The sequence below is a fragment of the Quercus suber genome, unplaced genomic scaffold, assembly GCF_002906115.3.
Source record: "Quercus suber isolate HL8 unplaced genomic scaffold, Cork oak 2.0 scaffold_774, whole genome shotgun sequence".
Lineage (NCBI taxonomy): Eukaryota > Viridiplantae > Streptophyta > Magnoliopsida > Fagales > Fagaceae > Quercus > Quercus suber.
Window position 1 is genome coordinate 22355 of NW_027070210.1, and position 71384 is coordinate 93738.

The 71384-nt window shown below is 33.8% G+C and overlaps 5 protein-coding genes and 1 long non-coding RNA gene across 8 annotated transcripts; 4 read left to right on the top strand and 2 right to left on the bottom strand.

Annotated features, from left to right (window-relative positions):
- Positions 1–843: 843 nt before the first annotated feature.
- LOC112012576 (E3 ubiquitin-protein ligase HOS1-like) lies at positions 844–7955 on the top strand. The gene is made up of 9 exons (XM_024044953.2): positions 844–1246; positions 1589–1723; positions 1823–1998; positions 2490–2894; positions 2990–3148; positions 4643–5140; positions 5637–5774; positions 6493–7190; positions 7345–7955. Exons 1-9 carry the CDS (start codon positions 1060–1062, stop codon positions 7508–7510), a joined length of 2562 nt encoding a protein of 853 aa, XP_023900721.2. The 5' UTR covers positions 844–1059; the 3' UTR covers positions 7511–7955.
- A 1442-nt stretch (positions 7956–9397) lies between these two features.
- LOC112012585 (uncharacterized) lies at positions 9398–11827 on the top strand. Of its 2 annotated transcripts, none has more exons than XM_065767129.1 (5): positions 9398–9572; positions 10488–10680; positions 11242–11322; positions 11435–11496; positions 11668–11824. In XM_065767129.1, the coding sequence occupies exons 1-5, from the start codon at positions 9495–9497 to the stop codon at positions 11731–11733; spliced, it is 480 nt and encodes a 159-aa protein (XP_065623201.1). In that variant the 5' UTR covers positions 9398–9494; the 3' UTR covers positions 11734–11824. The 2 variants fall into 2 exon arrangements, with proteins under 2 accessions (XP_065623201.1, XP_023900731.1); XM_024044963.2 differs by having other exon boundaries at positions 9399–9572; positions 11445–11496; positions 11668–11827.
- Positions 11828–11981: 154 nt separating this feature from the next.
- Positions 11982–17470, bottom strand: LOC112029727 (2-oxoglutarate-Fe(II) type oxidoreductase hxnY). 2 transcript variants are annotated; one of them, XM_024062421.2, is made up of 11 exons: positions 17306–17469; positions 16198–16390; positions 15556–15636; positions 15382–15433; positions 15089–15210; positions 14404–14504; positions 14254–14312; positions 13977–14033; positions 13746–13791; positions 12787–12866; positions 11982–12235 (listed from the first exon to the last, which is right to left on the bottom strand). In XM_024062421.2, the coding sequence occupies exons 1-11, from the start codon at positions 17381–17383 to the stop codon at positions 12172–12174; spliced, it is 933 nt and encodes a 310-aa protein (XP_023918189.1). In that variant the 5' UTR covers positions 17384–17469; the 3' UTR covers positions 11982–12171. The 2 variants fall into 2 exon arrangements, with proteins under 2 accessions (XP_023918189.1, XP_065623198.1); XM_065767126.1 differs by lacking the exons at positions 11982–12235; positions 12787–12866 and adding an exon at positions 12886–13014 and having other exon boundaries at positions 17306–17470.
- A 1464-nt stretch (positions 17471–18934) lies between these two features.
- Positions 18935–29185, bottom strand: LOC112029809 (E3 ubiquitin-protein ligase HOS1). Its single transcript, XM_024062493.2, has 10 exons — positions 28878–29185; positions 25644–26031; positions 25167–25301; positions 24892–25067; positions 23996–24400; positions 23742–23900; positions 21750–22247; positions 21116–21253; positions 19700–20397; positions 18935–19545 (listed from the first exon to the last, which is right to left on the bottom strand). The coding sequence occupies exons 1-10, from the start codon at positions 28995–28997 to the stop codon at positions 19380–19382; spliced, it is 2883 nt and encodes a 960-aa protein (XP_023918261.2). The 5' UTR covers positions 28998–29185; the 3' UTR covers positions 18935–19379.
- Positions 29186–48576: 19391 nt separating this feature from the next.
- LOC136061005 (uncharacterized) lies at positions 48577–49776 on the top strand. The gene is made up of 3 exons (XM_065767123.1): positions 48577–49474; positions 49569–49640; positions 49751–49776. Exons 1-3 carry the CDS (start codon positions 48839–48841, stop codon positions 49754–49756), a joined length of 714 nt encoding a protein of 237 aa, XP_065623195.1. The 5' UTR covers positions 48577–48838; the 3' UTR covers positions 49757–49776.
- LOC112026611 (uncharacterized) lies at positions 49771–52706 on the top strand. The gene is made up of 3 exons (XR_010626477.1): positions 49771–49841; positions 50203–50352; positions 51678–52706. It is a non-coding gene; the product is annotated as an uncharacterized LOC112026611 (long non-coding RNA).
- The last annotated feature ends 18678 nt before the right edge of the window (positions 52707–71384 follow it).

Consider the following 71384-nt stretch of genomic DNA (forward strand, 5'->3'; position numbering starts at 1 on the left):
TGTGTGTGTGTGTGTGTTTTATTTTTCTTTTTTTATTTTCTTGAGAGAGAGAGTCTGCAAGGTGTATAAGGGTTTGGTTGAGTGCTGGTTTCTTTTGAATTGGGGATTTAAGCTTTAATTTTGGCGAGCATGTATTTTGAGATTGAGTTGGACTGGAGATGTGCCTGCATATTGTGATATGTTTATGGTGAGGCTATTTACTCTTCCTTTGCGTGGATTGGGCTACTAAGATCCAGTCCTTTACATTTGTAAAAGGGCTGTTTGAAAGATTGTACCAATTTGAATGGTTGAGTTATAGTTGAGTACTAAACTTTAGTCTTACCAAACATGATTTTTTGAGATTTTATTGGATAAAACATCTGCTAGAAATGCTTTGATCTGTGCTTCGAAAGGCTATCCTCAGTTCATTTGCATGGATGTGTTATTAAGATTTTGTTCTTTGCTTTTGTAAAAGGTTATTTTGATAAATTAGTCCAAATTTGGATAGAACTTTAATTTAGAGTGAAGAAAATGGCATGAATGGAATCTGGTTTGATTGATGTTGAATTCTGGGTGTATATAAATGTTGGAACCAAAGTTCTCTGATACTGAATAATCCATTTTGTATAATTTTGAGTTTCCTGGAAGATAATCTCAATCTGGAATTCTGGGTCTAGATTGTACCCATGCAAACATGGATAAACAGTGTATAGTTCAATACACCATTAACCTTTCCAATTTTCATGTTTCCATCATAGGGGGTATAACATAACATAACATGTGCTGTTTTTCATTGAGAAGGAAAATTAAATGACTTCTGCTGAATGTAATGTAGTTAATTCGTGAGAAATTATACCTAGCTTCTAATTTGAATTTCAGGAAGCATTGGAACACTTGGCATCTGTTGATCTGTTTGAGTTGTGTGATGAAGCAAAAGTTGAACATTGTCGGGCTACTAGAGACTTGAGAAGCTGTGGACGTTATGTAGAATATGCTTTGATCTCATGTGGACATGCCTCTTTATGTGCAGAGTGTAGTCAACGGTGTGATCTTTGCCCTATTTGTAGAATCCCAATTCCAATGGATGGCAATAGACTACGGCTTCGCCTTTACCATGAATGCATAGAAGCTGGCCTTATCTCCAAAAGATGTGATGAGAGAATTCAAGAGAAAGATGGGGAAAATCAACTAACTGCTGATGTCCAACGGCTGTATTCTTTGTTTGATGTTGCCTTGGAGAATAACTTAGTTTCTTTGATATGCCAATGTATCCTTTATGGTGTTACTGATATCTTTACTTCTTTTTGTCAAAGGCTTATAGATTATATTAAAATTTGATACTATTATCTTTGTTTTACTTATCAGAAAATGTGTTTTTAATGCTATTTTCCTGATTTATGACTTTCTGTCAGGAAAATTACTTATGAAATAGTGAATCCTCTTTTTTTGTCATTATTTTCTTTCCCTGAGAATTTTGACTGAAAAGAAAAAACAATAATAAGGTGGATACCTTGAACAAGATATCCAATTTTAATTGAGATGTGTCATTTTATCAAAATTTATTGTCATTCTGTTGGTTGTTGATGCTTCTTTAACAAAGAGTTAACAGATGTAACAGATGTTTGTATGGATGAAAGTGCTGTGTCCAGTGATCCTGTCATCGCTTTCTTGTTGGATGAAGTGGTTGTTAAGGATTGGTGCAAGAGGACATTCAGAAACATTGCAAAAGAACTTCAAGGAATTTGTATCCTTAAAATTTTGAAAATATTCCTATTTTTTCCCCTTTTTGTCCATGTGCATGCTTTCCATAATGTCAGGGTGTGCACTTAACATTTTTCATTAGATAATCTGGAACTAGAGGGAATGAAAACGAGCCTGACTTTACTACTTAAGTTATCCATACAGTTGGCTGGCATTTGCAATGTGCTTGAAGTTTTGGAGTCATCTTTTAAGGACACTCTTTCAGCACAGCTTCATGACTTACACCACCTTCAAGAGAGCATATTGAAGACAAAGCAGGTTTTAATTAAGATTCAGTTTTAGTGGTGTGCGTGCACACACACACACACACACACACACACACTTTATAGGTTTAGCTTTGATGGCTGACCTGTTTCTATATATTTAAATGCATTATCTTTGAGGTGATTGTGGCAACAAATTTATTTCTTATCAAAAGAAATATGTAATTTATGTTTCATATGCGATATTAATTTTGTAGTACTAATGAGTAATAGTTTTATTGGCTAGAAGTCTTAAAAGCCCAGTTTTGAAAAGCCATCCAAGCATGTGAATTCACAGTTGCTGGGATTAAATTTTATAGATTGTAGTTATAGTGTGCCATGTATTTTGATTTGGTCAGCCTTAATTTTTTGGTGGCAAGATTGCTACCTGTAGTTTTCCCAGAATAAACATTTTATGGTCTGGTTGGACTTCAATTAAACTGTAAATAACATTTTCTCTATATCTTAATATAATTGATCGTTTCTCCCAATATTTTAATTTTTCAGCATATGGAGATTATGATGTGGTGCATAAGACATCAATTTCTTGAGAAAGTGAAATCTCGATATTCTAATTTTTCATCGTGGCATTCTCGTGTCCGTGAACGGAAATCGGCTGCAATTAAGCGTTCATGGCCTGATGCAGTAAATAACTCTTCAGAGCCTACCAAACAGGATGGTTCCTTGTTCATTGAAGATGCGTTGATGAATCTTGATATAGAACAGGGAAATACGCGGGAAATGGGGGAGGAATCAGAGGTTGCGTCCTTGCTGAAAGATGGAGTCTTGTCGATTCTCAGGTCTAAGATAGAAGGGGTGGCAGGGTGCTATCCTTTTGAAAATCTTCGAACTGCAGTTGATATACTCTTTTTATTGGGAAGTTCAGATTTGGTGGTTGCAAAGCAAGCAATTGTATCCTTTGTACTTCCACTCATTTTGGATGATTCTGTTGTTCATAAAAAAATGTAATTGTGCAGGATTTTATTGGTTTCCTTAATTTAAAGCAGCTTCTCTATTATCTGTTTGATAGACATTGGACAATGCCTGATGAAATATGGAGATACACTGTGGAAGACTTTGCAGCTACCTTTAGTATAACCAGGCATTCATTACTGGAATCTTTAATTTTTTATCTGTTGGATGACCACACAGAGGAGGCTCTGCAGGTAACACTTTTTAGATGCTTATTGAGTTTGAATGGTCATTTTGCTCTCTGTCAAAGCATTTGATTTATCATTAAACAAACTGTTTCAAATTCATTTGAACCTTAAACATCAGATTTTGCTATATGATAAGTCGGATAAGCCAAATTCCCCATCCAATTAGATCAGGATTGGATGCCTTTTAGGACAGAATTAGATTTGATGCTCTTTAGCACTTTAGCCTTATAAAATCACAAGAATTTGGGGGCTTTATGGTTCCGTAGCCTCATTGGCCCCCTTTTAATTCCTGTCCCCACACTCTTGGAGTGGCAGTTAAATATGCCTCTTTCATTGTCTAGGGAAAGGAAGTCACAACCTACTTTAATCTGGAAAGTGAGTTTTATTTAATTGCTGGTTTGGTATAGCTTGTTTTCGTTGGCTTGTTTTCTTAAAAAATAAGCTGAGCAAAAGTACAGTTGTAGCTAGAAAAAGCTTTAAAATTCTGCACTTAGGTAAGCTAAATAAGCAAAAATTCTTGCAGCTTAATCATATGGAGATCTGACATAGAAGAAAGGTAGTTGGAAATAAGTTGCATTAATGAAAGTTTTGAATTAGATATGTGCCAGAGTTTAGATTTGGTTCTTGATGCTGCTTGTCTAAGCTCAAATTATTACATATAGAGCTTTATATTCAATATGTCATTTTGCTTTGCTTACTTAAGATGAAATTCAAATTGAACTATTAAATCTCCCCAAGAAGAAAAAAAAAATGTTCTAATTAAACTACTACAATTTCTGCCAAAAGGAAAAGAATATTATTGTTACAACCTAAGAAAGTGCAAGAAAATTATTTTCGATTGGTGCATCCAACTCAGAAGCAGTAAATCATCTCTTTCTGCATTGTGGCATTGTGGGAAGCTACGGTTGTTAGTTTTACTTTATTTGAGTTTCCTTGTGATATGCCTAAATCTAGTAAAGGAGTTATTGGGATGTTGGAGAGATGGTTTCAGGAGACATCGAAGTCTGAATGTGTGAAATGCCATTCCTTTGTGTTTGATATGGTGTGCCTCACTGCTTAAATTGATGACCTTTTGTTTTAGAGATCTCTTTGATTGGATCATTGGATGAAACTTTTTTCTTGGAGTTCCTACATATTTGAAATTTTAGATCTTAGTTTATAATGAAACCTTATGCCTTGTCCATAAGAAAGAAGAATGGGAAAGACCTTTGTTAGATTAAAATTTCATATATTAAATGATCTCACTAAACTTGTATGGGAGAATTTCATTTTATTTTTGGGTAACAGTAAAATGCAATATCCCTCTCATATGGGTATGGGTCCCATGCTTATGTGGACCACCCCCATGTGAGAGAGGTTGCATGCAACTGCTAAACAAGATACCACCTCATATTGGAGGCTAGGATTCTTGTATAAGGAATGCAGGTGCCTGTGTTTTGATACCTTTATGCTCATTATCACTTTTTATGCTAATTGTTCTTCATGAATTATATTACTTAGGAAGCTTGTCACCTTCTTCCAGAGGTCTCAGGACCAGCAATCCATCCTAAGATTGCACAAGTGCTGTTAGAAAGGAATAATCCTGATACGGCCTTGATGGTTTTACGGTGGTCTGGGTGTGATGGTGGATTACGAATGGTTTCACTTAGTGAGGCTGTCACCGCTGTTCGGGTGAGGGTGGAATGTGGACTTCTGACTGAAGCATTTACACATCAGAGAATGCTCTGCACCAAATTCAGGGATAAGAAGGTGAAGCATGGACCATCCGTGGATACTTCTCATGATTTTAAAGGTGATTTTAGGAGTTGGGTGCAATGGGTGGAGATATTGGTAACTGAAATCTGTTGCCTTTGTATCCGAAGAAACTTGGTGGATCGAATGATAGAGTTGCCATGGAATTCTGAAGAGGAGATACATATACATAAGTGTCTGTTAGATTTTGCTATTGAGGACCCTTCAACAACTGCTGGAAGTCTTCTTGTTGTATTCTATCTTCAGGTACTGACAAGATTTCAATTTTGATTCAGACTGATTTGTTGGATAAATCATCTAACATTGGCACTGATAAGTTGTTGATCATAAAAATATTGCTACTCCTACAATTTCAAAATTTTTTCTTAAATCTAAACATCAAACTAAAATTTGAAAATTATAACGTGATAATAAGTGAAAAAGTTTTAGATTTATGATCGCAGGAAAAATTGAGGCATCCACAATGAAAGCTGAAAATCTGTCTATGGATTGAATATAAGGAGGACGGTTTAGAATTAAATGAATATGAATTAATTAATTAAATGCCATCTAAAAAAAAGTACCTCTTCTGGTTTCTGAAAACCTATTATGGTGGAGTTAAAAAAAAAAGAAAAAAGTGGACTATGTGTTAATTAAAGGAGCTCTCCTTTTTAGCTTCTTGAAACATAATGGCATAATATCTTAGAATAAATAAAATGTTTTAGAAGGATTTCTTGACTAATATTTTTGTTTATCATTTCAGCGCTATCGGTATACTGAAGCATACCAAGTTGATCTTAAACTTCAGACTTTGGAGAAGGAATTTATTACAAAGAGTATTGTTGGTGAAGAAGTTTTATCTAGAATGAGATCTGCAAGTGATTGGAGGGAAAGATTGATTGTAAGTTATTTGAACTTTTTAGAATTAACTACAAGGATTAAGAATAAAGCAGAGCAATTCAGGTTGAACTATGATTGTAAAAGGAATGTTCAAAGGTGGTCTATTTTATAGATTGTTAGAGAGGGATGGTTGGGTTGGGGAAGGGAAGGTGCGGTTTTTCTTAGAAGGTATTGTCTCTTTATGTATTTGGTGTATTTAGTGTGAATGCAAAGGAGAACTTCCTCAGGGAAGGAGCTGTCTATTCACAAGCTCAACATGGGCTTAGTTAGATGTTTGAATTTTTGTGTTTTGGTTCAAATAAGATTTTATTCTTATTTGTTCTTTAGATTTTTTTTTGGCAGTATCCAATTTAAATTTTCTTGATGGTCTTTCTCTGAAGAGCTGACTAACCCTCTTAGGAAGGGCTTTTGCATGCTTCTTGTATACTAGTGCTTTGTGCTTTTCTTTAATTTCTCAATATTATTTAGCTTTGGACAAAGGATGTTCACTTCAACTGAAATTCAACAAACTATTCCTAAGCACACTACACAGAACACAGCTGCAGGTATTCATAACACATATGAGATGGGAAATAGTTGGTCCTTCAAGTTAGATTCTGATAATAAATCCTGTATATGTTACAAATATTGTTTATATTCTGCTATAAGCAATACTGTTCAGGAAAATATATTTAATCACAATAAATTTCTGAATTTGTTTAGATTGTTGTAATAAACAGGAGAAAAGCATGGAGCTGCTGCCAGAAGTCCAGAGGCTGCAAGTGAAATCAGGAAAATTGCCTGGAATTGCTGTTAATTCTGGCAAAGAAGTTGGAGTGCCAGCAAAATCTGATCTGGCTGAGGTACAAGAGGCAAGGTCGACCAGTTTATTAATTCCCTCGTCTACCAATTCTTCTCTTGTTCTGGGCACAGACCATACAATTCCTCTCTTGAGACCGTCAAATTTTGAAACTCCAACAAGACTACGTGGGTCCGTCCATAAGCAACGCTCTGAACTTGTTAACTATGGTTCCCCATCAATTTTCCTTACCAATTCAGAAAGGGGACTAAAACCTTTAAATAGCATTAGCAAGGGTTTCAAATTGGTTGACACTGTAACTCCTGGAACTCGTCGGGTTAGTCCCATCAGTGCCTCACCTTTGAGAGAAATTAAAGAAGCTACTCACAGGAATCTCCAGGACACCTTGCCAGAAATGGAGGAAAATGGGTTTATTAACCAATTGCAAAATACTAGTCGGCATGATTCATACAGGGTCACCACTAATCAGGTAAGTACTCCCAGCAGCAAGCATGGCTTGTTTAAAGATTATGCAGAGGACCTGAATACAAATGTGTCTGGTAAAAGGAGCCAGTCTGATAGAGATGGTAGACATTGGAATGTGGTATCTTCAGATGATCCAATGGACATCTTTTCGAGGTAAAAATTATGTTATTATTTCTCCTCACATTATTTAAATCTTTTCTTGCTTTGTTGCTTCTGCAGTTGATAGCTGCTGCTGAAAATTGTGATTCTTTTCTTGTAATTTCTTCCCTACTCTTATTTATGCAATTTCCTAAAATTTTATCCATAGAGGGAAGGACTTCACTGTTGAGGACAGCAATATGAATGGTGGGCCAAGATGGAGGTCTGATGAAACCAGTGATGAGGAAGAGGAGCAAAGTCCAGGGAGAAGTATGGGAATGGTTTATAATACAACTCCCGCAAGGAGAAGAAGCAGAAGACTTGCCAATAGGTGAAGATTGCATTATCTATTTTGTAACTTATGATATCCTTGTCCTTCCATTGTTGCTTCTTAGTATGGTCCGTAAAAAAAGAAACCTGCAAGAGCTAGTAATGAAACAGAAGTCTGGTACTTCAAGTGAAGGGATTATGCTGCTTGAGTTCCTCAGTTTCCATGGAAGGGTAACCATTCAAGTAAACACTATACTGGTTTATGGTTTTGCTATAATGGTTCAGCAAAGGAGATGCAAACTTTGACGGGTCATTTCCTTTTCTCCTTTTTATCTTACTGACTAGAGATCAATTTATAGTCTTCTGGGGGTACAATCTGTGCAGGGTTGGCAACAATTTTGTATTCTTGAGGTAATTCAATGGTTAAAGCTCTCTTTTTTGGTAGTTTTCTACATTTTTCTAAGATGTGTTAATATATTTTTGTGGAACACATCGCTGTCCTTCCATTGTTGCTCCTTAGTGCCACATGGTAGTGTTATAGGGAACATTTTTCTTAACTATTTTTCACAATTGCTGACATTGCTAGTTGTGATTGGAGTAACATATATTTTTTTAAAATTTGAATTTGAATTTGAAAAAAAGTAAAATCACTTTCACTTAGGTCAATTATTGATGCCATTTTTATTATACACCAATTACAACATATTATATCAGCAATTGGAAAAAAAAAATTGTGAAAAATGTTGTTCCAAGATTTATTATTGACAAAATGCATCCTACATAATTGTGGAACATGATAAGGAAGCTCCATATGCTTTTCTTTTTTCTCATCTCATTTACGGTGGACAGTGGACGCTAAGAATGTTTTCCACTTTTCTGTCCAATTCGACAATCAACTTTTTTCTCTCTTTTGGAAAAAAATTGACAAGATTTTATTAAAAGGGAAAAATATACTGGTAATTCAACCTGAGCAAGAAAGACTCACAGAAAACGAGAAGGGATTCCTCCACCCAAGTATCCAACAACCATAGACAACTTGTAGCCCTATGAAGGGGAAGCCCGGCTTGTGAGCATTGGCAAACTGAATGATGCGGATTACTTTGTTTTTATCATTTCAAATCATGGAAGTCATTTATCTTTTCCCATTGTTTCCAAAAACACCGGATAAACATGGTAGTTTTTCAATATTAAATAAAAGCTTTTCACAGTAAGTGGGGGAATGGAATCAATGAACTCGAAAGAGGCGTATCACTTTGTTTTTATCATTTCAAATCATGGAAGTCATTTATCTTTTCCAATTGTTTCCAAAAACACCGGATAAACATGGTAGTTTTCCAATATTAAATAAAAGTTTCCCACAAATAAGTGGTAGAATGGAATCAATGAACTCGAAAGACATATCATAAATTTGAAATTCTTAAGTTTTCATTCATTACACTATTGGTCTATGGGATTTTTAAGACATTCATGGATAGAGAGCGAGATGGTATGCGGCATCACTTCCTTGTAGAAAAATAAAAATAAAATCCTTTTTTTAGGAAGGCAAAAATAAAATCTTAATATGCAAATTTCGTAATTCAGGACAAAGTTAACCGATGCCTTAAAGATATTAGTTTAAGAAATTTTTTATGGATAAAAAATGAAAAATTAACTGATTCTTTTATATATTTTTATATTTCTCATAAAAATAGTATTAAAACTTTTCAAAAATAATTTATTAACAAATGTTCTAAGAGAATCAGTTAATTGGATACTTCGTAATATGCATGTTTTTTTAACATGCAAATTTATAATTTCTTAAAAACTAAGGGATCTTTTTCAAAGGAAATGAAATGTAGGGTGGAATAACTGGGTGCTTGTAATTTATCAATAATTAAAAAATAAAAAAATAAAAATTTACGGCCTAAATTGCGTACACGTCTTAAAAATAATAAAATAAATAAAACAACTCTACACAGACTCCTAAAAAAAAAATACAGAGACGAATTTTTATCTACACACTTTCGCCCGGAGACTAAGGAAACTGATTCGTGCAAGAAGTGGAAGGAGATGACGGAGGCTCTCAAACTCCCTATAATAGACCTGATCTCACCGGATCGCATCTCTACCGCCAATTCAATCCGTCAGGTCCTACTCTTACTCACTTTTTCTATAACAATAATAACAAAATAGCCCATCCTAAAAATTCCCCGTTATTTTACAATGATATCGTTTGGTTTTACTCAGGCAGTGTTTGTTAGTATTTTTAAAGTCAAAAGCACTTTCTGGGGAAGTACTCAAAGCAAAACTATGCCTCTTTAATTGTCAATTGCATTAACAATTTCTCTTCTTCTTCTTCTTCCTTTTTTATTTTCTTTTTGCACATTGAAATGAATAATTGGATATAATATACCATTTAGAACAGGTTGTGCTTTTTTAACTTGTCGTGAGACCATTTTTTTTTCTTTTACGTGAAATTTGCTGAAGATAATTTAAGTTTTATCATTTATGATAAGTTTGTTATTACAAATTAATTGAGTTGTCATTCCAACGTATCACACGAGCTCACCCCTTGTGAATTTCACTTGGCATCACTTGTAGCAAATTTGCAATTGAAACTAAGTCATACAACGTGAACATTACGAGTCTCGACTCTCGAGCCACATTGCATTACTAGGTTGGCTTTGATACCATTTATTAATAGCGTATTGGTTGTCCGTCCTAAATATTGTCAGTAGTATCTTTTTAGGCTAATTATTATTGCACACGCTGAGTTATACACTACCTACACACTCCAGCTGAAATCATATTTTTTTAAATGATTTTACAATTATAACTAAAATCGTGTCAAAACATGATTTCAGCTATATGCTCATCTTTTTAAAGTACAAAACGGACTTATATATATATATATATGTGTGTGTGTGTGTGTGTATAATATATGCAAAACAGCTTCATGTTGTCACAAATTAGTTTGTAGAAATAGTCTGAAGATTTGTTTGTATGTATAGCATAGCTTCCTTTTAAATTCTCTAAAGTGGAAAAGTGGAATGTGTATCATAGGCGTGCATAGACTATGGTTTCTTCTATCTTGTGAATCATGGAATGGAGGAGGAGTTGCTTGGGAAAGTATTTGAGGAGAGCAAAAAGTTTTTCTTGCTTCCTTTGGAGGAAAAGATGAAAATGCCTCGCAAGGAACATAGAGGTTACACGCCGCTGTATGCTGAAAACCTTGATCCCACTTCAAGCTCCAAAGGTTGAGAGATTCTGTCATTTAAACTTAATATTCTCTTTTGGGTGCCTATGTGATTAACATGGCGATTGTGTGTAGAGCATGGTTAGGATTGTTGCGATAATTTACTGGTTTAATGAGGAAGATTATAACTTTTGTTAGCTAAGCTGCTTATATGTGCTTTTTGTTATTTTCTTTTATCTATTTTGTTTATTCTAAATTATTGGTTGTGTCTTATGACCTGTTGATTGGATGGATGATGGATTTAAGGAGAATGACTAATGTTAAGTTTGTTCTTCTCCAAATTGCCTGAGGCTTACGCTTTTTTGAATTCACTCGTAGATTTTATGCCATACATGTGCTATTTTTTCTCTTAGCTTTTTTTTGGACCCTCATCTGCAACCCATTGAGTGTTTTAACCTTAACTCTTCCATGACATTAAGATTTACGAGATTGTAGCCTAAAAAGCTTCTTATGTACAAGAAGCTCCTTTGCTATCTGTTTCATTGCTGCATTTTTAATTGTGCTTAATGGAACAGAAGAAAGGAAGTTAAAACTAATATGCCTCAAATGATTTCCAAGCAGGTGACCCAAAAGAAAGTTTTTATATTGGCCCTTTAGAAGATATTACAACTCCAGTTAATTTGAATCAATGGCCTTCAGAAGGTATGTCATCATTAATCTTTCTGGAGTGCTTCCAAAGATTATTGTTGTTCACTTCAAGGTGTTAGGTATCTTGGGTATTGGTAGAGCATTACTTGGTATATTATTTTGCAAGGAAATTCCAGAAATTTTACCTTCTTGGAGACATATGATGGAAAGCTTCTACAGAAAACTCCTGTAAGTTTATATTGTTTCCCTTATGTTGATAGTTGTGCTGCTGTTTTGAGTATAATGAAAAAGACTAGAAATTAACCAGTGATTCTGTGAGTTAATAGTATTGTAGTTTGACAATATATAGATTTTAGGGAACAAGTACAACTTTATAAGGCATTGGATTTGCTGCCTCAGGTCTGCTGGAAAAAGATTACTTTCTCTGATTGCTCTGGCTTTGAATGTAGAAGAGGACTTTTTTGAAAAAGTGGGGGCCTTAGATGAACCAAATGCGTTTCTTCGCCTTTTGCATTATCCAGGTTGAGTAGCATGATTTGCGTTCTTTTATGTCAGCTTAATTACTGCAATTTTTTTCCCCTTGATCTTCTTCCTTCTTTCTTTCTTTTTATTTGTTGGAGAAAAAGGGGGGGGGGGGGGGGGGGGGTAATGCCTTAAAGACATTAGTTTAAGAGGTATTTTTAGAAACTTTTTATTGAAAAAGAAAAATGTAATTGATTTTTTTAACATTTTTTATATTTTCCATAAAAATGATATTTAAACTTTTCTAAAATAGTCCATTAACAAATGTTCTAATGACACCCGTTAACCAGACCCATTAATTAATATCAAATTCTTGCACAACAATGAAACTGGCAGTGTACACCGACATTATTTTCAATTTTAGGTCTTCAAACATCTATCCTATGAGGCATATGTAAGCCTGAGCCTCTCTTGCAGGTAGTCCCCGCCGCGAATTGGGGGAAACCTGCATACATAATCAATAAACACCATCTTTGATCATTGATTAGAAATGCATACTGAAAAATATACTTTAATTAGAAGTAATAAAACCTAAAAAAACCCATAAGCACTGAGCAAGACTCAAGAATATTTGTGATGCCCCATAAAAACAAACTGAACATGTGTAAGTCAACAAGCGCGCACACACAATAGTCCAGAGTTAACCAGCCTAATTAGTATAGTCTCACCTAAGACTTCTATTGGAGATTACAAATTAAATTATAAATGTCTAAAGATACCTTTACACCAGAATGTTTGACATCCTCGATGACTAATATGTCAGAAGACATGAATTTGGAGACATCAAAAGCATGATTTCCCTTTGTAGGCTCTAATGATGTATACTGCTAAATGAATTCTCAAAACAAAAATGTTTACTGCTAAGTGAACTCTCAAAAAATAAATATGTATGCTTCTAAGTGAACTCCCAAACACTACGGAGAGAAAGAAAGAGGGGGGGGGGGGTGGGGAGGGAGAGGGAGAAAATGAAAAGGAGGCAAATAGTCTTTTTCACACCTTGGAGGAGATGACTCGCTGCAACAACTTTCCAGGCATTCCACCATGCAGTCTGGGTTGGGATCCAAGAAGAAAGCTGCCTGAAATATTGACATTTTCAATTTAAAAATTCTCAAAAGTAACAATGAACTCCCTTGAAGAAAGAGGGCTAACATCAGAAACTATAGCATGTTTGAATGTTTCATGACACCATCAAACTCCCAAGTGTTTGTAAATCGTAGAGAGTACCTGGCATAAGAAAAAACTCTCTTGTAGTATTTGAACAAGAAAAGTTTTTTGCAGGTCAACATTGTTCATTATCACTTGCAAGAATGGATCCACTTATACTAATAGCCCCATTTTACAGGATGGTTTATGGTCTTGAGACCTATATATATATATATGGCATCTTTTCATATGTATGTATAAACAAAGATATCTGAAGCAAATTATATCTATAATTCTCCTATCCCACAACATGTATATTCAAATTCCAAGCTTTTTAGGTTCATTATGGACTCACGCCTTTTTAAGATAATGGGTTTTATATAAAAAAGTAACCCATTACACATCCTGATAAAAGTTCAGCTGAATTAGATCATCCAAACAAAAACAAATTTTCCCTGTCATGATCTGTCTATACAATAAATCACTTGACCTGGGGGTTTTGTCTCCTTTAATAGATTATTTGTTAGGATGATATACTCATCAGAAACATCCCATTAGGACATACAAATAAGTTTTTTTCAATATATATGTTAATCAATCATCCACTCCCATCTGTTCAATCTACTAGGTTCTGAAGCATAACATCTTTTCAGCATTAATTATACCCTACACAGTGGACAACTTAGGGACAAAATTATGAAAACCTTTAACATATCTATGTGTGTGGAATTCACTAAATTCTTTATACAATTCATGAATGATTACAGAATATGACGAAAAAGATGTTAAGAGTGACGTAGTTAAATGATTACAGAATAGCGCTCTTTTCCAGACAGCATCACTCTGTGCAGTGTTGACCTACAAATAAGTGACAAATTAGAGAGAGGTGAGAAGGGGAGGGGAAGCTGAGAGAAGAAAAGCCTCCAGAAAGAAAACCAGTTCACTATCTTTGTTAGATTTATGAAAAGAAACAAAATTTCATTTTAAAAACATTATAGGTTCTCTAAGAAGTGTTAATAGCAAGTTAAAGAATGATAAATTACCGGAACAAACAATTAGTCCACCTCTCCATTATATCCCCAATGTTTACAATCAAGGCCCTGCAAATTTAATAAACAAAATCTTACTGCTGACAAAGAAATATAATAACCACGTTAGTTTTTATCGTCAGATGGCATTGTCCATATTCTGTTTGTTGACCAACAAATGTAACTGTCTACTTTACAAGGCTACTTTTTACCTGAAGATTTCAAAGTGACTCAACATTCATTACACCAGTAATGCTTCCATTTACATAAAAAATTGCACTTGTGGACTCACCCATCTACATGAAGCACATCCTCCCAAACCCGTGGTTGCTTGAATTTTTCTCGGCAGACCTGTCAACATGAAAAAACCCAGCTAATTGGCAGCTGTGAGGTTGAATAGGAAATACAGGTGGACACTACAGCTGATCAACAACAAACATGCCTGAAGTCCTTGAACACCATCGGTTGCTAGGAGAGTGACCATTCCATAATCTGAGTGAGCAGAGGAACCATATATTTCATCATCAGAAGACCCCAATTCACCTGAAATTAAATTACAGAACATATTGTTAAGACATATAAAGGTCAAGCTGGATGACTGGTTTAAACCTTTGCCTGAAAGTGCTCTACAGTCTACAATCTACTTGAGTAAAGTTTAGATTGTAACCTAATACAGAGATCTAATAAATGGATATAGTTCAGTTGAGTTAGTTGCTACTTGCTATTAAAGCATCAGCAAATTCTAAACAGTGTGGACAGAAACAGACCTTACTCACTCAGGATAATTGGCCATGTATTAGTCCAACATTCAATAGGAACCACAGCTTAAAATTGATCTTTAGATGAAAGCATCTATTTGGTTTGACAACTTGATTTCAAAAATCAATGCTCCACTCTAAAAAAGAAGCATTAGCATATGAAAATTGTAGACCATGAGGGTTCGCTCTTTTAAGTCTATGACTTCAATTTTGCACCTAAACTACATCCTAGTTTAACAAAATCAGACTAGGCAAAAAATTTTAAATTTTTACAAAAGTTCACCACACAGATTGTCTAAAATATATGCACCCCAAAAAAAATTGCAGTAATTAAGCTGACATAAAAGAACGCAAATCATGCTACTCAACCTGGATAATGCAAAAGGCGAAGAAACGCATTTGGTTCATCTAAGGCCCCCACTTTTTCAAAAAAGTCCTCTTCTACATTCAAAGCCAGAGCAATCAGAGAAAGTAATCTTTTTCCAGCAGACCTGAGGCAGCAAATCCAATGCCTTATAAAGTTGTACTTGTTCCCTAAAATCTATATATTGTCAAACTACAATACTATTAACTCACAGAATCACTGGTTAATTTCTAGTCTTTTTCATTATACTCAAAACAGCAGCACAACTATCAACATAAGGGAAACAATATAAACTTACAGGAGTTTTCTGTAGAAGCTTTCCATCATATGTCTCCAAGAAGGTAAAATTTCTGGAATTTCCTTGCAAAATAATATACCAAGTAATGCTCTACCAATACCCAAGATACCTAACACCTTGAAGTGAACAACAATAATCTTTGGAAGCACTCCAGAAAGATTAATGATGACATACCTTCTGAAGGCCATTGATTCAAATTAACTGGAGTTGTAATATCTTCTAAAGGGCCAATATAAAAACTTTCTTTTGGGTCACCTGCTTGGAAATCATTTGAGGCATATTAGTTTTAACTTCCTTTCTTCTGTTCCATTAAGCACAATTAAAAATGCAGCAATGAAACAGATAGCAAAGGAGCTTCTTGTACATAAGAAGCTTTTTAGGCTACAATCTCGTAAATCTTAATGTCATGGAAGAGTTAAGGTTAAAACACTCAATGGGTTGCAGATGAGGGTCCAAAAAAAAGCTAAGAGAAAAAATAGCACATGTATGGCATAAAATCTACGAGTGAATTCAAAAAAGCGTAAGCCTCAGGCAATTTGGAGAAGAACAAACTTAACATTAGTCATTCTCCTTAAATCCATCATCCATCCAATCAACAGGTCATAAGACACAACCAATAATTTAGAATAAACAAAATAGATAAAAGAAAATAACAAAAAGCACATATAAGCAGCTTAGCTAACAAAAGTTATAATCTTCCTCATTAAACCAGTAAATTATCGCAACAATCCTAACCATGCTCTACACACAATCGCCATGTTAATCACATAGGCACCCAAAAGAGAATATTAAGTTTAAATGACAGAATCTCTCAACCTTTGGAGCTTGAAGTGGGATCAAGGTTTTCAGCATACAGCGGCGTGTAACCTCTATGTTCCTTGCGAGGCATTTTCATCTTTTCCTCCAAAGGAAGCAAGAAAAACTTTTTGCTCTCCTCAAATACTTTCCCAAGCAACTCCTCCTCCATTCCATGATTCACAAGATAGAAGAAACCATAGTCTATGCACGCCTATGATACACATTCCACTTTTCCACTTTAGAGAATTTAAAAGGAAGCTATGCTATACATACAAACAAATCTTCAGACTATTTCTACAAACTAATTTGTGACAACATGAAGCTGTTTTGCATATATTATACACACACACACACACACATATATATATATATATAAGTCCGTTTTGTACTTTAAAAAGATGAGCATATAGCTGAAATCATGTTTTGACACGATTTTAGTTATAATTGTAAAATCATTTAAAAAAATATGATTTCAGCTGGAGTGTGTAGGTAGTGTATAACTCAGCGTGTGCAATAATAATTAGCCTAAAAAGATACTACTGACAATATTTAGGACGGACAACCAATACGCTATTAATAAATGGTATCAAAGCCAACCTAGTAATGCAATGTGGCTCGAGAGTCGAGACTCGTAATGTTCACGTTGTATGACTTAGTTTCAATTGCAAATTTGCTACAAGTGATGCCAAGTGAAATTCACAAGGGGTGAGCTCGTGTGATACGTTGGAATGACAACTCAATTAATTTGTAATAACAAACTTATCATAAATGATAAAACTTAAATTATCTTCAGCAAATTTCACGTAAAAGAAAAAAAAATGGTCTCACGACAAGTTAAAAAAGCACAACCTGTTCTAAATGGTATATTATATCCAATTATTCATTTCAATGTGCAAAAAGAAAATAAAAAAGGAAGAAGAAGAAGAAGAGAAATTGTTAATGCAATTGACAATTAAAGAGGCATAGTTTTGCTTTGAGTACTTCCCCAGAAAGTGCTTTTGACTTTAAAAATACTAACAAACACTGCCTGAGTAAAACCAAACGATATCATTGTAAAATAACGGGGAATTTTTAGGATGGGCTATTTTGTTATTATTGTTATAGAAAAAGTGAGTAAGAGTAGGACCTGACGGATTGAATTGGCGGTAGAGATGCGATCCGGTGAGATCAGGTCTATTATAGGGAGTTTGAGAGCCTCCGTCATCTCCTTCCACTTCTTGCACGAATCAGTTTCCTTAGTCTCCGGGCGAAAGTGTGTAGATAAAAATTCGTCTCTGTATTTTTTTTTTAGGAGTCTGTGTAGAGTTGTTTTATTTATTTTATTATTTTTAAGACGTGTACGCAATTTAGGCCGTAAATTTTTATTTTTTTATTTTTTAATTATTGATAAATTACAAGCACCCAGTTATTCCACCCTACATTTCATTTCCTTTGAAAAAGATCCCTTAGTTTTTAAGAAATTATAAATTTGCATGTTAAAAAAACATGCATATTACGAAGTATCCAATTAACTGATTCTCTTAGAACATTTGTTAATAAATTATTTTTGAAAAGTTTTAATACTATTTTTATGAGAAATATAAAAATATATAAAAGAATCAGTTAATTTTTCATTTTTTATCCATAAAAAATTTCTTAAAAAATTTCTTAAACTAATATCTTTAAGGCATCGGTTAACTTTGTCCTGAATTACGAAATTTGCATATTAAGATTTTATTTTTGCCTTCCTAAAAAAAGGATTTTATTTTTATTTTTCTACAAGGAAGTGATGCCGCATACCATCTCGCTCTCTATCCATGAATGTCTTAAAAATCCCATAGACCAATAGTGTAATGAATGAAAACTTAAGAATTTCAAATTTATGATATGTCTTTCGAGTTCATTGATTCCATTCTACCACTTATCTGTGGGAAACTTTTATTTAATATTGGAAAACTACCATGTTTATCCGGTGTTTTTGGAAACAATTGGAAAAGATAAATGACTTCCATGATTTGAAATGATAAAAACAAAGTGATACGCCTCTTTCGAGTTCATTGATTCCATTCCCCCACTTACTGTGAAAAGCTTTTATTTAATATTGAAAAACTACCATGTTTATCCGGTGTTTTTGGAAACAATGGGAAAAGATAAATGACTTCCATGATTTGAAATGATAAAAACAAAGTAATCCGCATCATTCAGTTTGCCAATGCTCACAAGCCGGGCTTCCCCTTCATAGGGCTACAAGTTGTCTATGGTTGTTGGATACTTGGGTGGAGGAATCCCTTCTCGTTTTCTGTGAGTCTTTCTTGCTCAGGTTGAATTACCAGTATATTTTTCCCTTTTAATAAAATCTTGTCAATTTTTTTCCAAAAGAGAGAAAAAAGTTGATTGTCGAATTGGACAGAAAAGTGGAAAACATTCTTAGCGTCCACTGTCCACCGTAAATGAGATGAGAAAAAAGAAAAGCATATGGAGCTTCCTTATCATGTTCCACAATTATGTAGGATGCATTTTGTCAATAATAAATCTTGGAACAACATTTTTCACAATTTTTTTTTTCCAATTGCTGATATAATATGTTGTAATTGGTGTATAATAAAAATGGCATCAATAATTGACCTAAGTGAAAGTGATTTTACTTTTTTTCAAATTCAAATTCAAATTTTAAAAAAATATATGTTACTCCAATCACAACTAGCAATGTCAGCAATTGTGAAAAATAGTTAAGAAAAATGTTCCCTATAACACTACCATGTGGCACTAAGGAGCAACAATGGAAGGACAGCGATGTGTTCCACAAAAATATATTAACACATCTTAGAAAAATGTAGAAAACTACCAAAAAAGAGAGCTTTAACCATTGAATTACCTCAAGAATACAAAATTGTTGCCAACCCTGCACAGATTGTACCCCCAGAAGACTATAAATTGATCTCTAGTCAGTAAGATAAAAAGGAGAAAAGGAAATGACCCGTCAAAGTTTGCATCTCCTTTGCTGAACCATTATAGCAAAACCATAAACCAGTATAGTGTTTACTTGAATGGTTACCCTTCCATGGAAACTGAGGAACTCAAGCAGCATAATCCCTTCACTTGAAGTACCAGACTTCTGTTTCATTACTAGCTCTTGCAGGTTTCTTTTTTTACGGACCATACTAAGAAGCAACAATGGAAGGACAAGGATATCATAAGTTACAAAATAGATAATGCAATCTTCACCTATTGGCAAGTCTTCTGCTTCTTCTCCTTGCGGGAGTTGTATTATAAACCATTCCCATACTTCTCCCTGGACTTTGCTCCTCTTCCTCATCACTGGTTTCATCAGACCTCCATCTTGGCCCACCATTCATATTGCTGTCCTCAACAGTGAAGTCCTTCCCTCTATGGATAAAATTTTAGGAAATTGCATAAATAAGAGTAGGGAAGAAATTACAAGAAAAGAATCACAATTTTCAGCAGCAGCTATCAACTGCAGAAGCAACAAAGCAAGAAAAGATTTAAATAATGTGAGGAGAAATAATAACATAATTTTTACCTCGAAAAGATGTCCATTGGATCATCTGAAGATACCACATTCCAATGTCTACCATCTCTATCAGACTGGCTCCTTTTACCAGACACATTTGTATTCAGGTCCTCTGCATAATCTTTAAACAAGCCATGCTTGCTGCTGGGAGTACTTACCTGATTAGTGGTGACCCTGTATGAATCATGCCGACTAGTATTTTGCAATTGGTTAATAAACCCATTTTCCTCCATTTCTGGCAAGGTGTCCTGGAGATTCCTGTGAGTAGCTTCTTTAATTTCTCTCAAAGGTGAGGCACTGATGGGACTAACCCGACGAGTTCCAGGAGTTACAGTGTCAACCAATTTGAAACCCTTGCTAATGCTATTTAAAGGTTTTAGTCCCCTTTCTGAATTGGTAAGGAAAATTGATGGGGAACCATAGTTAACAAGTTCAGAGCGTTGCTTATGGACGGACCCACGTAGTCTTGTTGGAGTTTCAAAATTTGACGGTCTCAAGAGAGGAATTGTATGGTCTGTGCCCAGAACAAGAGAAGAATTGGTAGACGAGGGAATTAATAAACTGGTCGACCTTGCCTCTTGTACCTCAGCCAGATCAGATTTTGCTGGCACTCCAACTTCTTTGCCAGAATTAACAGCAATTCCAGGCAATTTTCCTGATTTCACTTGCAGCCTCTGGACTTCTGGCAGCAGCTCCATGCTTTTCTCCTGTTTATTACAACAATCTAAACAAATTCAGAAATTTATTGTGATTAAATATATTTTCCTGAACAGTATTGCTTATAGCAGAATATAAACAATATTTGTAACATATACAGGATTTATTATCAGAATCTAACTTGAAGGACCAACTATTTCCCATCTCATATGTGTTATGAATACCTGCAGCTGTGTTCTGTGTAGTGTGCTTAGGAATAGTTTGTTGAATTTCAGTTGAAGTGAACATCCTTTGTCCAAAGCTAAATAATATTGAGAAATTAAAGAAAAGCACAAAGCACTAGTATACAAGAAGCATGCAAAAGCCCTTCCTAAGAGGGTTAGTCAGCTCTTCAGAGAAAGACCATCAAGAAAATTTAAATTGGATACTGCCAAAAAAAAATCTAAAGAACAAATAAGAATAAAATCTTATTTGAACCAAAACACAAAAATTCAAACATCTAACTAAGCCCATGTTGAGCTTGTGAATAGACAGCTCCTTCCCTGAGGAAGTTCTCCTTTGCATTCACACTAAATACACCAAATACATAAAGAGACAATACCTTCTAAGAAAAACCGCACCTTCCCTTCCCCAACCCAACCATCCCTCTCTAACAATCTATAAAATAGACCACCTTTGAACATTCCTTTTACAATCATAGTTCAACCTGAATTGCTCTGCTTTATTCTTAATCCTTGTAGTTAATTCTAAAAAGTTCAAATAACTTACAATCAATCTTTCCCTCCAATCACTTGCAGATCTCATTCTAGATAAAACTTCTTCACCAACAATACTCTTTGTAATAAATTCCTTCTCCAAAGTCTGAAGTTTAAGATCAACTTGGTATGCTTCAGTATACCGATAGCGCTGAAATGATAAACAAAAATATTAGTCAAGAAATCCTTCTAAAACATTTTATTTATTCTAAGATATTATGCCATTATGTTTCAAGAAGCTAAAAAGGAGAGCTCCTTTAATTAACACATAGTCCACTTTTTTCTTTTTTTTTTAACTCCACCATAATAGGTTTTCAGAAACCAGAAGAGGTACTTTTTTTTAGATGGCATTTAATTAATTAATTCATATTCATTTAATTCTAAACCGTCCTCCTTATATTCAATCCATAGACAGATTTTCAGCTTTCATTGTGGATGCCTCAATTTTTCCTGCGATCATAAATCTAAAACTTTTTCACTTATTATCACGTTATAATTTTCAAATTTTAGTTTGATGTTTAGATTTAAGAAAAAATTTTGAAATTGTAGGAGTAGCAATATTTTTATGATCAACAACTTATCAGTGCCAATGTTAGATGATTTATCCAACAAATCAGTCTGAATCAAAATTGAAATCTTGTCAGTACCTGAAGATAGAATACAACAAGAAGACTTCCAGCAGTTGTTGAAGGGTCCTCAATAGCAAAATCTAACAGACACTTATGTATATGTATCTCCTCTTCAGAATTCCATGGCAACTCTATCATTCGATCCACCAAGTTTCTTCGGATACAAAGGCAACAGATTTCAGTTACCAATATCTCCACCCATTGCACCCAACTCCTAAAATCACCTTTAAAATCATGAGAAGTATCCACGGATGGTCCATGCTTCACCTTCTTATCCCTGAATTTGGTGCAGAGCATTCTCTGATGTGTAAATGCTTCAGTCAGAAGTCCACATTCCACCCTCACCCGAACAGCGGTGACAGCCTCACTAAGTGAAACCATTCGTAATCCACCATCACACCCAGACCACCGTAAAACCATCAAGGCCGTATCAGGATTATTCCTTTCTAACAGCACTTGTGCAATCTTAGGATGGATTGCTGGTCCTGAGACCTCTGGAAGAAGGTGACAAGCTTCCTAAGTAATATAATTCATGAAGAACAATTAGCATAAAAAGTGATAATGAGCATAAAGGTATCAAAACACAGGCACCTGCATTCCTTATACAAGAATCCTAGCCTCCAATATGAGGTGGTATCTTGTTTAGCAGTTGCATGCAACCTCTCTCACATGGGGGTGGTCCACATAAGCATGGGACCCATACCCATATGAGAGGGATATTGCATTTTACTGTTACCCAAAAATAAAATGAAATTCTCCCATACAAGTTTAGTGAGATCATTTAATATATGAAATTTTAATCTAACAAAGGTCTTTCCCATTCTTCTTTCTTATGGACAAGGCATAAGGTTTCATTATAAACTAAGATCTAAAATTTCAAATATGTAGGAACTCCAAGAAAAAAGTTTCATCCAATGATCCAATCAAAGAGATCTCTAAAACAAAAGGTCATCAATTTAAGCAGTGAGGCACACCATATCAAACACAAAGGAATGGCATTTCACACATTCAGACTTCGATGTCTCCTGAAACCATCTCTCCAACATCCCAATAACTCCTTTACTAGATTTAGGCATATCACAAGGAAACTCAAATAAAGTAAAACTAACAACCGTAGCTTCCCACAATGCCACAATGCAGAAAGAGATGATTTACTGCTTCTGAGTTGGATGCACCAATCGAAAATAATTTTCTTGCACTTTCTTAGGTTGTAACAATAATATTCTTTTCCTTTTGGCAGAAATTGTAGTAGTTTAATTAGAACATTTTTTTTTTCTTCTTGGGGAGATTTAATAGTTCAATTTGAATTTCATCTTAAGTAAGCAAAGCAAAATGACATATTGAATATAAAGCTCTATATGTAATAATTTGAGCTTAGACAAGCAGCATCAAGAACCAAATCTAAACTCTGGCACATATCTAATTCAAAACTTTCATTAATGCAACTTATTTCCAACTACCTTTCTTCTATGTCAGATCTCCATATGATTAAGCTGCAAGAATTTTTGCTTATTTAGCTTACCTAAGTGCAGAATTTTAAAGCTTTTTCTAGCTACAACTGTACTTTTGCTCAGCTTATTTTTTAAGAAAACAAGCCAACGAAAACAAGCTATACCAAACCAGCAATTAAATAAAACTCACTTTCCAGATTAAAGTAGGTTGTGACTTCCTTTCCCTAGACAATGAAAGAGGCATATTTAACTGCCACTCCAAGAGTGTGGGGACAGGAATTAAAAGGGGGCCAATGAGGCTACGGAACCATAAAGCCCCCAAATTCTTGTGATTTTATAAGGCTAAAGTGCTAAAGAGCATCAAATCTAATTCTGTCCTAAAAGGCATCCAATCCTGATCTAATTGGATGGGGAATTTGGCTTATCCGACTTATCATATAGCAAAATCTGATGTTTAAGGTTCAAATGAATTTGAAACAGTTTGTTTAATGATAAATCAAATGCTTTGACAGAGAGCAAAATGACCATTCAAACTCAATAAGCATCTAAAAAGTGTTACCTGCAGAGCCTCCTCTGTGTGGTCATCCAACAGATAAAAAATTAAAGATTCCAGTAATGAATGCCTGGTTATACTAAAGGTAGCTGCAAAGTCTTCCACAGTGTATCTCCATATTTCATCAGGCATTGTCCAATGTCTATCAAACAGATAATAGAGAAGCTGCTTTAAATTAAGGAAACCAATAAAATCCTGCACAATTACATTTTTTTATGAACAACAGAATCATCCAAAATGAGTGGAAGTACAAAGGATACAATTGCTTGCTTTGCAACCACCAAATCTGAACTTCCCAATAAAAAGAGTATATCAACTGCAGTTCGAAGATTTTCAAAAGGATAGCACCCTGCCACCCCTTCTATCTTAGACCTGAGAATCGACAAGACTCCATCTTTCAGCAAGGACGCAACCTCTGATTCCTCCCCCATTTCCCGCGTATTTCCCTGTTCTATATCAAGATTCATCAACGCATCTTCAATGAACAAGGAACCATCCTGTTTGGTAGGCTCTGAAGAGTTATTTACTGCATCAGGCCATGAACGCTTAATTGCAGCCGATTTCCGTTCACGGACACGAGAATGCCACGATGAAAAATTAGAATATCGAGATTTCACTTTCTCAAGAAATTGATGTCTTATGCACCACATCATAATCTCCATATGCTGAAAAATTAAAATATTGGGAGAAACGATCAATTATATTAAGATATAGAGAAAATGTTATTTACAGTTTAATTGAAGTCCAACCAGACCATAAAATGTTTATTCTGGGAAAACTACAGGTAGCAATCTTGCCACCAAAAAATTAAGGCTGACCAAATCAAAATACATGGCACACTATAACTACAATCTATAAAATTTAATCCCAGCAACTGTGAATTCACATGCTTGGATGGCTTTTCAAAACTGGGCTTTTAAGACTTCTAGCCAATAAAACTATTACTCATTAGTACTACAAAATTAATATCGCATATGAAACATAAATTACATATTTCTTTTGATAAGAAATAAATTTGTTGCCACAATCACCTCAAAGATAATGCATTTAAATATATAGAAACAGGTCAGCCATCAAAGCTAAACCTATAAAGTGTGTGTGTGTGTGTGTGTGTGTGTGTGCACGCACACCACTAAAACTGAATCTTAATTAAAACCTGCTTTGTCTTCAATATGCTCTCTTGAAGGTGGTGTAAGTCATGAAGCTGTGCTGAAAGAGTGTCCTTAAAAGATGACTCCAAAACTTCAAGCACATTGCAAATGCCAGCCAACTGTATGGATAACTTAAGTAGTAAAGTCAGGCTCGTTTTCATTCCCTCTAGTTCCAGATTATCTAATGAAAAATGTTAAGTGCACACCCTGACATTATGGAAAGCATGCACATGGACAAAAAGGGGAAAAAATAGGAATATTTTCAAAATTTTAAGGATACAAATTCCTTGAAGTTCTTTTGCAATGTTTCTGAATGTCCTCTTGCACCAATCCTTAACAACCACTTCATCCAACAAGAAAGCGATGACAGGATCACTGGACACAGCACTTTCATCCATACAAACATCTGTTACATCTGTTAACTCTTTGTTAAAGAAGCATCAACAACCAACAGAATGACAATAAATTTTGATAAAATGACACATCTCAATTAAAATTGGATATCTTGTTCAAGGTATCCACCTTATTATTGTTTTTTCTTTTCAGTCAAAATTCTCAGGGAAAGAAAATAATGACAAAAAAAGAGGATTCACTATTTCATAAGTAATTTTCCTGACAGAAAGTCATAAATCAGGAAAATAGCATTAAAAACACATTTTCTGATAAGTAAAACAAAGATAATAGTATCAAATTTTAATATAATCTATAAGCCTTTGACAAAAAGAAGTAAAGATATCAGTAACACCATAAAGGATACATTGGCATATCAAAGAAACTAAGTTATTCTCCAAGGCAACATCAAACAAAGAATACAGCCGTTGGACATCAGCAGTTAGTTGATTTTCCCCATCTTTCTCTTGAATTCTCTCATCACATCTTTTGGAGATAAGGCCAGCTTCTATGCATTCATGGTAAAGGCGAAGCCGTAGTCTATTGCCATCCATTGGAATTGGGATTCTACAAATAGGGCAAAGATCACACCGTTGACTACACTCTGCACATAAAGAGGCATGTCCACATGAGATCAAAGCATATTCTACATAACGTCCACAGCTTCTCAAGTCTCTAGTAGCCCGACAATGTTCAACTTTTGCTTCATCACACAACTCAAACAGATCAACAGATGCCAAGTGTTCCAATGCTTCCTGAAATTCAAATTAGAAGCTAGGTATAATTTCTCACGAATTAACTACATTACATTCAGCAGAAGTCATTTAATTTTCCTTCTCAATGAAAAACAGCACATGTTATGTTATGTTATACCCCCTATGATGGAAACATGAAAATTGGAAAGGTTAATGGTGTATTGAACTATACACTGTTTATCCATGTTTGCATGGGTACAATCTAGACCCAGAATTCCAGATTGAGATTATCTTCCAGGAAACTCAAAATTATACAAAATGGATTATTCAGTATCAGAGAACTTTGGTTCCAACATTTATATACACCCAGAATTCAACATCAATCAAACCAGATTCCATTCATGCCATTTTCTTCACTCTAAATTAAAGTTCTATCCAAATTTGGACTAATTTATCAAAATAACCTTTTACAAAAGCAAAGAACAAAATCTTAATAACACATCCATGCAAATGAACTGAGGATAGCCTTTCGAAGCACAGATCAAAGCATTTCTAGCAGATGTTTTATCCAATAAAATCTCAAAAAATCATGTTTGGTAAGACTAAAGTTTAGTACTCAACTATAACTCAACCATTCAAATTGGTACAATCTTTCAAACAGCCCTTTTACAAATGTAAAGGACTGGATCTTAGTAGCCCAATCCACGCAAAGGAAGAGTAAATAGCCTCACCATAAACATATCACAATATGCAGGCACATCTCCAGTCCAACTCAATCTCAAAATACATGCTCGCCAAAATTAAAGCTTAAATCCCCAATTCAAAAGAAACCAGCACTCAACCAAACCCTTATACACCTTGCAGACTCTCTCTCTCAAGAAAATAAAAAAAGAAAAATAAAACACACACACACACACACACATGTATATATCTAAGTTAGGTTCAAGTTCAACCTATTATAACTTTTGCTATTAGAATTAAAATAATAATAATAATTGCTATTATATGTACCATCCAACTAACATGAAATATGATGTGCATAATAAGCATGGAGGACATATAATCCAGCAAGGGGTTTGACAAAATATTGAATCAATAAAGTAATTATGTGGTGTAACATTAACAAAGAGTTATACAATGTGTAATTTAAACATAACATTATATATGCATGTGTGTGAGTGTGTGTGTGTATAAAGATTAAAAAACAAAAAGATCATTGAAGCAAAATAAGAATCAAGTACACAAGAGGTACACCTCTCAAGAAGTCACAAACGGAAATTTGAATGAGCAATAAAATCTAAGAAAGAGACACAGTTGATACTGCCCGAATCATTCAGACGGTCATATTATACTATTAAAAGGCAGGTAATTTATGCATCTTATTAAATAAAATATTGCTTAATACTGAAAATTTTATGTAGATTTATTTAAGATGTCTACAAGATAAATACATACATATTGACAACAAAATAGCAATTTAAACCGTAGTAATTTTTTTAAACCAGCAGTCCAACAGTGTTCCAACTTTCGGTTTGCTAAAGAAGGATTAACAAATTTAGCTGGCAAGTTATCATTTCATATCAATGTTTTAAATAATCCACACTACTAAATATTCAACACACTTAGCATTAAAGAAACTCACAGAACTGACTTTCAATTTAATTGAGACAAGCACAAACTAGTTTCAGCTATATGCTTTTCTCTTTCTTTTTTTTTATGTTTTAAAACAAGATGAGGTCAAATCACAGTATATCACATATTTTATCATCTATGATTCCCAACCAAACTAGTTTCAGCTAAATGCTTTTCTCTTTCTTTTTTTTATGTTTTAAAACAAGATGAGGTCAAATCATGGTATATCACATATTTTATCATCTATGATTCCCAACCAAACTGAAGACTATCTTCCTTTAGTAAATTTTAAAATAAAATTGTAGGATAAGTACTTTTTTTTTTATAAGTAAGAAGAGAATATTATTAATAAAAGAATAGCAAGAAAAGCACACAAAGTTCACGGTAGTGAACAAAAGAAAAAAGAAACAAAAAGACATAAGTACTAAATAGTTGAAGCTTAGAATCTCCATAATGTGGGACCTAAGAAAGAAAAAAACTCAAGTAAACATAATACATATATTTGGACATACTTAACATGTAATCTAATTTTTTGATAAGTTGATAATTACATTAGGAGGTGCCAATTGATCTACAAGGCTCTTAGCTACTTAACATATTATCTACTTCCGATACCCTTTACTATGTATTTGATCCTAAAACCCCAAAATATTGTAGTGAGACCACACCAAATAGTTTGTCTAACTGTGTTTCGAAGCGTAATTGATCCTAAAACCCTAATACAAAAAATAGGATTTAATGCTCTATAGTCTGAACAAAATGTAAGGGTCATCACTCAGTACAGGTCCCACCCAAATGGGATCAATAATTTAACAGTGAGAACACGAAATTGTATATGAACACACGTTTGGAACAAACACAGAGAAGAATTGCACTTTACTTCATAGTGTAATAATGGATCCTAAAACCCAGAAATTGCGGCTTAGTTTTCACTAACCATGAGACTTAAAAATAGTTAAGACTTCGTAAACACTTCCATTGCTTTTGGAAGCACAATTTGATCCAGCTTAAGCCCAAAGCAAAAACCCTAACGGATCACTGAAATAACATTTTCAAAACAAAAAACACTTCTAGTGCTTTCGAAGCAAAATTTCGCAGTCACTTCACGTTCCAAAAACAAACAAAAAATACTAACTGGGAAGGAAAAAAAAAAGCGAATGAAAACAGAGAAAAGCAACAGAGAGAGTACGTATTGAAATAATAAAAAAAAAAAAGCTAGAGTGTATGTGAAATTAGATGTGAATGTATAGGGTTAAACCAAAAATAAAGAGTACCTTAACAGCTCGGCTATTGTAGTTAGGTTGTGGAGGCAGAGGAGTTGATTTGGTGGCGGAGGCTGCGGCGGCGTCGGTGGAGGTAGAAGGTGTGGTTGGGCCGTTGAATCTCCGGTCCATTTGTTGGAGACTGTGAGAGCTGATTGATTGATTGTACCAACAAAAACCTAATGAGAGAGAGAGAAATGGGTATGTTTAGGGCTCAGTAGTGAAGGAAATCATTGGTGCTCGTTAACATCAGGAAGCTTGAAAAGAGTGAGAGCCAAAGAATTGGAGGGGTTTTGAAAAAGAGGGGTACCACGGAATGAATTCATTCATATTTTTATCAAACAAAAAATTAAAAATGGTACAGTGAATTGTGGGCCCAACATAGCCCAACCCAGTTGGAGTTTTGTTTGGGCCTGAACCTGCATGGATCGTCAAGATAGTAGGGAATAATTACGTACGGAAAAGCCCTTTAAGGGCCCATAATCTTTTAACTGGTAATTTAATTTTCTCACATCGGGAAGTGGAATTTCTGCCTAATCTTTTCTTTACACTCTTTAGTTAACTTGATAGTTAGGCAGCAGTTAGGTTCAACCACAAGACTCCTTTAGCCTCTTTCGTAACATGTCAACTAGAAGTTAGCATCAAAACTATTATATTCACCTCAATCAACCTTTTTATATTGTGGTATTTTGGGATGTCATCTGATAAAATTCGACCTTTTTTTAATGAGTTTAGACTTAAATGAAATGACATAGTAACTAAGGAGTAGAAAATTAAATATTAGATATTTTATGGGTTTTAATAAATATAGGACAAAGTTTAATTACAAAATTGGTTGTACCTTTAGGCTACAATCTTACTTAATATTTTTTTATTAAAGGTGAATTTTGATAAATCCATTATTGGATTACATCTTCTTCTTATATCCTCTATATTTTGAAGATCAATAGTCATGTCATCAATAAATTGTATAAATTGAAAGTTTTTATAGTTTAAAATTATGCATAAAATATAAACTTATAAATCACATAATGAATAATATTCAATTGGTTTAAAATTTAACATGTATACTAAGAGTGTAAAGAAAATGTAATTCAACTGTTAAATACTTAAATTTTCAAAATATGTAGTAATATTTATTTTATTAATTAAGTTTATAATTTTAGGTTACCACTAATTTTGTTACTAAATTTTGTCTTGGGAATTTTTTTCTCTCACTTAAATTATGAGAGAGAGAGAGAGAGAGAGAGAGAGAGAGAGAGAGGTAGTTTTGACACATATTAATTTAAACCCTTTGACTCCCTTTTTTTGACCGCATCTAAAAAAAAAAAAAAAAAAATTAAATGGATACATGTATAAGGTTTAGGAAGGAAGAATAAAGAAGTGGTCAAATGGGGAGGTGCTTTTTATTGAGTCCTCTCTTCAACCTTTCACAATCAAAGAATTGATTTTTTTTTTTTTCTTTCCGTATTTTCTTCTCCTTATTCCCTTGAATCCCTTCAAATCCAGGCCTCCCCTCATCCAATGAGGCTTTGCGGTGATTTTTCTTTTTCTTTTTTCTTCTTTTGGGACTTCATACATAGATTTTTTTTTCTTTTTTTTTTTTTTGGCTGAATGATAGACATATTAAACTCTTCTCCAATATTTGTTAATCAACTGCTCATGTGCTCCAATGTCCCATCCGTTCCATTCTTCTCTTTTTGTTTCTTTTCGGAACCATGTTTTCACATCAAATGACAGTGTTCTTGTCATATAGTAAATCATGCGAACGTTGTTGCATGATCATTTTCATGTTTCTTTACCAATCTTTCTTTCTTTCTTTCTTTTCTTTTTCCTGTGGGGTTGAGTGGGTGACTGTAGAGAGAGGGCATTTGCAACCATTTAGTATAAAATAAGCGACATGATCTTTGTTGACCATGGTTGCCATGGTCCCAACTCTTACCGCGTTGGCTTTTCTAACCAAAGGAAGCAGTCAAATTTGTGTCATTGTGTGCGTGGACAAGCCGCACATATATAGGAAGTTTCAAATGTGAAATATGTCTGGAAAACACGTCTCTTGAGTCTTGAGCACATATGAAACATTTTCCTAGTCGGTTTAATTTGATTTCTTGCTTAAAAAAAGCTTTGTGCTTTTGACATGATCCTTATTTCACATGTGCTCACAGCAGCTCTTTTGATGTTAACAACGTCCTCTAAATTTTTAAATGTTTGCTTTCTCTCTTGGAAAAACTCTTTTTTCTTTTTTAAGGTGGCGTTTAGGTATTACGTGAGGGTTTGGATACAGAAGAAAGTCACGGCGCGTTTCCTTTCTGCGTTTTCTCCTTTTTTTTTTTTTTCTTTCTGCCGCAGCCGTTGACTTTGGGGGACAAAATTACTATGCGTATACTGTGCGTGCACTGATCACGTACTGTTCATGCAATATTTAATATTAAAAGTGAGTCCCACAATACTATTCACATATTTAAAAATTATTTTGCTACAGTGTTTTCAGTAACAATCAGTTTTTATCAACTTTCAGCAACAATAAGTGTTATCCAAACGGACCCTACGTTTCTTGCGTTGCGTTTTCTGCATTTTATTATTATTCTTTTTCCCGGACACGGGTCTGGCACTGTTCATTGTCTATGAACAGCGATTTTAGGCTTACGAACAGTACCAAACTCGTGAACAGTAACTTTTTTTATAATTATTTTCAGTTTTCAACTTTTAGCAAAATAAACGGTGATGGTGGATAAAATCAGTTTGGTTGAACACTTCGGCTTCGGTGGGCTACGACGCTTGCAGAGGCCTGTAAAAGAAGAAAAAGATCAAAGGATGACCGGGGTGGACCGGTCAAATATCCTCCGATGGTGAAGTTAGTGCCTTCCTTTGTCTGGAATTCTAACTGTATTGTGTGTCAAGATTTCAGAATATCATACCTTTACGTAGTTCAGACCGGTCCTTATATAGGGTACTTTAGGGCGGTTATTGGTCCAATAACTTCCCCCAGATTTGTGGAGTCCGGATGTAACTTCTTATTTTTTTTTTTTTTTTTTTTTTTTTTTTTTTTTTTTTTTTTTCTGCCGCAGCTGTTGACTTTGGGGGACAAAATTACTATGTGTATACTGTGCGTGCACTGTTCACGCACTGTTCATGCAATATTTAATATTAAAAATGAGTCCTACAATACTATTCACACATTTAAAAATTATTTTGCTACAGTGTTTTCAGCAACAATCAGTTTTTATCAACTTTCAGCAACAATAAGTGCTATCCAAACGGACACTACGTTTCTTGCGTTGCGTTTTCTGCATTTTATTATTATTCTTTTTCCCGGACACGGGTCTGGCACTGTTCATTGTCTATGAACAGTGATTTTAGGCTTACGAACAGTACCAAACTCGTGAACAGCAACTTTTTTTTTTTATAATTATTTTCAGTTTTCAACTTTAGCAAAATAAACGGTATCCAAATAGACCTTAAATTAAAACTCTCGAAAAAAATTTTGTTTGGTTTTGTTGTAAGGATTTGGGACCTCCTGCGCTACTGCTAGGCTGCTACAATGGATAGTAATCTTGTCTTCTTGAAAAAAAAAAAAAAAAAAGGAAAGATAAAATGTTAAGAGCACTGGTTGTATAATACAAAATTGACCAATTTTAGTCAATCAAGTCCAAAATTCACATACATCAAATCATGTAAAATTGTGTAAAAATATATAATTACTATAATAACTGTGTAAATTTGCACTTGTATTATACATTTTGCATTTAATTTTTTATTATTTGTTTATGTATCTCGATGATGAAGAAAAAGAGTAGATAGTAGTTGTTCTGTGTGAAGAAATTAAAAAAAAAAATAAAGGAAAATTAATATTTTAATGAAATATAGTGTGTAAAAAAAAAAATCTAATGTAAGGTATTTTGAAAAGTGAATATGTAACATAGAAAAAATTAAGTTCTTATACTAAAATATATATAAAATTTTGCACGAGCTAGTGCAAATGCTCTAAAGCACCTTTTGAATTATAAGTAAAACAGATTGTTTTGATATTTATCTAATAATTCAAGGGCTTGTCCAATTCTTTATGCAATGAAAGCATTCTCCTTCCTCTCCGGTAAATATTTTATAAGTTGCCTAGAAAAATAAAGAATATGGTAGGAGTAGATAAAGTGATGAAATACACACTTAGAAGAGAGCCAGGGAAAGGAGTGAGGCAAAAAATAAAATATTTTAAAAAATAAAATATAAATATATAGTAATTATGTATATTTACATAGTTATTATAACAAACATGTAAATATAAGGTGTTATAAATAAACTGCTGTAGGTAGTTTTTGAGCAGAAATATATAAATTTGACATATTTTCCTATTATACACCCACTAATACGAGTATTCTTACAAAAAAAAGTAATCCAAACGTTTTGAATTTCACTCCATCTCACTCTATTAATCTATTTGGTGATTTGTAGATCTGAATCCATTAACACAATATCTAGGGGACAAAAAACATTTTAGTACTGCATAAGCACAACAAAATTATATCTATTCATATGAAATCCTAGTTAATGGTTACAATCATTTGAATTGTTGGGAGGGGGGATCTTTGCTCGTTGGCAGTAGAATGTTTAAAGTACTTGGAAATGGTGACTTTTCAGTTGTTTTATCCCGTGTAGGTAAAGGTGTGTGCATAATTAATATATGTGCAACAATTTTTATCATATATTTACATAATAGGATTTTTTTTTTTTTTTTGAAATTACACCTTACCACCATAAATTATATCACATATTACACTTAGCACTCTAATATTTTTGAATGAATATTTTGCACCTTAAACTATGACTCTTGCTACACTTTAAACCCAACATTAAGTTTTCCACTAACTTAGATAAAAATTCAAATTTTAGAGTGTAAAGTGTAATCAAGAGTATAGTTTAGGGTGCTAAAGTATAATCTATCTTTTGTTTTTAAAGCATTGAGAAGATTGACAATTAGATATTTTCACGTGATAACCTATTTTCCCATTCAAGTTAACATAAAACTTTAACGTTGGGATGCAAAGTGTAACAAAGGTCATAGTTTAAGGTGTAAAATGTGCATTCAAAAAGTTTATGGTGCAAAATATAATCAAGAGTTTAATTTAGGGATTTAAAGCATTTGCATTGAACAATGCAAAATAGAAAAATATATCAATTTTACATATTCAACCCCTAAAATCATCCACATCAGTCAAGCCAAAAAATGTGTAAATTTTGCAAAATTGCTACAGTAACTTTATAAATTTACACTAACACTCTTTGCTTTACATATAGTTTTATTTTTTTATTTTTTTACATATCCTTATGTTGAAGGAAAAGAGTGGATGATAATTATAGGGGCTATCCACCACCTGCCCAAACCTAAAGACCCGCTCGAACCCAACGTTCTCCACCCCAAAATCGCATGATCTAAGAGGTGGTTCGTTTGGCCGCAAGTCACTAGCGCCAACACCTAATGTTGTTGGTTCGAGTGGCGGTTTGGTTGTCTAAGAAACCAACGAACCCGATCGGCCCAAAGACGTGTTCTCTCCTCATTAAAAATTGCTAGTTTCGGTCGAAACTCTGATAAGCCCGAACTCTAACTCTATTGATATAAGGAGATCTCAGCCAAATCTCAACAAATCCAGCAAGATCTTAGCCAAATCTCAATAGATTCGGAGGAATATCGACTAGACTCGTTAGATCCAGCCAGATTTAACGAGATCGAGCTAGATTTCGGCCAAAATCTGGCAAGATTTGCAAACCCAAAATTGATTGATACACATTCGAAACCGATACGACCTGATCTAGTCGATCAGAAACTCCATTTGAGTCGATTGCGGGTTAAAATTTCCCCCACCCGATGCTATTGGGTTGAGTCTAAGTTGGACAAAAACCCGATCCAGCCTAACTCGTGGACAGCCTTAGTGATTATTACGTGTGAAGAAAGAGAAACAATTTTAAAATATAAAGAAAATTTGATATTTTAATGCAATGTCGTGTAGAATAGATAATCTGATGTGGAGTATTTTGAAAAGTGAATATGTAAAATAGAAAAAGTAGGTTCTTATTCTAAAATTAACGGAATTGTTTTGCAAAGAATAGCATTGTTGTTGGTCTAAAATGTCCTTCACTTGCTATATATGGCTTTTTCTACTTGTCCTCTCATATTGTTGTTTATGGATGTGAAAAAGGAACCATGATCTCATCGACTGAGCATGATCGAACACTTTCAAGACACATCACTTTGGGCTTCAATGTAGGTTCTCTCCCAACACGTTGATCATATTAAGACCATGTTTGGATAGTGCTGAAAAGCACTTGCGTCTGCGTTTCACCTTTTTTTTTTTTTTTTTTTTTAGAAGAGCATTTCACGTTTTCAAATGTGGGACCCATGGCTATAGTGCATGAAGAGAAAGCAAAATTATACTTTTTCAGTAAGTGGTATCCAAATAGACCCTAAGTGTGTGTTTGGCAAAAATTAAAAAGTCAGCTTATTTTTATTACTATTCATGGGTCCCACTACATTTTTTGGTATTATTCATGGGTCCTATTATACTATTTCAGTTAACTTTTACCTTTATTTATAATACTTTAAGCAAAAAAATTCCAGTTTCAGTAAAATAAGTCAATTCCAAACAGACGCTAATTGAACTCAACTGCTAAAATCATTCATCCAAAGTCAATCAAATGTGCCGACCAAAATTGAGAAAATTTTATAAGTTAGACCTCAATCAAATGATAGAAAGTTGAATTGTTGACTAGTGCTTTTATTGTCATTTTAAAGACATTAAAAACAAAATTGAGGATATAAATAGTTATGTTATTTTAATCGGTGTAGATTTTGCATGTGAGTAAGATTGATTTTATAAGAATAGATGGTTTATATAAAGTCATTACCAATACAAAATATCAGTGGTATATTCATTGTGATCATAGGAGCAGCTAAGAGGGTCAAGAGGACGATAGAGCCCCCTAACTTTTGAAAATTTTCATTAGTATTCTTTTACATTTGGTAACAAATCTAAAAATTATACAAAAATGTATTCACTGGTTCATCAAGAAAATTTCTTGGCTTTGCCACTTATTTGTGATCATGGTTTGATATTCTAAATTATATATATTATTATGCATATAATTACTTGCAATACTGGTAGTAAATTTTTGTAGACCCAAATTAAGAGATTCAAAGTTCCCTCCAAAAAAAAAAATGAGGAATGTAAAACGGTAGGTAAAAATTATGAATCGATTATTTATTATCAGTGAAATATAGGTAGTAAAATTAGTTTTTTTTTTTTTTTTTTCTAAATGATAGTAAAATTAAGTGACAGTGATGCAGAGGGTGACATACATTATTTAATATTTATTTCAAACTTGAATGGAATATTTCGTTTTTTAAAATCCAAGGTTTGAGAACTGAGAGCGATGGGAGGAACAGAAGAAAAGGAAAAAAATTGAAATTCTATATCTACCCTGATTGTAGGTGGGCCCTTATCTGTGGGCCCAATATAGCGCCACTCTCGCCTTTGCACCGCCCTAAAACCACGATGCAATTTGGACTCTCCTTAGCCTTGACACGATTACTACAATGATGCCAACATTTCAAGCACCGCATTTTCTGCCATTGTGGATGACTGCTTGCCATTGATTTTTCAGTTTCTCCAAGCTTGCATTAGCGACTGCTTCCGTGAAACTAATAAATGTGCCGATGGGTTAGCGAGCTTGGCTAACGTCAAGCTAGTGATTTTGTGTTGTTTCCGACTATGAACTTGTTAGAAATATTCAACTCGGATTTGAATAGATTCTACTTAAACAGGCAATGTCCTAAACCAGTTGTTCTCTAGCTTCAATTTAATGCATTTCCAGTTCTACCCAAAAAACAAAAAACAAAAACAAAAAACACATATCAAGCCCAAAATATCAGCAGTCTGCAATTAGGCAGTAAATCAAATAGTCAATCAAACAGTACAAGTCAAATTCCATTATTTTATTATTTATGACAAGATTAATCTTTTGTAAATGAACCAAACCCTGCATTCATTCCTTTATTATTAATTTTTTTTTTTAGAATGTTCTTTCCTATAATTTTTTCTTTTAATTTAAAGGTAAATTACAAATTTTTTTTAACCTAAACTATTATCCCCATTATTAGGAGTAGTCAACGATTGGGTCAGGATCTCCAAAACCTCTTGTTCATCAAGGACATACAGAACTTTACAGTGCCAAATATTGTAGTTACTCTCATCCAATTTTTCTCCTAATTTAAGAGAACAATAATCCCTTTAGAATCATTAAAAAAACATTCAAAAAAATAAATAAATAAATAAATAACTCCTTTAGGAGTAATGCTATAAACACTACTTTTTGCATAACTTTATGTCACAACTCGCCACATAACAAGTTGTGATTAGTAAGAGCATGTCCCCACATGGCCCATTGATACACTCTTACCAATTACAACTCGTTATATAACAAATTATATCAAAAATAGTGTTCCGAACATTACTCTTCCTTCGGAAGCCATATCACTACATATAAATGTGTACATGAATATTATTAAATATGCAGTTATGCACACACATTCCCATAAATTTTGCTGCGTCAATCTAAAAAGTACAAGTAGCATGGTCGAAAATTCATTATGCTCCCAATCATCTCTCTTGTCACAATTACCCATTATAAAGTTTAATTTAGGGTCTGTTTAGTAACACTATTCTAATAACATTATTTGTATTTTTTAGAAATACATATGAGTGAAAAAGTGTGTGAAAATACGTGTAATGTTGTTTAAAAATTGAAAATTGTTGTTCAAAATCTCAAACCAAATAGCCTCTTAATTTCACGAAAATTTATGGATGGGAGAACCATATGAATTCAACCATACCAGTTATCAAGTCAACTTTGGATATTTTTCTCTTATTTAGCATAATGATTTTTATATTTTTGGCAAAGAATTTAGCGTCTTAATTAGATTGTGTTCATTCCAACATTTTTAACAATATGCATATGCCAAGAATGATATAAACATATAATTACTATTATCATATTGGGACTTACTTTGTAAAGATTACATTTGCACCAAATAGCAACAACAATGTCTTTTAACTTGACTAAGAAATAATCATGAATTTTAAGTATATATCATCATAAAATTAAACCCATCAAATATATACATATCTGTGGGGCCTGAGAATTTAGCAACCCCAGTTCATTCCATATTCGGCCCAAGGCCCATGCCGAAGAGGAAGAAATGTCCGAAGATGAAGTGTGAAAGCCTAAATTGCTAGGAACCCTGCCGAGGACGATCCTGTCCTCGGCCAACCGAACCCAACACGTCAGCCATGGTAGCTCAGTGGAAGAGCAAGTTTAGGATGAACTGTCACCTCCACATTAAGTGCGCTCACCTAACCCCGTAGCCGCATTAATGGAGATGTGACATCTGAACAGGGCTGCCTTGGTTGCTGCAACTCACAAGTGTGTTGCTAAAGTGGCTGTGGGGATGGGCAATCAGAAGGAGGAGGCATGGATGATCAACAAGTGGAAAAAAGAAGTTATGAAAAAGGACTATATAAGGGGGAGAAATAGGAGAGAAGGAGGGATGATTCCCATGGGAGAGATTGCTATCAAGCTCCTCGGACCGGTGTCGAGGACAGACTTTGGAGGATAATCTCGATCCGCCTCCGTCCGATGGTGGCGAACGTTACATTGGGCATTGTCCGTTTGCTAGGGCCTAGTTCTTGAACCCGCTCTCTACAAATTCATTGTATTAGGCTAACTGGGCTTGAGTCCACTCACTCAACAGTAGAAGTGCTCAAACCTAGTCCCTACAATATTTATATATAATTAGAACCTTTTTTTATACCAATAATCATTTACGTTTTATACGCATTTAACATATAAATTCATCATCATTATATAATTTGCATGTTATTTATAATTAATACAAACAGTTAGCTTGAAAATAACTAAATAATAAACATTTTTAAAAAAATTAAATGATCCGAATGCTTTTTATTTAATACTTGTTTATTTATTATCACAAAAACAAACAAACAATAAATTTTAAATGAAAATAGTAAATCACCACTCATCGACGGTGTATTTCATCACCACAGATATACTCCTCAGACACTGCCACATGTAGTTGTGAGAGTAGATGTCATCTAAAGTTAAAGTAAACTGTTTTTTTTTTTCTTTGGTTAATCTCTGCTTGTTGAGCTGTGTGGTACTGGTACATGCGCCTACTTGGTGGAATTTTTTGCCGACATGGCTACCTCTAACAGGCTCGTCTTGGTGAGTGGAGATCGTTGGTAGCGTATGTTGCCGGAGGAAACTCCATTTGCTTCACACGCTAGTGGTGCGAATGGGTCTCATCCCCTAGGGTTGTCTTCAATCTCTAAACCCTAATTTTCAAGGAAAAAAATTATAGATTTTTTAATCTAAATTTCAATCCTTTATATCTCTCTAATTTCTTATCCAAGTCAAACAATCTATGTCATTGGAAAGATTTTGAGATGTATATTCAAGCCATATAAAATTTGGCTTTTTTTGAAATGAACAACATAATATATATATATATATATAAATACATGGCATAAAGTTTCTGCCCATTCAACTATGGTTTGGTTTTTCTCTCAAATCACGCAACCAATAGTCATGAAATTTTAGGATAATGTTTAACATAACTATGTACAACATACTTCAATTTCGTGGCCTAACTCAAACAAATGAGGTGTTTTCCATGTGAGACCTATCTATTAAATGAAAATCATGAAGAACAAAAAAAAAAGGTTTCTTCCCATTTTTTTTTTTCTTGTTGAGAAAACATTTAGAGACATGAATGTAATGAGAAACACTTAATCAAAGCTCTGATACCAGCAGGGATGGACCCATGATTTCAAATTAGGGGGGCTTGAATATAAGTAAAAATAATCATGAAATTTCAAAAATCATTTATTTAGTATTAACAAACTATCAACAAAAACAAATACATAAATTTATTTTTTTATAATTCATTATAATGCAATCATCTACTAAAGAAGACAAAGACACAAAACATTGTTACTTAGAGCATTTGCAGCAGTGGAGCTAAATAGCTATATTGCTATTTTAGCCCCAACAAAACACAAAAAGAGCATGCAGCAATGGAGCAATACTTATAATTTTCAGCTAAGTTGCTACAATGCACATCTATAGATAGATGTGCATTGTAGCTGAGAGCTAAACAAAAAAAAAAAAAAAAAAAAAAAAAAAACAATTTTTACTCCTCAGCCGGATTAAAATATTATTTTTTCTTCTTTAATTTGCTCTGAATTGCAAATGAGTCCGGCTTCCCTTCTTTCTTCCTCCACTTTCCTCATCTTCTCTCTTCTTCCTCCACCACCAGCCCGATCTCACTGCCCAGTCACCAGCCCAGCTTCAACCCATCACCAGAGCCGACCCATCTCACCGATCTCCCCACCCATTCCGCCAACAAACCCAGCTCGCTGATTAGACCCACTTCTCTTCCGCCAATTAGACCCATTCGTCGATCAAACCAAGCCGACCCAAGCCCCAAGCTGCCAATCCACGCCTCCGACCCACGCCTCTAGCTAGTCCTCCATCTCAACGCTCACCCAACGCCGACAAGCCTGGGTTTCTCTAGATTTCGTGGGTTTCATTCGTCGATCCAAGCTCTGGGTTTCATCATTAAAGCCACTGCTGCTTTCCTCCGCCCATTGCTTTGGTTTTCCGTCGATCCAAGCTTTGGGTTTGTGTTGTTTGTTTGTTTTTGTTTTTGTTTTGTTTTTGTTTTTGTTTTTTGTTTTTTTTTTTTTTTTGCATTGCGTGAATTTGATTGTTGTGGTGTGAGTGTTGCCTAGTGGGTCGGGTGGGTGTGGGCTTGGTTGGTTTTTTTTTCTTTGTTATGGGCTGTGGTGGTGGTGGTGGCTATGTTTGTGGTTGTGATTGATGTTTATTATAGAGTATATATTATTTTATTGTTGTGGAAATATATTTTATTATAGTGTTTATATTATTTTATTAGGTTAAAAGCTAAAATAGATCTAATGTTGTAGCATGTGTGTAGGTAAAATAGATAAAGTGACTTTTTGTGTAACTAAATCGCTAAAATTTTAGATTCACTGCTGTGAATGCTTTTACTACATTAGAGCATTTGCATCAGCTTATGCAAAAAAAAAAAAAAAAAAAAAAAAAGAGTCTATTTTACCATAATAACCTACTTTTTTATTTTATTTTATATACTTGTGGGGCCAGAGAATTTGACGACCCTAGCCCATTTCATAATGAGCCCAAGGCCCACGCCGAGGAAGGAGGAATGTTCGAGGACGAACAAAGAAAGCCCAAAGTGCCGAGGAGCATAGCCGAGGATAATCCTGTCCTCGGTTAGCCAAGATCATCGAAGGGAAGAGCAACACACCATCAAAGGCAGCCTCCCAAAGCATTCCAAAAAGAAGGACAAGTACGATAGACCAACCATGGGAGCATGGTGGAGGACCTATTCTAGGAGAAACTGTCACTTCCGCATTAAATGCCCACAACTAACTGTTAGGAATGCTATAAGCATATGGATAATAATTAGTGTATTAAGATTTAGTTAGTTAGTTACAATTCTAAACATGTTAATCACATTCAGCACATGTTGGAATTATTAATGCACATGGGAATAGTAGAACCAATAGGATGAGGCATGTTAATCACATTTAGCACATGTTGGAATTATTAATGCACATGGAGAATAATAGAACCAATAGGATGAGGCCATGTGGGCCAATGAGATTAGAGCTAGTCTCCTATAAATACATGATTGTAATCCAATATGGGAAAGGAATGAAGAATAAACCAATTTGTTAGTACATTAGTGCATATCTCTCTCTCTCTCTCTCTAATCTCTCTATTTCTCTATGGAGGGTGACTACCTCGAATTAAGTCAATTTCCCTACAATCCCCATCCATTCCCCTATAATTCCCATCAATCCTCATTAGAACCACCGGGTTCCTAACAAGTGGTATCAGAGCCAGGTTGATCTTGAGATGAGCAATTGTGATGAAAGAAAACTTTTGAAAAAAATACAAGAATTGTTGAACAAAGCCATAGAAGAATCCAAGGATATTTCAAAGAAGATGAAGGCCTTGGCTAAATCTAACATGGCCATGAATGAAGAACTTTCAAGAGTGCAAGAGAATCTTGAAAACATGTCCAAAGAAGAGTTACAATCTCTTGATTCAATGAAAGTCGAAGAACAAATCAAGTTTCAAGAACCCATTCTTGATGCACCAATGGAGGCTTCCGTTCAAGAGTCTATGATTCAAGAAGTGGCAATCCAAGTGTCGGTGATCCAAGAATCCAAGATACAAGCGCCAACAATTTTAATAGTTCTAGAATCGAATGAGGTCTTGAGGATACAAGAACATTTCAAGGTTGAGAGAACTAATGAGACCTTGAAGATTGAAAAACCATTGAAGGCTCAAGAATTCGAGCAAATTTTGAAGATCTACGAAGAAGAAACCTTCATATGCACAGGATCGCTTGTCAAAGAGAAATGCATGAATATGGTGATCAAAATGTCACTACGGTATTGGTCCATTGGAAGATCTCCTTTGATGAAGATGCTATTTCACAACAACACCTTGTGGGCAAGGTGTTTTCAAGGAGAGGGAAATGTTAGGAATGCTATAAGCATATGGATAATAATTAGTGTATTGAGATTTAGTTAGTTAGTTACAATTCTAAACATGTTAATCACATTTAGCACATGTTGGAATTATTAATGCACATGGGGAATAGTAGAACCAATAGGATGAGGCATGTTAATCACATTTAGCACATGTTGGAATTATTAATGCACATGGAGAATAATAGAACCAATAGGATGAGGCCATGTGGGCCAATGAGATTAGAGCTAGTCTCCTATAAATACATGATTGTAATCCAATATGGGAAAGGAATGAAGAATAAACCAATTTGTTAGTACATTAGTGCATATCTCTCTCTCTCTCTCTCTTAATCTCTCTATTTCTCTATGGAGGGTGACTACCTCGAATTAAGTCAATTTCCCTACAATCCCCATCCATTCCCTATAATTCCCATCAATCCTCATTAGGAACCACCGGTTCCTAACACTAACATTCTAGCTGCATTAATGAGGAAATGATCCCTAAACAATGCTACCTTGGTTGCTGCAACTCACAGAAGGTTTGGGAAGACGGCTAATGGAACAAGCACTCGAGTAGTGACATGTATTGTCAACAAATGGAGGGCCAAGATCAACTAAAAGGAGGTATATAACGGAAGAGACTCTCCAAGAAGGGAGGGAGAAGAAAAAAGAGAAAAACTCAGTAGTCATTCGTATGGTCTGTGAAACTCTTGTAACCTAATACCAACGAAGTAACATGAACTGCAAGCCCTTCAGACGAGGGCTGAGGATAAGATTTCACATTTCAACCCATGTTCTAGTTATTCAAATAGACTCACCATCATGTGTAGTGATTGTATCTCTCACTAAAGTCTAGTTTTTAAACCCGCTCTCTACAAATTCATTGTACTGGGTCCATTAGACCAAGATTCCATTCATATTTGGGCTTAGTTCGAAAATCGAGACCCTACAATACTCACTTTCAAAATACTCCACGTCATATTATTTATTTAAATTATTTTACATTACATTTCATCAAAATACTATTTCCTTATCGATTTTTTTTTTTAAATTATTATCTCAAATCATCTCTCTCTTTCTCAACCAAAAACCACTAGCTTCAATCTAAATAATTTCTAAAACATTCATTTTTTGTTGTATTAAGATAGATTAACCCCGGTTAATAAATTCAATTACCCAAGCTAATTAATTATGTCAAATTATATGCAAATCGTGGAGGCACTAACAAATTATCAAATGAACTAAATGCAGCAGAAATTAAATTGACACGGTGATTTGTTGACAAATGGAAAAAAAACCTCTCGTAAGGCAAAAACCCCACTGAGTAAATTTTAGATCACCACTTCCAATAATCCACTAATCAATAATTAAACGGTTACAAGTATGAGGAATCTTACCACTACCCTGACCTATCCCAAAATACCAACTTACAGTTGAACATTTGCTTTAATACCCAATTGGAATTGATCTTGTAGCAACCTTCTTTCCTTTATTGCACAAATCTTCAATCTGTGATTAACTTTTTTACACAGATTCTAGTACGTGACTAACTTCAGTAACTTGAATGATTGTAGTTGGCTGCAAAGTTCTTCACTTCATAAACGATGAAGACCAGGAAACACTTGGTTACAAAACCCTAAGGTGTACAAACGCAATAGTTTCACATAAGTATATGAGTTATAGGTCTCTGTTTCCATACTTGATGACTTATAAAATAAACGTTATATATGACTAGGGTTATGAGAAAAGAAACCCCAATCAAAACAATCATCATGGGCCAAATTTTAGATCTGGAAATTCTGAAATCGTAGATCTCGATTGATCGAGTTTCTGCATTAATCCTTAATAGTAGTATCAATCGAGCTAGTGTCAAGACTTAATGAAATTTTTTTATTCACTTGTTTCTTTGATCAATCTTCATGTCTTTAACACTACCACTTGATATGTTTGAACAATATACTCTTTGATATATTAAACCCAACTTAGATCTACCTAATTGCAAGTAAAGTGCATTTTGTCAAATGATTAGCCAATTACATAGAAAATATGACCCTAACACATTTACATAGCTACAGTAATTATGTAAACTTTCCTAGTTAACCCTTGAATGCACCCACATTGGTTTATAGGATTTTTTGCGCTATTTAGTGCGCTTGGTATTGAATGAGTGAGAAAATGGACAATAACTGATAAGTGTATCTTTGTGACACATGGCCACCTCAAATCTGCTAATGAGTGTCATCAGATCTTTAACAACTAAAAGTTATGATTTCATGTAAATACCTACCTGTAAATAGAAGCAAATGTAGCTTCATTTAGAGGCACAAGGAAGCTAACAAGATAATATACAAGAAAGCCAACTTCCTAAGCACATAAAAAATATAATGGACTTTTTTTTTTTTTTTTATTAGTTAAAAATACTTGTGTGATATATATGATACAACTCCAGTAGTTCAAACCCATTTCCAGGAGGTACCAACTGTGGTTGTCCACGGGTCGGTTAAGGTTGAGTTTGTGCCTAACCCGCAACCAACCTGATCCGATCAAGTAGGGAGTTCCTAAACCCGTAACTGACCCGTAAGAGTGTCGAATTTCATGGGTCAAGTTTCCCTCAGGTGGTGATCAGTTTTGAGTGAAGTCAAAACTCACCGAAAAATGGTGAGATCTCACCAGATCCAGTGAGATCTAACCAGATTTGGTGGAGATCTTGTCAGATTTAGTGAGATTTTCACCAAATCGTGCGGAGAACTCTCTGAATCTAGCGTATCTCTACTGGTCTAGCTGTATTGCTTGCCGAGATTCGTTAAATCAAGCTGAAAAAATCACCAAAAAGCTTGAGAAATCTTTAGAATTGATGTATTTTGGGCGGGTCTAGTTTCATGGGTTTTGAAAGAGGAGATCTGCAATCAACTCGTTGGGGTTGGGTTTTTGGAGGTTGGTTGGGACCCATGTCCGACTGCCGAAGCAATCGAATCAAGTGACGGTGGGTCATGTATGGTTGGGTTGGGTGAGTGGGTTGGACACCCTTAGTACTAACTAGCCCAACTGTGTGGTGAGAGTAAACTTTTATTTTAATGGTTTATTAGATTAAGATATTGAATAATGTTGATACTTTTTTAATTGTTTTATTTTTTTGATTGGAACTTTTTTTAATTGTTTATATTGTTTATATGTATTGCGTTAGGAATTTAAAATATGATTAAATTTATTTATAAAAAAAATTATTTTATGTGAATATGGTTACAACTTACAACTTTGAATCCTTTACTTGTCTTGCTTGTACATCTCACCTCTCTCATTGGGTTCTTCCACATGATTTCCTATATCATGATTGTAACATAGCCAACTCTGCAAACATTATGAAATTCAAACTTTGAGGAAACTCGACGTGTCTCCCATCAATTTGATTTCCATGCTATAAATCCCTAGATAAATCAAAGGGCAGTTGGATTTATGTTCAAGCAACACGAGAGAAAGCCCAAAGTCCTTGCGGCCTTTAGGTACAACTCCTCTTTGGCCGAATTGAACAACTACCACGACACGTGCATCCACACCGATCAATATCTTATTGAAGCCTCTTATTTTAACATAGTCCGAAAAAAAAAAAATTTTAATAATTTTTTTATAATTTAAATTTATTTATAACTAAAAGATACTTTACACCCTCGTTGTTTTTAAATCTCTTTATTGACTTTGAAAACCTGCAATTTACACTATTAGCACTTGCATTAGTTAATAGAAAAACGTGTAAAGAAGAAGCAGAGCATTGATGATGGCTAACTGAGACTGAGAGGTGAGAGGCTGTGGGTTTGGGATGAGAGAGAGAGAAAGAGATTAAATTAAAAAAAAAATAGAGAGAGATAAAATAAAATTAAAAATTAAAAAAAGAACAAAAATGATTATTTAAATAAAATAGGGTGTAAAATAGATTTTTTTTTTTTTTCGATACAAAATATAATTCTACTTTAACCTAATTTAAGTGTATATGTGTGTGAAACTTCCTCCTGGAGACTTGAACCCCAGCCCTTGCCCCCACACTCCACAATCACTTATACTTGTAGAGTGACTATCGCACCATGGGTGTGCGATAGTATAAAATAGATAATCTGATGTGAGTGTTTTTAAGAAGTGATTGTGTAAAATAGAAAAAAGTAGGCTCTTATGTTAAAATAGATATAAAATTTTACACGAGTTGATGCGAATGTTCAAATAACAATAATAATTTGCCCATTTCATTATACTCTTGGTCACATTTTTACCTTAAATCCACCTAAAAATGATATTATTTTTTTTCCTTTCTTATTTTCTACTCTCGTTTGTTTCGATATTAACATTCCTAGAAAATGAATCAATTTTCAAAAGTGTTTTTATAAAAAACTATCTCATTTTCCTATATTTGGTGATGACCTTAAAATGAGTTGGAAAACTATATCTCAACTTCCCTTATTTAGCTTGGTGTGAAATATAATTATTTTCCTTATTTAGTTTCACGTGAGATAGAGTTGTTTTTCATTAAATTTTAGTAGAAAACAACTCTATCTCATGTCAAACTAAATAAAGAAAATTAAGAGACAATTTTCCTTTGACTCCTTTTTTTATGAGAAGTGTTATGCCTACAACATTTTCACATCTTTTTTTTACAACAAATCATACGTGGCAAGTTGTTATTGGTTCTAATTTTCACAACTTAAATTACTTTTTTTGCTCACCTATAACAACCTATAACAACTAATAACAACTTACTAGTTAAGATTTGTAGTGAAAATATTATGGACATAACATGAAACACGGGAAAATGCAAAAAAATATTTTTACATTAAATTTTCTATTAAACAAATGAAGCTTATAATGATGTCGTTTTAGATAAATTAAGTATCCTTTGGAAATTGCTTATTTTTAGTAACTTATTTCCATAATTTTAGACAAAAAGCTAATAGCTAGCTTATTTTCAAATGGTTGATTTTTTTTTTCCCTAGACAAGATGGAAACCTAAATTATTTAAAATAAAGATAAGACAAAAAACAGTGCGAACCTACAAACAATACATCAAATAAGCAAAAAACTAGCTTAAAATCAAATATCATTTGACAACTAGTTAAAAGTTAGTTTTTGCTTAAATTATTTGCCGTTTGCAGGCCCTATACTACTTTTTGTCTAAACTTTATTTTTAAGGGAAATGTTATGGCATTAACATTTCCCTTAAGATAAATATTTTTAAAAACTTTTTATAGGAAAAAAAATTGATTTTTTCACAGGTTTTTATATTCTCCATGAAAATGGTAAAAAAAATTTCCCTGTAATAAAACCCTAAGGCCACCCATTAACAGGATCCTTATTTTAAATAATATAAGGTTCAACTTTTTAAAAATAAGTTTGTTTTTAATTTTTTTCTCAAACTATGCAATAAATTATAAAAAAAATAAGCAATTCTCAAAAGGACTAAATAATAAGATAAAAACAAATTTTTTTTTTGAGAAGCATGTTATAACAAATGTTGATAGAAATGATAGATTAATACATATCATAATATCTCGGTTGTAAATTACAAATTTTCATAACAAAGAATTTGATTTAAAAAGGAAAAGCCAAAATTCCATACCAGTTATGGATGAAGAGACGATTAAGGGTCTGTTTAGAATCTGCTTATATTGCTGAAACTGAAAACTTTGTCCTGAAAGTACTGTAAATAAAGGTAAAAATTAGTTGAAATAGTACAGTGAGACTCATAAATAATACTAAAAAATATAATAAGATATATAAATAGTAGTAAAAATAAACTAAATAATAAAAGATAAAGTAAAAAAAAAAACCTATCCAAACGCAACCTACAAATAAAAAAGGGCCGGGGCAGCTTCAAACGTACAATACACGGAAGCAGGGTTTTGTGTGTTTCACATGACGGTTGCAGGTCCCCCCGGCAGAGGACAGCGATGGAAATAAACAAGAAAGCAAGGGCAAAATCGGTAAAAATGAGCGAAACCGTAGACGTATAGTATAAACCAACTCCTTGCCCCATTTTTGGTTTTTTCTTTTTTGTTTTCCTGTACTATATAAGCAGTAGTGGCCTGAAGAAAGAGAGAGAAATTCAGTAATTCACACACACACACACACAAAACTTCTTTGCCTCTCTCTCTGGTCTCTATACTCTTCTTCTCCACACCACCTCTCTCTCTCTCTCTCTCTCTGATGTTTAGGGTTTTTCTTTTCAAGGTAGCGTAGGAGTTTCAGACTAGTAGCTAGGTAAGAGAGGGAAAGAGAAGTGAGTATAGGAAGCTAAGGAAGGTTTTGTTTTGGTTTTGAGTTTGAGTTTGAGTTTGTGCAATGGCGACCGCACCGGTGAAGTCTCAGCCACTTCACAACTTCGCGCTCCCGTTCTTAAAATGGGGAGGAAAGAGCCACACCAACAGCACAACCCGTTGCCGACGCACGGTTTCTCCTGCTTCGTCCGAACCCGACTCCGACTACCACCACGACTCGGACCCGCCGTGTAGGGTCGGATCCCGGTCCGCTCGCAACCGATTCGGATTCTCTCCTTGCTCTTTCAACAACAACAACAACAGCAGCAGCAAGCAGGCGGCAGAGCATTCGGGGGCTGATGACGTGGCGGATGTGGAAGCAGCGGCGGAGGCGGAGGAAGGGACGCAGAAGCCGTGGAAGTTGAGGCCGAGGAAGGCGGTGCAGAGGAGCGCGATGGTGGAGATCGAGAATACGACGACGACGACGGTGACTACGGTGCTTGCGATTCCAGCTCCACAGGCGCAGAACGAGAATCCGAAGTCGATGAGGCTGAGAGGAGATCAGTCGCAGAGTACGGAGACGAAGAAGAAGAAGGAGAAGAACAAGTTCTGGATTGCACTCTCTAAGGAAGAAATTGAGGAAGACGTTTTCATCATGACTGGCTCCCGCCCAGCTCGCCGCCCCAGAAAACGGCCCAAGAATGTCCAGAAACAGCTCGACGTATTTAACACTAAAACTCTCTCTCTGTGTTTTGATTTCTTGGTTTGGAGACTGAGTTTTTTTTTTTTTTTTTTTTAATGGTTTTGATTTTCAGAGTGTTTTTCCGGGGTTGTGGCTGGTGGGGACCACGGCCGATTCTTACCGGGTGGCCGAAGCTCCGGCGAAGGTTCTATCTCATGCTTTTTTTTTCTTCGTTTTACTTTGATTTTCTTGGTTTTTTTTTTTTTTTTTGGGTGTTTGGGTGTTAAAGGTTTTTGTATTTACATCTTATTGCAGAGGTAGATATGCTCACAAATTGTGATTTTGTGAAAGCTTGGTAAGGTTAGAGAAAGAAATTGCGCCTGCAAAGTTGACACCTCGATTTGAGGTATAATGCCTTGAATTTTGTATAAAAAAAAAAGGGAAATGAAGATGTCAATAGAAGAAAATGAACAAAGAAAAAGAAAAGAAATGCCTGATTTCTTTGCCTTTTTCTTTTCTTTATTTTTATAAAAGTATTTATTCTGTATTTTGCACATTTGGATTTGGGGTTATGATGCAGGTGCAGGCTTTAGTTGGTAGTTTTAAGTTGTAAACATGAACATATAGTGGAATGAATAGCGTGAATTTTAGTGCTTTTTTCTTAAAAATTGTAAAGCGTTCTGAATGATGGAATTTTGATTTTGGGAGATTTGTGCTTTTGTTTGAAGGAATTCTGATTATGTTGGTTTATTTACGATGTTTGACAGGCTTCCCTACATCGTTGGGGGGCAGAGAGTATCAAGGGTGTAGTTTTTTTGCAGAACCATTATTCCCATACAAGATTTATTATTGCAGGCACTGCTTGCTTCCTTGGTTCTCGAAGAGCCATCTCCCTTTCAATTGGGCTTCATCAAGAGGTTGAATATTTATATGTTGACTGACTGCATTCCTCTTTTCTATTCTTTCATATTTCATGTTGGTCATCACATGATTCACATCCACTGTTAACATTGGTTGGAAGTATTCTGAGCAGTAATAAGAGTTTAAAATTGGTCAAAGGATTAACATTTCAGGCATTTGTTGGGTTTAAAGAATTCTGATGTTTAGGAAGGTTGGAAAATTATTATTAAATTTTCTATAGATTTCTGTTCTAGTTTTTGTACATTTATCATGCTGGGGATGGCATCTTCCAGGGGTAGTATTTTTTATAAAACTTCTAGGCTTGAATCTGGTAAGTACTGTTTCCTGATTAGGATCTCAAGTTTCTGAGTAAGCAATTATATATATATGTATGTATATATATATATATTGAGTGTAGAGTAAATAAATGCTCATTAGTTTTCTCAACCTAATGATGTTTACATTGTTCTTGATTAATATGGTTTTTTGGTCCATATTTTACCCTTGAAGCCATTAACTATTGTCTACATGCTTGATTTTCTCGCTATTACAATTTTACCAAGCAAGATGCTAGCTAGCTGCTGCTAGTATATGATGGTAACATTTAAAACTTGAAGACTTGGTTCTAAGTTCACTTGTCACCATTGAACATTATCTTCATTGGTTTCCTTCCTGGCTGACTTCCTTGAACGAAGTTTCGGCTTTTTTTTTTTGTGGGGGGGGGAGGGGGGGGGGGTGGTTTGGGGGTGGTCTTTTATCTGCAAGGTATTGCCTTTCTACCTAGTTTCTTACCTGTCCCTAGTCAAACTATCCATGGTTGGATATGATGCTGTGTATGTTGGCCTCTTTTTGCCTGAGTTACCTGCAATGGTGAACTAACCGTTGTGCCATATAAATTGTATGTATAGTGATGCCAGATTGTAGATTACATTTGACTGGTGAAATACGTAATTTCACCAATTAAATCTCCATGTGGAGAAACGCTCTATATATATATACATACCTGAATTTGGTAATTTAAGATCTGATGGTTGAAATATTTAACTCTATGCTTATTCATTTTTCTTAGGTGATGCGTTCTTCCCAGTTTCCTTTGTTAATAATTCACAGCACTTACCTTTTTCCAGCCAGTCCTAAGATAATAACGTAATTAATCTGGAATATTTGCCCTGGTCTCCTCATTCTATTTTTCCAAGTTTGATATCAAATACCATTTATTAAGTCTCTACCTGAATCCTGTCTTTGTTGAGTCACATTTGTTGGAAATTCAGTTGTGATTCCTTTTTCTGTTGCTCTTCTTTCTAACAATGACTGATTTAGTTGTTGATTCATTTGCATTCAGCAATAGAAATGAAAGCATCTGGAATTATTCGTTATTTCTAGACAATCGTGCTTATCTCAAAGTTGGAAATCTCATTCTGAATAGCCCTGATGAATTGGAGCAAGCAATTCCATCACAGACTTGAGACGCAAGCTTAGGAACCTAGGTTTTGAACTTGTGGAATCACCCTTGCTCATACAAGGTAATGAATTTACACATTGTTATGACTAAAAAAGTGGTTTTCGCATAAATTCTTTCAAGCTCAAGTTATCTCATTCATGGTGTTCCATGATATTTGTTTGATTATGTTCTTGTGGTGGGGGGGTTGTATTGATTTTTTAAGTGTGGGTATTTGAATGATATATCAGTTTTCACTTGATGAATTCATTAAGGTCTCAATAAGCTCCTTCTGGATAATTGCCAATATTACATTCTCAAGGGAATATAATATATGCCTTGCTTCTATTCTAACTTGAGAAAATAACCAAAGATAGAGAAAGTGCAGGGAATGACTTTTTAGTTCGACTCATGAAGCTCATCATATTCTCGCATCAGTCTTAAAACCGGGTGACCATAATGGTCCAGTACAGGAACCTTTTTTCAAAAAAGAAAAAACCTCTCAAGCGATGGGAATGATCATTGCCTCGATTGTATATTGACATGGACCTCCTTATTTTTTAAGGGTTTATTGTTTTAAAGGTTTAATTAATGAGTGTCTTAAAAAAATTTTAATATCACTTTTATAAAAATTGTCATAAAAGTAGTTACTATTATTTTCTTTAAAGATAAAAAGTTTTTAAAAATATTTTCTTTAAACTTTTCGCAATCAATTGGATGCTGGATCCATGCTACAGTCTACAGCACCTTGGCAAGATGAAGACGAACCTAACGGATCTTTGAAGAGATATTTTTCTTTTCCGTTTTTTAAAAGATTCTGTCATGCTCGGAGTGATACGTCTTACCTGCTGCCCCTACCCAAAATCCCGATTGGGCCCAAAGATAAATTGGAATTGCCAGCGTAGAGCAAATTGTTTTTCTGTATTTGTATTTTTTTTTATAAAAAAAATGCTTTTGTTTTGTGTATTCAACTATTCATTGGGTCCCTTCTCAAAAAAAAAAAAAAAAAAAAAAAAAACTATTCATTGGGTCAGAAAAATTATGATTAAATTCGTCTCGGGTTGATTGCTTAGTTGAAAGTCGATATCCGATTATCAAATCAGCACAGGCTTGCTTGACAGTTATCTGCGCATGATTGGAAGATTAGATTATTTCTCAAGAAAGACTAATATAAAGTAAAAAGGGATGGATATAACATTATTATTATTTTGATTTTTAAATTTTAACAAAAGTTTGCTTTTTGCCTCTAATTTTTTTTTTTTTTTTTTTTTTTTTTTTTTTTTTTTTTTATCTCTAAACTTTGTTAAGAGATTTTTCAAATAGTATAGAGACAAAAATAAGGATTAAAAAATAATTTTTTTAATAGTTTAAGAATAAAAAATAAACTTTTAGTAAAATTTAGGTATACAAATAAAATATTTTCAATAATTTAGAAATGAAAGATGAAGTTTTCAATAATTTAAGAATGAAAAAAGAATTTTTTAATGATTAAGAATAAAAACAAAATTTTAATACAATTTAGAGATTAAAATAATATTTTATCTTACTACTACTATTATTATTATTATTAAAGTTTTGTCATGATGAGGCCCCAAGAGGCCAAGAGGGGTCTTTTCTTGGTAGTCTTTCAAGGGTTAATATCAAATGATTCAAATCACGACGAATCTGTGGATTTTGCATTTCTAAACAATTAAATGTATTTTTCACATTTTTTTAATATATATTTAGATTTAATAATTTTTATAAAAAAATCTTTAACTAGTTTTGCAAAAGAAAAATGAAAGGGCTAACTTCTAAAAACTCATTATTATTATTTTTTTTTAAGTGGAGGAAGGGAGAATCTTAATTATGTAATAGACTAATACTAGTGTATTTTATAACTTATAAATGTATTTCATACAAAATTATTTGAATACATAATATTTGAAGAAAATTTATCAATTTATTTTTATTATAATTCTTAATGAGAATATTTTTGATGCATGAATTTTACAGTCAATTTGGAATTCAAACACTTGCAAAAAGAAGAGATGAGATTGAAGGAACCATTAGGGTTAACCCCAATAGGGCGAAAGTTTGAATTAGTATCCGTAGTGTTTTTATTTTTTATTTTTTATTTTTATAATTTTTTTTATGATGATTAGTATTTTTAAGGGTGTATTATTTATTTACATCATAGATAAATTTATTCAGTTCGGGACATGTCATTATTATTTTATTGTAACTTTTTATTTTTAATCTCTCAGTCCTTTAAACACTATCTTCCAAAAATATATAATTAAATCTCCATTATTTAGCTATTTCTTTAAGCACTATAATAAATTTAATATTTTGAGTCTCAATAAGTGTTTGTGTATCGTAAGATACACAATATGATACAATATACCATACAAAAATAATAATAATCAATTTACGATATGATTCACATTTTGATAACTATATTTTGAGTCTCAATGAAATATTGATAAACAATTAAAAACTTCGGTAAATAAAAATATTTATGCAATTCTATATGTTACACATTACTTATAAATCATAAATGGGGGAAAATCCAATGAAACAAATTAATCTAGAGATTGTCTTTGTTAAAAAGTAGTAAATTGTTTGTTTGTTTGTGTTTTTTTTTTTTTTTAAAAGAAGATGAGTAAAAAAAAAATTTATTGAAAACTTTATTTTTGTTTTTGTTTTTGATTTTCTTAAGGGTGTCATGGAAACAATAAAATCTCACAAGTTAGATGTCAACCTACCATAGGTCCATAAGTACTAGACAGACTATGAGTAAGTAAGGGTGGTTTAAAAATATTGTGAGATTTTGTTGTAATCTTAAAATTTTTCTATTTCTATTTGAACCACTTATTTAGGGTGCTAGGCCAACTGACCAATTCTTTTTCTTGGGGATCCGTAATTTTCAGGGGCCAATTTCTAAATATTGAAGCATAATCCTTATAGTGTACAGAAATACACTATAACCAAAAAAAAGAAAAAAGAAAAAAAGGGGAGTACATGGCTCCACAAAATCTATGTACTTGGACCTGCCATCTTAGCTTTTTAGTGCCTGACGATCCATAATTCAGCTCTTGTAGTTGTAGTACAACCTATTTAACAATATGAAAATCCGATTAATCATTATCAATACTCAATTGTGATACTGGATTATGGCGCTGACTCTGGAAAGGTCAGGATTGCCGCTGGAGGCTGGAATCATCATCCGTATTTAGCTTAAGAATGTTTAAGGTCCAGAGGAATTTAATGGATCCATACATGAGTTTTCTTTAAATTTCACGATAAAAAAACACAGTAAATTTTGTTGCATTTTGAATTGAAGGTTATCATTTCTCTGTATAGCTTATTTATGGTAATTCATATTGTCTTGATGGTCATCATTTCTTTGTTGGACTTGTATGTGCTGGGAAAAAAGTTCAGCATCTAGAGGTCAGAATTGATGTTGTGAACGACTAAATTTCTCAGTTTGAAATAAATCAAACAAGTAAAATAGTTTCACAAGTGCGAATTTGTATTGATGAATGTATATATGGTACATTTCTCTGTAATTACAAAAGAGTGATCCTCCGATTCGATCTCCTTGAAAGATTTGTTAATTGGATTTGTAGTAATGTGATTTTGATTCGAACACCAAATATACTTCAATTTTGCTGAAGAATGGATTGAAGATCTTTGAAACAGAATTACAATGAATCTCTGGCTATGAACTTGTTAGAAATTCTTTGTTCTTCACGTTCTTTGTGTGTTCTTCGTGTTCTTTGTGTTTTTCGTGTGTTCTTCCATTTTGAGGGTTTATGGTGGAAGTTCTTCGGGGCTTTAGAGGCTTGAATCCGTAGAGTTTCACTGATTTGTGATTTGTTGATGTTTCTGGAGGCCTTTGAGCTTGATTCTAGTGAACTTTGAGATTTAGAAATATGATTTGGATGATATCTCTTTGAGTGTTCTTTGTATTTGAAGGTTTTGTGGTGGAAGTTCTTTGGTGCTTTAGAGGCTTGAATCCGTAGAGTTTCGCTGATTTGTGGTTTGTTGAGGTTTTTAGAGGCTTTTGAACTTAATTCTAGTGAACTTTGAGATCTAAGCAGGTAGTTTGGATGATTCTGCTTCTAATGTTTTTCGTATTTGAAGGTTTAAGTTCTTGAAGTTGTTGAAGGCTTCAGGGCTTGATTCTAGCATGGTTTTCAGATTCGGACCGTTCATTGAACCGTAAAAGGAAGAGGTTCAAGGTTTTTGAGGTCGAACCGAGGTCAAACCGGAGTCGAACCGTGATGACATCATAATTAATTTAATAATTATTTTAAATATATATAAAAATATTAAATTAGTAAAAAATAGAAAAATTAACTAAAATAGTCCAATTAAAACTATAAATCCATATTTTAACTATATCTAAAATATCCATCTATAGCCCAAATATTAAATATCTATCCAATAATAATAATAACCATTTTTTTTATAAAAAGAAAATTAAAAGCATTAGATTGTCTTTCTAAGTTCTACTTTCCAATGCTCACGTGACTAGTTGTCTAGCTCGCATTCACAAACCTAAAAATGCACTAGAAACAAAAGTGAATGAAATTAAAGGAAGAGATAAAAAAGCAATACAAACAAAAGCAGATGAAGAAAGAATTGTGATGTTATATCCACAATATTTGTCGCAATATTTTTACAAGAATCACATCAAAATCTTATGTGAAAAATTGTTATTAGTTCTAATTTGAACTCACTATTGAAATTATTTTTTTACTTACCAATATTAGCTAATAACAATCTACAATATTACTTAAAATTTATTGTGAAAATATTGTGGTAATATTTCTTAATTGCCATTTCTTAATATTAAATATCACACTTTTGAATATAAAAAAAAAAAAAAAAAAAAAAAAANTCCGTAATTTTCAGGGGCCAATTTCTAAATATTGAAGCATAATCCTTATGGAGTACAGAAATACACTATAACAAAAAAAAAAAAAAAAAAAAAAAAGGGAAGTACATGGCTCCACAAAATCTATGTAGTTGGACCTGCCATCTTAGCTTTTTAGTGCCTGACGACCCATAATTCAGCTCTTGTAGTTGTAGTACAACCTATATAACAATATGAAAATCAGATTAATCATTATCAATACTCAATTGTGATACTGGATTATGACGCTGACTCTGGAAAGGTCAGGATTGCCGCTAGAGGCTGGAATCATCATCCGTATTTAGCTTAAGAATGTTTAAGGTCCAGAGGAATTTAATGGATCCATACATGAGTTTTCTTTAAAGTTCACGATAAAAAAACACAGTAAATTTTGTTGCATTTTGAATTGAAGGTTATCATTTCTCTATATAGCTTATTTATGGTAATTCATATTGTCTTGATGGTCATCATTTCTTTGTTGGACTTGTATGCGCTGGAAAAAAAGTTCAGCATCTAGAGGTCAGAATTGATGTTGTGAACGACTAAATTTCTCAATTTGAAATAAATCAAACAAGTAAAATAGTTTCACAAGTGCAAATTTGTATTGATGAATGCATATATGGTACATTTCTCTGTAATTACAAAAGAGTGATCTTCTGATTCGATCTCCTTGAAAGATTTGTTAATTGGATTTGTGATAATGTGATTTTGATTTGAACACCAAATATACTTCAATTTTACTGAAGAATGGATCGAAGATCTTTGAAATAGAATTACAATAAATCTGGCTATGAGCTTGTTAGAAATTCTTTGTTCTTCACGTTCTTTGTGTGTTCTTCGTGTTCTTTGTGTTCTTCCCTTTTGAGGGTTTATGGTTGAAGTTCTTCGGGGCTTTAGAGGTTTGAATCCGTAGAGTTTCACTGATTTGTGATTTGTTGATGTTTCTGGAGGCCTTTGAGCATGATTCTAGTGAACTTTGAGATTTGGGAATATGATTTGGATGATATCTCTTCGAATGTTCTTTGTATTTGAAGGTTGAAGTTCTTCGGTGCTTTAGAGGCTTGAATCCATAGAGCTTCGTTGATTTGTGGTTTGTTGAGGTTTTTGGAGGCTTTTGAACTTGATTCCAGTGAACTTTGAGATTTAGGCAGGTAGTTTGGATGATTCTGCTTCGAATGTTCTTCGTATTTGAAGGTTGAAGTTCTTGAAGTTGTTGGAGGCTTCAAGACTTGATTTCAGCATGGTTTTTAGACTTGGACCGTTCATTGAACCGTAAAAGGAAGAGATTTAAGGTTTTTGAAGTTGAACCGAGGTCAAACCGGGGTCGAACGGTGATGACATCATAATTAATTTAATAATTATTTTAAATATATATATAAATATTAAATTAGTAAAAAATAGAAAAATTAACTAAAATAATCCAATTAAAACTATAAATCCATATTTTAACTATATCTAAAATATCCATCTATAGCCCAAATATGAAATATCTATCCAATAATAATAATAACCATTTTTTTATAAAAAGAAAATTAAAAGCATTAGATTGTCTTTCTAAGTTCCACTTTCCAATGCTCACGTGACTAGTTGTCTAGCTCGCATTCACAAACCTAAAAAAGCACTAGAAACAAAAGTGAATGAAATTAAAGGAAGAGATAAAAAAGCAATACAAACAAAAGTAGATGAAGAAAGAATTGTGATGTTATATCCACAATATTTTTACAAGAATCATATCAAAATCTTATGTGAAAAATTGTTATTAGTTCTAATTTGAACTCACTATTGAAATTATTTTTTTACTTACCAATATTAGCTAATAACAATCTACAGTATTACTTAAAATTTATTGTGAAAATATTGTGGTAGTATTTCTTAATTGCCATTTCTTAATATTAAATATCACACTTTTGAATATAAAAAAAAAAAAAAAAAAAAAAAACTAGGGATAAAGATCACCATACATTTTCATACGGACCCAATTTATTACTCAACTCTCAACCACACATTTTCATACGGACCCAATTTATTACTCAACTCTCAACCACACATTTACTTCACAGTTATCACTTATCCTTCTCACATATTCACATCAGGCTTTCTCAAAAAAAAAAAAAAACATATTCAGAATTTCACATTAGAGAAAAGAGAAGAGAGAGGGAGAAAGGAGAATCTGAAGCAGCGCCGGTGGAGATCGAAGCCTCGTCCGCCGCAGAGAGAGGAGAATCTGAATCAGCGCCGGCGGAGATCGTGGAGATCAAAGGCCTCGTTTGCCGCCCCACCACCATTCGTCCTCCTCCTATACCACCACAGATTGGTCAGATCAGATTGTTCTTCCTTTTCTTTCTTTTTTTTTTTTTTTTTTTTTTCATATTTGCTTGTTCTGATTCAACTTTTTTATTAAAAATTTTTGAAAAACAACTTTATCTCATGCCAAGCCAAAGAAGAAAAGTTAAAAGATAATTTTTTATTTCATTTTAAGGTTGTCAACAAATGTAAGAAAATAAAATAGTTTAAAAAAATGTTTTATGAAAAAATAATTTATTTTCCAAAAAAGAAAATGGTAATGTGGAAACAAATTGAGTGTAAAGTACATAGCAAAAACATAATGTTGGATGAATGATGTGGTGGTTTCAAAATTGTCTGTCAAGGGATAAACTGTAACAGGGTGGCTTCCCCTGATCTCAATATTCTAGAGAATAATCCGTCTTATAATATTGTCCTCTAACAATTATTCGGGCTTGGTTGGATATTGAATTTGAGGGTCTAATAAATATTTGGTTCAAATTGCTGCAGTTTTGGCCCTTGCTAATTTTAAATACAGTTCAGACTTCGTACAAATGATCACACAATCGTTTGCTCAACTTGTTTTGTATTTAAAATTTACGTTCTACGTCACAACAATTGGTTGGAGAATGATTTTACAATGCTTTCATTTCCAATGAATACTAAATTATTATATCCAAATAAGTTATGTACAAGATTAAAACTTAAATATAGAATTGTTATGTTTGAAGTAAAGTGATACTTATTAAGGATAGAAAGGCATAAAATTTATATTTTGTGCCAGCCATGAATTCCAACTACTGCTAATGAAAATCAAGCCGTATAATTTACCAAGCCAAAACCATGAGAGTAATGTAAAAGCTGTGAATATTATTTTGAATTATTTAAAATAAATTATAGGAATGACCGGGTTGCTAAAATTCATTTCAGCAATAATTGACAGTATGGTTTACAATACAAATTTCAAGAGTTTTCAACACTCCTGTTGTAAGTGACATCGATGATAGATGTGGCTATGGAGTGAGGGCTACTCAAATCGACTCTGATTTGGATAAGAAGATTCATGGGCGTGTGTTAAGAGTGTGGAAATTATGTAATGGAAAGAGAGAAAATGGATTCGGAAAAGAAAGATTAGTTACTTCGAGGGTAACCACCCCCTTAGCAAGGGAAGAACTTAAAGAAAGGAAGAAGAGGAACTTAGAAAGAAATAGGAAGAGCAAGTTGGTTAATTCTCTGGATAATCCCTCATTCAACATCACAAATCTCCTCTTATATAATTCAATCTCATTTCCTGGAAAAACTACCCAATCAATGCAACTAATTAACTGAGTACAACAACTACTAACTGACTAACAGAATTCAACTAATTAACTAAATACAACTCAGCACAGCCACTACTCAATTAACAATGCTAATCATACAATGTTTATCAAATATCTAGTTTCCTAACATTACTCCCCCCATTAGAACATCTTGCCCACAAGATGAGGAAACTGCTAGTAAAGAAGAAACAGATCCTCCCAAGTAGCATTTTTAAGTGAATCCATTGTATAAGAAGCTAAGTAATAGTTCTCTTCCGGAGCTGATGAGACCTAGTTTGAAGCATAGCCATTGGTTCAGGAGTGAGAATGCCTTGAGAATTGACAGAAGGCAGCATAGGAATGGAAATGTTGTGATTGCCCAACTTAGCTTTTAAGCAAGACACATAGAATACAGGGTCAATGGCAGACTCAGTTGGGAGATCCAACTTGTAAGCTAACTCACCAATCCTTTCCAAGATCTTGTAAGGACCAAAAAACTGAGGGGAAAGCTTGTTAGAACTCCTATATGTAGTAGATTACTGTTTATAAGGTTGCAATCTGAGGTTAATCCAATTTCCAACATTAAAAACCCTTTTAATCCTGTGTAGGTCACTTTGCTGCTTCATCCTAGCTTGAGCAACCACCAGATTTTACTTAAGCAAGGTAAGAATCTGCTATTAAGAATGCAAAATGGAGTCCATTGCAGCCACCTAAGTGGTACCAAGGACATAGTCAACTAATCGAGGAGGACTAAAACCATACAATGCTTCATATGGAGTCATCTTGGTCGTAGTATGATAGTTAGTGTTGAACTAATACTCAACTAAATACAACCACTCATCCCATTCAGTAGGCCTATCACTAGAGAAGGACCTCAAGTAATGCTCTAAGTTTTTGTTCACCGCCTTAATTTGTCCATCTAATTGAGGGTGATGGGCAAAGGACATAGCTAGTTGAACACCTTGGAGTTTGAATAACTCAGCTCAAAACTTAGCAATAAACACTGGATCTCTATCAAACATAATGGAAGTAGGCATGCCATGTAACTTGAGGACATGTTGAGCAAATAAAGTAGCAACTTTAACAGCAAAATAGGGATGAGACAACCCCATGAAATGAACATATTTGCTTAACCTATCCACCACTACCATAATCACATCCATACTCTATGACTTACGTAAGCCCATCATAAAATCCATGCTTACTGTAGACCAAGGCTTATCAGGTATGGACAAAGGCTGTAGCAATCTTGCAGGATGAGAAGTCTCATGTTTCATTTGTTGACAAACCCCATACTTCATTATATGCTTCTTCAAATCTGCCCTCATACCAACCCAATAAAAGTCCTTTTTTAATCTATAAAAAGACCTAAGAAATCTTGAATGACCTCCTAAGGGACTGTCATGAACCTGCTGAAGGACTTTAATTTTCAAACCACAAGAAGGATTTAGATATACCCTGCCCTTATACAAAATCAACCCATTATGCAAAGAAAAGAATTTGGGGCCATTAGAAACATCTTTTAACTGTTGGAACAATAACTACACAGCTGGATCAAATTGATAACTAGCTTTGGGTTCATAAACTGAAGTGGGACAAGGAAAAGAGATCAAACATAATGAAGAAGAAGTGACTGGTCTATTAGTGAATTGGTGTACATAATTAGATTCCGATCTTTTGGACAAAGCATTAGCAACTCTATTCTCACACCCTTGCTTATATTCTACCACAAACAAGTAACCCAAAAGCTTAGTTAACCACTTTTGTTAAGTAGGTGTAGCAATTCTCTGCTCTAAAATGTACTTTAAAACTTTGTTAATCAGTCTTGATCAAGGGAGTCAATCTCGTACCGGTGGTTGTACCGGTTTGGCTAGCGAAATGATATATTTCGGTATCGGTCAATACCGGTGTACCGTTTCAGGTTTACCGCTATTTAAAAAAATATTATTTGTATATATTTTTAAAATAAATAAATATCATTTGTATATTTATAACTTTAATTATTTGGTAAAAGTTAATTTGTTAAGCAATTAAAAGTATAAGGCCAAAAGATGAACAAAGCAGAAGGCTGGCCAATAAACTATTTATAAGTTTATTATAAAAAAAAATGAACAAAGATAAAAAGAAAAGGCCAAAAAAAGAGAAACAGTAGGTGAGAAATGAGATATTATGTGTGAGGGGATTGGTAGAAAAAGATTAATAAATAATTAAAAAAACTAAAATGGTGGGTGATAAAACCAAAGAGATAAAATTTTTTTCCATCTTTCAAGTACTTTTTGTCAGCTTTTTACCCCCACACACGTTAACTTACTGGGTCACTGACTAGCTCAACTTCTTATTTCACACCATTTAAACTTCCTAGACTCTTTCTTTCTCACGTGACTTGCTCTTCCCACCACACATGTTTTCAGATTTTTCTCTCCAACATGAGAGTATTTCCCTTCCATTAGCCAAAACAAGTTTTCAGATTTGATCTCTCACCCTTTTTCTTAGATTAGGCATTCAACTCCATTTCACTGCTTCAATGCTGGTGCCGTTGTTCACTGCCAACCATATTTGCTATCACCAGTGTGAGGCCAAGGTGAAGAGATCCCAAATCGGTATCTAATTTCCGGTCGAAATCAACCTCTTTTTCTTTCTTTTTTTCCGGTTCGGTATCTAATTTTCGGCCGAAATCCGGTATATATCTCAGTACGGGTGAAACGGGTCCGGTACTACCGGTATATAAACCGGTATGAAACACCACTGTTTTTGTACCGGTGAACGCATCGGTACGAAATATACCGGCCATACCGGCTGGTACGGTACAAAATTGTCTTCCTTGGTCTTGATGATGAAAGGTCTTCCCAAAAGATAAGGCCTCCATTTATGCACAACAGTGACCAAAGCAAGTAACTCCTTCTCATAAGTTGACAATTGTAAAGCTTTCCCTTTGAGCAATTGACTATGAAAAGCAATAGGCCTTTGATTTTATATCAAGACAACCTTTAAACTTAAGCCTGAAGCATTATATTCAATAGTAAAAGGGTGGTTGAAGTCAGGTAGTGCCAACACAGGAGGTTGGCTAACTGCAACCTTAAGTTGTTGGAAGGCAGCTTTAGCTTGATCAGACCAAACAAAGGAGCTTTTCTTTAAAAGTGTAGTGAGTGGAGCAGCTATCTGGCCATAATGATGAATAAACTTTTTGTAGTAACCTGTTAAGCCTAAGAATCCCTTCAAAGCTTTAACAGATGTAGGAGAAGGTCATGACAGCATGACATCAGTCTTTCTAGGATCAGTACTCACACCCTGGCCAAAAATGATGTGACCAAGGTATTCCACCTCTAGACTACCAAATACACACTTGCTTCTCTTAGCATACAACTGATGGTTCAACTGCAGTCCCAACACATTTCTGAAATGTTGGAGATGTAGCTCCAAAGTTAGATTGAAGATAAGTGTATCGTCAAAGAAAACCAGCATAAACTTCCTCTAATAAGATCTGAATATATCATTCATTAAGGATTGAAAGGTTGATGGAGCATTGGTCAACCCAAATGGTATAACTAAGAACTCATAGTGTCCATCATGTGTCCTAAAAGCAGTCTTATGGATATCCTCTTCTCTCATACGGACTTGGTGATAACCAAACCTTAAATGCAACTTAAAAAAGATTGTAGAACCAGCTAGCTCATTCAGTAACTCATCAACCACTGGTATAGGAAAATTATCCTTGATTGTAGCCTGATTCAAAGCTCTATAGTCAATGCACATCCTCCAAGAGCCGTCAGCTTTCTTCACCAATAGTACTGGAGAAAAAAATGGACTCTAATTGGGTCTAATAGAACCAACTTCTAACAACTCAGTGACTATCTTCTCAATCTCAGTGTTTTTTTGAAAATGAGGATACCTATAAGGCCTTTGACAGATAGGGGTAGTACCTTCCTTCAAAAGAATCTAATGTTCATGACCTTTACAAGGAGGTAAACTAGTAGGTGTGGCATATACTAAGGCAAATTTAGTTAAAGGCTGCTCACTTGTAGGGTCACAAGGCTGAGGAGAGGTAGTAACAGACCCTAAAGACACAACATGCAACAACTCCTTACAAGTTTTTTAAAGAATTGCTTCCCTTCTTGTAAAGTGAGATCAGTAAGGTGCAGTCCTACTAATGTTACTGTGGTCTCAAATTGCTAGAACTTCATAAATATGGCCATAAAATCCCATTGAATTACACCAAGCGTTCTAAGCCATTGAGTGCCTAAAACCAACTCACAGTCTCCTAAGGGCAAAACATTCAAATCTACTGCAAAAACATGCCATTGCATAGTAATTCTAACATTTGCACATACACCTTGAGTCTAAATTGTAGCACCATTAGCTACTTTTACTTCAAATGTTAAAGTAGAATCCAATGATAGTTGTAAAACAAAAAACATTGTAGCATCCAAGAAGTTATGGGTACTACTAGTGTCAATTAGAATAGTAACTCAATGACCATTAATTTTACCCCTTACTCTCATGGTACCAGGTGAAGGACTACCCAACAAGGTATACAAAGTGATTTCAGCTACACCTTTTTCACCCACTTCACCCCTTTCACCCACTCTAGACTCGGTTTCATGGATTTCATGTTGAGGAAAAATAAATTCAGTTTCATCCAGTTCTACTAGTTGGACATTAGAACTAGGACTATGGAAAGGATATAAACCTTATAACAAGAAAAGTTTAGTAGACTTACATTGATGACCAGGTTGGAACTTGTCATAACAATCAAAGCATAGACCCTTTCTTCTTCTTTCCTCCATTTGAGCAAGGGACAACCTTTGCAAAGGAAACTTAAACCTCGAATCCAACTTGATTTCAAGTTTTGGGCCCAAGATTGAAGGTTTGGAATACTCAAATGAAGACGTCTGATTCTTTCGACTGCTAATCAAAAATTCCTCTTGGATTTTGGCTAACCCAAAAGCATCATTAAGATTCTTTGGATTAAGAATCTTCATAGGGAACCGAATCTCATCTCTTAGCCCACTAAGAAAACAACTCAATTTATGAACATTAGACAAACCCTTGATTCTGTTGGATAAGGCTTTAAATTGCCCATTGCAAGCCACCACACTAGTCGTTTGTCTTAATTTGGTTAATGCTTCCTTGGGATCTTCATAAGCAATCGTCCCAAATCTTGTCAATAATGCTTCAACAAATCCCTCCCAATACTGAATAGCCTTGTTTTTTCACAATGCATCACCATCCATATGAAAGGAAGCCATTAAAAGTTTCTGATTGAATGGAGTATGATAGAAATTGAAATATTGATTTGGCTTGTATACCCAAGACGTAGGATCTTTTCCCTTGAATCGAGGAAAATCTAGCCTTACACTCTTCGACAAATTCGAAAGGGGCAGAGTTACAGCTTGAGACATTGGGAATTTTGGAGATGGGGGCTGTTGTTTGTTTTCCACTACTTTGGTGAGCTTTTGTAAAGAAATACTAATGGTATTCAATTGCTAAGAGTTAGCATTCAATTGCCGTGTAATTTCTTGTAATGAATGAGCATGGTGGTTTGTGATGGTTCTAAGGGTGGCAATTGATTCATTGATGTAGGAAGAGGAGCAGGTTTCAGCCATGGTTACAGGAAGGAGGGCTCTGATACCAATTGTTAAGAGTGAGGAAATTCTAGAATGGAAAGAGAGAAAATGGATTTGGAAAAGAAATATTAGTTACTTCGAGGGTAACCACCTCCTTAGCAAGGGAAGAGCTTAAAGAAAGGAAGAAGATGAACTTAGAAAGAAATAGGAAGGGCAAGTTGGTTAATTCTTTGAATAATCCCTCATTCAACATCACAAATCTCCTCTTATACAATTCAATCCCATTTCCCGCCAAAACTACCCAATCAATGCAACTAACTAACTTAGTACAACAACCACTAACTGACTAATAGAATTCAACTAACTAACTGAATACCACTTAGCACAGCCTCTACTCAATTAACAATGCTAATCATACAATGTTTATCAAATAGCTAGTTTCCTAACAGCGTGCCTACGATTTATTGGTGGCTGGTGGGTTGATATATACACTCAATTTTGCTGATGTGATAGAGAAAGAAGTGGTGGTGGGCTTGTTACAAGTAGAGTTGGGTTGGGTTAGACTGGATTTATGATTTATTTATTTATTTATATTATTTTTTAGAAAATAATTTTTCTTTAATATGTTGTTTGCACATAAGAAACTTTGTTGATTTTTTAATATATATATATATAAAATTCAGTTTTTTTTTTTTTTTTTTTTTTAAGAATTATCTTATCCACTTGAAAATAGTGATTTTCATAAATTTCCCCTATTTTGGTTAGATTTTGTTTTGAAGATTAAAATGGAAATTTAAGGTGGCTAGGGGACAGATTCAAAAATAAAAATTTCAGTTGAAAAGATTGAATTTAACAGAATTTATGATGAGTAACCATTTGCTTAAATAAGTTGGGATGTTGCTAGAGTCTATATTAGTAAAGCATTTGTTAAGAGTGTTGTAACTTAATTGACATCTCTTAGTGTTTTTAAACAAAAATATCTAAGGTTTAAATTCTCCTTGCCTGCAACTATTGAATTATAAAAAAGAAAAAGAAAAAGGAATCTATATAGTTGAATGAAACCATGCTTGAAAAAGCTTCCTACAAACAAAATTGGGCCAGCCTGTAGTTGTTTTTAAAGGACTTCGGAAAAGCTAAGCTGAGCCATAAGGCCCATAAGTTAATTGATGTTGCATTCAGTTGGACTAAAATTGTGCGTGCAAGTTTGTCTTTGGCAGGCTTGTGTTATCACAATTGGCCCAAGCCTAATAATGAAAGTCCCCAAGCAGGCCTAGCTGGGCCAGAGAGACGATTTAACTATTTTTTTTTTTTTTTGGAGAAACAAACACACACACAAGGGAGAGGGAAAGATGTTCTAATACAAAGGTGCACCACAACTTCACCCAAAAGTCATGGTAGCTTTTAAAGGAAGGTAGGACAAGTTATACTATACATAGCACACTCTCTTAAGTAATGTGGGACAACTTTTGCCAAGGGATCAAATATTCCAAAATTTATCTATACCCATGAAACTCGAAGAAGGAAAAACTCTTGGTATATGGATAACCATAAAAAAGTAGATCTTCTTAGTTTCCTAGGGCATCACATTTAATTAATACACACTAGCCTCATCATACGCGCTCTGCATGTGCGATGAGACTTTTTTTTTTTTTGAATTTAATATAATTTTTCAATTTGAATTTATCTATTGTTAGTGAGGTTACATGGGAAAGAATTTTTATAAAACTAAAATTTAAGATTTGAAATAGAGTAAACTGCCGGGTTTAGTATATACTAGTTTTTAGGAAAAAAGTTTCTCTAGTAGTTTTTTATTTATTTTTTATTTTTAAATTTTATTGAGTTACAATTTTAACTCTATTTTTTATTTTTTAAGAATAAAGATTATCTAATTAGATTAGAGGTATTTTTTATATTTTTTAAAGCCATAACTGACTTTTTGAATCATCTTAATATATAGAGTTACACAATACTTAATATTACTACTTTCTAGGTTTCATTTCTTGAACAATTAGATTCAATATGAATCGATAATGTAATAAACGGAACTCAAGACTTTCAAATTTATGACACATTTTTCATATTCATTAAATTTATTCTAGTTTAATTATAGTTTACACTTTTCTTTTCCTTGAATATAGTTTCCACTTTTCAGAATAGCCTTTTAGAGTTGGGCCTCGGTGCACATCATGTGTCCATAGGGATTGGGAGAGTCCAATCTATTTAATTATTTTGGGCTGCCCCGGCATAGGATTGTAGAGTAAAATTGTTTTCTTGCCCAGGGCTATGGTAGGCCCTTTCTCACATGCACCTGTGAAGCCCATTAATTGATTATGTAAGTGAGACGGGTCGAGGGTTTGTTGTTAAGGAGTTATTTATCGAGTACTCCTAACATTAAATATAGTTCCATGAATTCCATCTACTTGCCTTCTTCTATTTATAGTTAAAATAAAGAAAAATTCTTAGGTACTTTCAGAGTAAGGAAAAAGGATGACCTTTCCTCTCACATTTATGGTAGACTTCACCATAAATTTAATGAGTGAACCTCACCATGAATGTGAGAGTAGTGAACACCATTCTCTGTACTTCGAGAGTATTGAAGAATTACTCTAAAATAAAAATGTCTTCCATGTATTAAAAAATACACATATAGTTGTCAGAAATATAGTCTAATTGGGAACGAAAGGTTTACTTGGAATGTGTAAAGTTTGAAATATGTAAATATGTATATCCATAATTGGGTTCATTATTACAGCCTTATCTCTTAAACTCGAGAGACATTCTAAGGCTATATATATGTCTGTGTGTGTGTGGAATTGCTTTATTGGAAATGTACTGATCTAAGAGAGATCAACTTAAGATTGTGGTTGACCATTTGAATACAAGAGTTTTATCTATTTCTCTTTGAAAAAGATTAAGAGCATATAGTCTTGTAACTAAATAACATTATCTTTTTATTTTATGAAGAGAACCATGGTTTAAGGTTTTATCAAAATTTCAAATTTTTATACTCCCAAAAATTGGGATTTGGGAGGAATCGAAGAAAATGGAATGAAATTTAATAAAAATTTTCACTAAAATCTCAAAATACCTCTATGTATATAGTCATTTATTTTAAAATAAGGTTTTAATAGTAATATTATTATAAAATAATTCCATTTATTTCTATTTATGTTATTCTCAAACAAAGTTACTTACTTTCTATTACTTTATTTTAGAATATCCTGATAATATTACTTAATTCTATTTCATTTCATTCTTTTATGAACTCCTAAACAAAGAGTTAGCTCAAAACCTTGATTTGTTTAGCCTTACTCTTGAGGACAAGCTTTGTCTCAAACCAAGCATTACAACACATAACCGACTGCTTAGGCTTAACAGATTACTTTTGTATGAGTGAAAGCTTGCCAGTCGATTATGTGTTGTAATGCTTGACTTTAGAGTTGATTAAATAGCATTCTTTTATTGAGAGTTGATTGAATGTCAGTTGAAATTTAATCTTGATCTATTGAGAATTGATCGAAAGGCAGTCGAAATTAAAGCCTGATATTTTTCTTGAGCTGCTTTAAATACACCTTGATCTTGAATACTTGAATAATGGTTACATACTATTCAATACTATTCATGGGCGACTGTGTGTTATCTTCATAGCTTGAAATGAAACCCTGACTTGGAAATAAAAAAATATTATGCATATAAATTTTTTTATTAGTTTGAATAACACTGAAAAATATTTTTGCACTGCTCATGATTAGCTCAATCCAAAATCAAATAACAGCATAGATCAACCCATCCCAAAACTAAACAACAACATAAATCACTCTTACTTTCTCTCTCTGATCTGATTTGATATCTAATCTCATTCTCATGAATCTCATCCCATCCCTCTTCTTTACCTAACTATCTTGATCTCTCTCTTTGTTATAAATTTATATTATGCGTGTGTGTGTGCGTGTGCGTGTGCGAGATCATGATTGTATGCGTTATTTATTTATTTATTTTATTATAATATTATTTGTGTAAATTGTGATGTGTATGAATGTATGCATGTATATTATAAATATAATAAAACTTTATATAATTTAATAATTAGAAAATACAGACAGTTTGTTATGTATGTGTATTATTATAATTTTATAGTAACTTTTTGTTATAAAGTTAGTGATTCAAGAAAAAAAAAAAGTTAGTAATGTTTCAAGTATTTGATTAGTTAAGTAGACAACTTAGTATATTAATTATTTATATATAGATAATTGTGATTGTGTAGGTCAATAATTAATACAGTGTTAATGGGTTGAATTTTGTCATTTAGTGAAAAATATTTTCTTATAAAATCAATGGCAAATAGGTAATAACAACTGCATAAAAATAAAAATATAATACAAATTTAATAAAATAAAATGGTCATACTTATCCACATTAACAATAAATAATGAAAGATTAATAATGAACTATTTCAAAATATGAAAACTCATGAAAGGAAATTATAAAACTTCATGTATTGCTTTTTTTTTTTTTTTTTTTTGTCGATAATTTGATATATTTAAGTTCTCTTTTTATTAAATTATGTTTAATTTAAATATCTTAATGACCCCTGGAAAAAAAATTATGGAGCTGCCACTGAAACTATTGATTGTTAGGTTATTATGGAATTTGCCAATTATTAAAACCTTTAAGAGAGGGTAAATTACATTTGTTAGTAGACTAATAAACTTGAGCCCATTATTACATTTATATATATTGATTCGGCATAAATGGTACAATTTGGAGGCCATGAAATGATGGTACTCAATATGGTTGTGGGTCGTGAGATTGCTTTATAAGTCGACATTATGAGTTCGACATGTCTGACTATGTTGGTGTTTGGATTGTTAATTACTTACCTAATAGTATTATTTTGACACTGTGAGGACCAAGCATTTAGTTTGCATGGGTATTTCCGTATTTGTATATATATGAAGTTAGGAGTCGGTGGTCCATGATGATGTTACTTTTGCATGGTGATTTACTTGCATGGATCACACACGTGAAGCATGGTTTTACTGAAACACTTGTGAGCTGTGACTTTACTTGAGACGAACCAATTCATGCACCGATGGAATTCACGTGGCGATATATATGGGAATCATATTAAAAATATGCGACTTATTCTGAAATTCATTATAGTGAAATTAAGGAGTAGATAGTTGTTAGAGGTTAAAATATTGTGAATTGCCATCTACATGATAAAAGGGTGCGGTACTACTCAAAAGGGAGATCTCTGAAACAATTTCACAATATTATCAGCATGTATTTTATGTTTAGTGTTGTTGTTGTTGTTGTTGTTGTTGTTTTTTTTTTTTTTTTTTTTTTTTTTTTTTTTTTTTTTATATCAGTTGTTACTGCTAACAATGTCACTTAATTCGGTAATTCTTAAGATATTTCTGTGTGTAATTTTTTTTTATTCTAATTAGTTATTTGTATTTGTGTTAGCGGTTGATGTGGAACTCTTCAAATTTTATTTTATTTTTCCAACTTTCGTGTAGAGGCATTGGAATTCTATTAGAGCACTAGCGTCCGAAGT

What these genes read in the sequence shown, in the direction of transcription:
- LOC112012576 (XM_024044953.2), top strand. Translation starts at nt 1,060, where the DNA reads ATGGATGGCAATAGACTACGGCTTCGCCTTTACCATGAATGCATAGAA. An exon ending in TGGTTGCAAAGCAAGCAATT is followed by an intron (nt 2,895 to 2,989) that starts GTATCCTTTGTA and finishes AATTTAAAGCAG; the next exon opens with CTTCTCTATTATCTGTTTGA. An exon ending in ATTGGAGGGAAAGATTGATT is followed by an intron (nt 5,775 to 6,492) that starts GTAAGTTATTTG and finishes TGTAATAAACAG; the next exon opens with GAGAAAAGCATGGAGCTGCT.
- LOC112012585 (XM_024044963.2), top strand. Translation starts at nt 9,495, where the DNA reads ATGACGGAGGCTCTCAAACTCCCTATAATAGACCTGATCTCACCGGAT. An exon ending in CCGCCAATTCAATCCGTCAG is followed by an intron (nt 9,573 to 10,487) that starts GTCCTACTCTTA and finishes TGTGTATCATAG; the next exon opens with GCGTGCATAGACTATGGTTT. An exon ending in TCCCACTTCAAGCTCCAAAG is followed by an intron (nt 10,681 to 11,241) that starts GTTGAGAGATTC and finishes ATTTCCAAGCAG; the next exon opens with GTGACCCAAAAGAAAGTTTT.
- LOC112029727 (XM_024062421.2), bottom strand. Translation starts at nt 17,383, where the DNA reads ATGACGGAGGCTCTCAAACTCCCTATAATAGACCTGATCTCACCGGAT. An exon ending in CCGCCAATTCAATCCGTCAG is followed by an intron (nt 16,391 to 17,305) that starts GTCCTACTCTTA and finishes TGTGTATCATAG; the next exon opens with GCGTGCATAGACTATGGTTT. An exon ending in AGCGAGTCATCTCCTCCAAG is followed by an intron (nt 12,236 to 12,786) that starts GTGTGAAAAAGA and finishes TTATGTATGCAG; the next exon opens with GTTTCCCCCAATTCGCGGCG.
- LOC112029809 (XM_024062493.2), bottom strand. Translation starts at nt 28,997, where the DNA reads ATGGACCGGAGATTCAACGGCCCAACCACACCTTCTACCTCCACCGAC. An exon ending in TGGTTGCAAAGCAAGCAATT is followed by an intron (nt 23,901 to 23,995) that starts GTATCCTTTGTA and finishes AATTTAAAGCAG; the next exon opens with CTTCTCTATTATCTGTTTGA. An exon ending in CCAATGGACATCTTTTCGAG is followed by an intron (nt 19,546 to 19,699) that starts GTAAAAATTATG and finishes TTTTATCCATAG; the next exon opens with AGGGAAGGACTTCACTGTTG.
- LOC136061005 (XM_065767123.1), top strand. Translation starts at nt 48,839, where the DNA reads ATGGCGACCGCACCGGTGAAGTCTCAGCCACTTCACAACTTCGCGCTC. An exon ending in ATGTCCAGAAACAGCTCGAC is followed by an intron (nt 49,475 to 49,568) that starts GTATTTAACACT and finishes TTTGATTTTCAG; the next exon opens with AGTGTTTTTCCGGGGTTGTG.